The 71,851-nt window shown below is 44.3% G+C and overlaps 3 protein-coding genes and 1 long non-coding RNA gene across 4 annotated transcripts; 3 read left to right on the top strand and 1 right to left on the bottom strand.

Annotated features, from left to right (window-relative positions):
- Positions 1 to 14,595: 14,595 nt before the first annotated feature.
- On the top strand, positions 14,596 to 19,798 carry LOC101005879 (keratin, type II cytoskeletal 6A). The gene is given in 15 exon segments (XM_031650178.1): positions 14,596 to 14,642; positions 14,644 to 15,044; positions 15,047 to 15,136; positions 16,052 to 16,078; positions 16,081 to 16,249; positions 16,587 to 16,651; positions 16,817 to 16,930; positions 17,048 to 17,088; positions 17,091 to 17,134; positions 17,136 to 17,208; positions 17,708 to 17,788; positions 17,791 to 17,823; positions 18,443 to 18,562; positions 18,564 to 18,605; positions 18,996 to 19,798. Coding segments are annotated over 15 exon segments (1,605 nt in total). The 3' UTR covers positions 19,254 to 19,798.
- A 16,143-nt stretch (positions 19,799 to 35,941) lies between these two features.
- LOC101000878 (keratin, type II cytoskeletal 6C) lies at positions 35,942 to 41,476 on the top strand. Its single transcript, XM_031650177.1, is given in 14 exon segments — positions 35,942 to 36,270; positions 36,273 to 36,392; positions 36,395 to 36,518; positions 36,520 to 36,607; positions 37,536 to 37,676; positions 37,678 to 37,716; positions 37,718 to 37,761; positions 38,066 to 38,127; positions 38,271 to 38,362; positions 38,487 to 38,661; positions 39,146 to 39,270; positions 40,113 to 40,333; positions 40,552 to 40,586; positions 40,701 to 41,476. Coding segments are annotated over 14 exon segments (1,704 nt in total). The 5' UTR covers positions 35,942 to 36,068; the 3' UTR covers positions 40,937 to 41,476.
- Positions 41,477 to 42,899: 1,423 nt separating this feature from the next.
- Positions 42,900 to 49,167, bottom strand: LOC103875761. The gene is made up of 3 exons (XR_004176069.1): positions 48,286 to 49,167; positions 45,167 to 45,347; positions 42,900 to 43,763 (listed from the first exon to the last, which is right to left on the bottom strand). It is a non-coding gene; the product is annotated as an uncharacterized LOC103875761 (long non-coding RNA).
- A 3,684-nt stretch (positions 49,168 to 52,851) lies between these two features.
- Positions 52,852 to 64,507, top strand: LOC101000539 (keratin, type II cytoskeletal 75). The gene is made up of 9 exons (XM_021922385.2): positions 52,852 to 54,755; positions 55,306 to 55,520; positions 56,496 to 56,556; positions 56,920 to 57,015; positions 57,855 to 58,019; positions 59,819 to 59,944; positions 60,086 to 60,306; positions 61,725 to 61,759; positions 63,819 to 64,507. The coding sequence occupies exons 1-9, from the start codon at positions 54,096 to 54,098 to the stop codon at positions 64,055 to 64,057; spliced, it is 1,818 nt and encodes a 605-aa protein (XP_021778077.2). The 5' UTR covers positions 52,852 to 54,095; the 3' UTR covers positions 64,058 to 64,507.
- Positions 64,508 to 71,851: the final 7,344 nt, after the last annotated feature.

Here is a 71,851-nt window from a genome sequence, read left to right as displayed (position 1 = left end):
TTTATTATTTATTTCCTTCTACTAATTTTTGGTTTGGTTCATTCTTGTTTCTCTGGTTCCTCGAGGTACAACATTAGGTTGTTTATTGGAAACCTTTCTAGTTTTTTGATGTAAGCACTTATTGCTATAAACTTGTCTCTATATTAACTCTTCTCAACCTATTCCAAAAAAAATTGAAGCAGAGGAAATTCTTCCTAACTCATTCTACAAGGCCAGTATAATCCTGATATCAAAACCAGATAAGGACACAACATGGAAAAGAAAATTAAAGGCCAATATCCCTGATGAACACAGAGGCAAAAGTTCTCAACAAAATACTAGCATACCAAATCCAACAACACATCAAAAAGAGAATACACCATAATCAAGTGGCGTTTATCCCAGAAATGCAAAGATGGTTCAGCATATGATTAAATGTCATACATCACATTAATAGAATGGACAGAAGCCGTATGATCGCCTCAACAGATGCAGAGAAACTTTTGATAAAATTCAACATCCCTTCACAATAAAAACTCCTAATAAATTAGGTATAGAAGGAAAGTATCTCAATATAATAAAGTCCATATAGGACAAACCCATAGCTAACATTTTACTAAACAAGGAAAAGCTGAACGTTTTTCCTCTAAGAACTGGAACAAGACAAGGATGTCCTCTTACCACTTTCATGCAACATAGTATTGGAAGTCCTAACTAGAGCAATTAGGCAACAAAAAGAAATAAAGGGCAACCAAACTGGAAAGGAGGAAGTCAAATTTTCCCTGTTTACAGATGACATAATATTTTATATAGAGAAACGTAAAGACTACAAAAATGCTTAGAATTGATAAACAAATTCACTAAAGTTGCAGGATACAAAATTAATAAGCAAATACCAGTAGCATTTCTAAACCCAAAAACAAAACTAGCTAAAAAAATCAAGAAGGCAATCCTATTTACAATAACTATAAAAATGAAATAAAATTTCCAGGAATAAATTTAACCAAGAAGGTGAGAAACTTCTGCAAGGAAAACTACAAAACTCTGATGAAGTAAATTGAAGAACATACATACAAATGGAAAGATATCCCATGCTCATGGATTGGAAAAATTAATATTGTTAAAATGACAACACTACCCAAAGCAATCTACAGATTAATGCAATCCCTGTCAAAATATCAATGAAGTTCTTTACAGAAATAGAAAAGAAATTCTAAAATTTGTGTGGAACCACAAAAGACCACCACCCCATGCCCAATAACCAAAGCAATCCTGATCAAAAAGAGGAAAGCTGAAGTTATTATACTACAAGATGTCAAAATACATCACAAAGCTGTAGTAAGAAAAATAGCATGATACTGGCATAAAAACAGACACAGAGACCAATGGAACAGAATAGAGAACCCAGGAAATAATCTACATATCTATAGCCAACGGATTTTTGACTAAGTTTTCAACAACACTTGTTAGGGATAAAAACAACCTTTTCAATAAATGGTGCTGGGAAAACTGAATATCCATATGCAAAAGAATGAAACTAGAGTCCTACCTCTCATTTTATATAAAAATCAACTCAAAATGAATGAAAGAGCTAAATGTAAGACCCAAAATGATAAAACTACAGAAGAAAACATAAGGGAATCACTTCAGAACATTGGTCTTGGAAATATTTTATAAATAAGACCTCAAAGGCACAGGCAATGAAAGCAAAAATAAACAAATGGGATTGTATAAAACTGAAAAGCTTCTGTACTGCAGAAGAAACAATCAACAGAGTGAAAAGACAACCTACAGAATGAGACTAAAATATTTGTTGAGTCTTCATCCAACAGTATCCAGAATATATAAGGAACTCAAACATCTCAACAGCAAAACAGCAAACAATTCAATTTAAAAATTGGCAAGTGATCTGAACAGACATTTATCTAAAGAAGACATACGAATGGCGAACAAACATATGATAAAATGTTCGACATCACTAATCATCAGGGAAACGCAAATCAAAACTACAATGAGCTATCATCTCACCCCAGTTAGGATGGTTATTATCAAAAAGACAAAAAAAAAAAAAAAAAAAAAAACAGAAAAAAAAAGAAAAAAAAAAAAAAACCTACCCCATGTTGGGGGGAATATAAAAAAAAAAAAAAAAAAAAAAAAAAAAAAAAAAGCTGACAAGGATGCAGAGAAAAGAAAACTCTTATACATTGCTGGTGAGAATGTAAACTACCACAGCAACTATGGAGAACAGTATGGAGGCTCCCAAAACAACTACGAATAGAACTACTATATGATCCAGCAATCTCACTACTGAGAATTTATCCAAAGGAAAGGAAATCATGATATCAAAGAGATATCTGAACCTCATGTTTATTGCAGCACTATTCACAATAGTCAAGATACAGAATCAACCTAGGTGTCCAACAACAGATGAATGGATAAAGAAAATGTGGTATATACACACTATGGAATACTATCCAGCCATAATAAAGAGTGAAATCTTGTCATTCATGGCAACATGAATGGAACTGGAAGATATTATCTTAAGTGAAATAAGCCAGGGACAGAAAGTTAAACACCACACATTCTTGCTCATATGTGGAAGCTTAAAAAACTTGATCTTAGAGAAGTGAAAAGTAGGACAGAGGATACTAGAGGATAGGAAGGGTAGGAGGAAGGGTGGGATAGAGACAGATTTGTTAAAAGAGGTAAAATTACAGCTACTTTGGAGGAATAAGTTCTAGTGTTCTATATCACTGTAGGATGACTATAGTTGACAATGTATCTAGTTTCAAACAGCTGGAAGGAGGATATTGAAAGTTCTCAACACAAAGAAATGCTAAATGTTTGAAACAATAGATATGCTAATTACCTGATCTGATCACTATATATTATATGCATAGAAACATCACTATGTACCTCATGAAGATGTACAATTATTATTCATCTATTAAAATTAAAATTTTAAAGGACTTTCATGTTATAAACAACTTGTAAACTTAGATTAAATGGGCTAAACCTTGAAGACACAAAATACCAAATATCTCACAAGGATAAACTGACAATCAGAATATCCATATACCTATTAGATAAATTGAAACAATAATATATAACCTTGCAATAAAGAAAGGATTGGGATATTTTCATTGGTTCACTCTAGGAGCATTTAAAAAATGAGATGACAACAATACTCTACAATCTCTTTCAGAAAATAGAAGCAAGACAGCACTTTCTAATTCATTATATGGAGGCCGGTATAACACTTACATTAAAACTAGATAAAGACATTTCAAGAAAGAAAACCTACAGATCAATACCTATTATAAACATAGACACAAAAATGTTCAAGAAAATATTACCAAAATGAATCCAACCAAGTATATAAAGACCAAAGGTCGCCAGACGGACGTGCTTTGCACATCCGGCCCCACCGAGCCAGCGAGAGCGCATAGAGAGAGGGGCCAACTCCATCACTAGGGGTTTGGCGAGGGGAGGAGTGGTGACGTAAGTGATGTCATAGGGTTAGGCAGGTCCGGTATTAGGGGTCATGTGAGTGCTTTTGTGACATTTTGCGACACCACGTGGTCAGGCAGGGTATATAAGCCCGAGTGAGCATGCACAGGCTCCATTTTCCCCGCGAAATTCAAAGGAGCAGCAGCCATGCCGGGCTTCTACGAGATTGTGATGAAGGTCCCTAGTGACCTGGATGAGCATTTACCGGGTATTTCTGACAGCTTTGTGAACTGGGTGGCTGAGAAGGAATGGGAGTTGCCCCCGGATTCTGACATGGATCAGAATCTGATTGAGCAGGCACCCCTGACCGTGGCCAAAAAGCTACAGCACGACTTTCTGACGGAATGGTGCCGTGTGAGTAAGGCCCCGGAGGCCCTCTTTTTTGTTCAATTTGAAAAAGGGGAGAGCTATTTTCACCTCCACGTGCTTGTGGAGACTACCGGGGTGAAGAGCATGGTGCTAGGCCGTTTTGTGAGTCAGATTTGCGATAAGCTGGTTCAGCGCATTTACCGCGGGATCGAGCCGACCATGCCGAACTGGTTCGCGGTCACAAAAACGCGTAATGGCGCCGGTGGCGGGAACAAGGTGGTGGACGAGTGCTATATTCCCAACTACCTGCTCCCCAAAACCCAACCGGAACTTCAGTGGGCGTGGACTAACATGGAGGAGTATATAAGCATGTGTTTGAACTTCAGGGAGCGCAAACGGCTCGTGGCTCAGCACCTGACGCACGTCAGTCAGACTCAGGAGCAGAACAAAGAAAATTTGTACCCAAATTCTGACGCACCTGTGATCCGGTCAAAAACCTCTGCGCGATACATGGAGCTGGTCGGGTGGCTCGTGGACAAGGGGATCACGTCAGAAAAGCAATGGATCCAGGAGGACCAGGCTTCCTACATCTCCTTCAACACCGTGTCAAATTCCCAGTCTCAGATTAAGGCCGCTTTGGACAATGCCTCTAAAATTATGAGCCTGACAAAAACGGCTCCAGACTACCTGATTGGACAGCAGCCCGTGGAGGACATTGAGCAGAACCGCATTTACTGGATTTTACAAATGAACGGCTATGACCCCGAGTACGCGGCCTCCGTCTTTCTGGGCTGGGCTCAGAAGAAATTTGGGAAGCGGAATACCATCTGGCTGTTTGGGCCTGCTACCACGGGCAAGACCAACATTGCGGAAGCCATTGCCCACGCGGTGCCCTTTTACGGCTGCGTGAACTGGACTAATGAGAACTTTCCGTTCAACGATTGCGTCGACAAAATGGTGATCTGGTGGGAGGAGGGCAAGATGACCGCCAAGGTCGTAGAGTCAGCCAAGGCCATCCTGGGCAGCAGCAAGGTACGTGTCGACCAAAAGTGCAAGTCATCGGCCCAGATCGACCCCACGCCCGTCATCGTGACGTCCAACACCAACATGTGCATGGTGATTGACGGGAACAGCGCCACCTTTGAGCATCAGCAGCCGTTACAGGACCGGATGTTCAAGTTTGAACTCACCCGCCGTCTGGAACAAGTGGGATTTATTTCAGATATGTAAGCCTAGTTTAACATTGAAAATCAATCAATGCAATTCACTACATCAAAGGAATAAAGAAGGAGAATCAAGTGATTATAACAATTGATGCCAAAAAGGTATGAAACACAACCTAACACTCATTCAAGTTAAAAAAATTAACTCTCAGAAAGTAAAGAATAGGGACAACTTCCTAAACTTGGGAAAGAATGTCTAGAGAAATTCCACAGCTAATAACATCACACTTAATGGTGAGAGACTGGACCCTTTTCCCCTAGACTAAGAACAAGGCAAGCATGTCCTCTCCCGCTGTTACTCATAATGTACTGAAGTCTAACTAGAGCAAGAAGATGTGAAAAAGAAATAAAAGTTAGACAGAAATGAAGAAATAAAACTGTCTTTATTCTCATATGACGTTATAATCTATGTAGAAAATTCTAAAGAATCTGCCAAAAACTTCCAGGAAATAATAAGCAAAGATGGCAAAACTGCATAAAAAAAGGTTACTATAAAAAGTAAGTACATTCTTTGCTTTTTTGGTTTTGTTTCAATTTTGTTTTTGTTTTGAGACAGAGTTTTGTTCTATTATCCAAGCTAGAGTGCAGTGGTATGATCACAGCTCACTGTAGCTTTGACTTCCCTGGTTCAAGTGAGCCTCCCACCTTAGCCACACAAGTAGCTGGGACTACAGGTGCATGCCAACATGCATGGCTGATTTTTTGTATTTATTGTATAGATGGGATTTCACCATATTGCCCAGGCTGGTTTTGAACTATGGGGCTCAAGCAATATACCTGTCTCGGTCTCCCAAAGTGTTGGGATTACAGGTGTGAGCCACTACACCTGGCCAAAAAGTAAGTACATTCTTATATACCAGCAATAAAGAACTGAAATTTGAAATTAAAAATCAATATTATTCACAATAGCACAATTAGATTAAGTACTTAGGCATAAATCTGACAAAATATATAGAAAAGTAGCTGTAGGTAGAAACTACTAAATAATGATTAAAGAAATCTAAGAGGTAAATAAATGAAGGAGTATTACATATTCAATATTATTAATTGAATTGACTCAATATTATTAAGCTGTCAATGCTTTCTAACTTGATGTATAGATTCAACATAATCTCAGTAAAAATCCTAGCAGGCTAGTTTCAACAAACTGAATAAAGATTGTATGTGAAGAAAATAGATCTTTGCAATGTGAATAAGTGAAACAACTGTAGTGATGAAATAATGATATACATTTGCCAAAACCCACAAATTTTTTGTTTTAAAATTAATATTATTTTAATTGAAAAAGTAAGAATATACATTTATGAAGTTCAATATGATGTTTACATATGTGTATACACACACACACACACACACACACACAATGTGGAGTGATTAAAACAGGCAAATTAACATCTCATGTCATTTTTTGTAGGGTGAAATATTTGAAATTTACCCCTCTAGTTATTTTGAGATGTGCAGTATGTTATTACTATGGTCACCCTGCTGTGAAACAGATCTCAAGACTTATTCCTCCTGTCTAATTGACCCTTTGACAAAGATTGTACCATTTGTACCCTTTGACCCAGTCTCCAGTAACCATCATTCTATTCTCTAGACCTTTGACCCAGTCTCTAGTAATTATCGTTCTGTTCTCTATTTCCATGAAATTTGACTTTTTAAGATTTCACATGTAAGTGTGGTCATGTGGTATTCCTATACCTGCCTTTTTTCATTTACCATGATGTCCTCCATCATGTCTTTTGTATTAGTCCATTCTTATCCTGCTTTGAAGAAATATCCAAGACTGAGAAATTCAGAAAGAAAAGGGATTTAATTGACTCACAGTTCTGCATGGCTGGGGAGGCCTCAGGAAACTTACAATCATGGTGTAACGCACCTTTTCACAGAGTAGCAGGAGAGAGAATGAGTGCAAGCAGAGGAAATGCCAGATGCTTATAAAACCATCAGATCTCATGAGAACTCACTCACTGTTATGAGAACAGTATGGGGGAAACTGCCCCCACGATCCAATCACTTCCCACTGAGTCCCTCCCACAATAAGTGGGGATTATGGGAACTACAATTCAAGATGAGATTTGGGTAGGGACACAACCAAACCATATAATTCCACCCCTGGTTCCTCCCAAATCTCAGGTCCTCATATTTCAAAACACGATCATGTCTTCCCAAAAGTCCCCCAAATTCTAAACTCATTCCAGCATTAATGCAAAAGTACAAGTCCAAAGTCTCATCCGAGACAAGACAAGTCCCTTCCACCTGTGAGCTGGTAAAAATCAAACACAAGTTAGTTCCTTCCAAGATACAATGGGAGTATAGGCATTGGGTAAATACACCTTATTCTAAGTGGGAAAAAATGGCCAAAACAAAGGGGCTACAGGCCCCATGCAAGCCCAGAATCCAATAGGGCAGTCATTAAACTTTTAAGTTCCAAAATGTTCTCCTTTGACTCCATGTCTCACATCCACGTCACACTGATGCAAGAAGTGGGCTACCATGGCCTTGGGAAGCTCTGCCCCTGTGGCTTTGCAGGGTACAGCCCCTCCTCCTGGCTGCTTTCACAGGCTAGCATTGAGTGCCTGTGGCTTTTCCAAGCACACAGTACAAGCTGTCAGTAGATCTATCATTCTCAGGTCTGGAGGACAGTGGCCTGCTTCTGACAGCCCCACTAGGCAGTGCCCCAGTGGGGACTCTGTATTGGGGCTCCAACCCCATATTTCCCTTCCACACTGCCCAGGCAGAGATTCTCCATGAGGGCTTCACCCCTACAGCTCATTTCTGCCTGGACATCCAGGCGTTTCCATACACCCTCTGAAATCTAGGCAGAGGTTCCCAAACCTTAATTTTTGACTTCTGTGAACTCACAGGCTCAACACCACATGGAAGCCACCAAGGCTTGGTGCTTGCATCCTCTGAGGCAATGGCCTGAGTTGTACCTTGACCTTTTTTAACCACAGCTGGAGCTGAAGCAGTTGGGATGCAGGGCACCATGTTCCAAGGCTGCATAGAGCAGGGGGGCCCTGGGCCCAGTCCAGGAAACCATTTTTCCCTCCTAGGCCTCTGGGCCTGTGATGGAAGGGGCTGCTGTGAAGGTCTCTGTCATGCTCTGGAGACATTTCCCTGATTGTCTTGATGATTAACTTTCACCTTCTTGTCACTTATGCAAATTTCTGTAGAGGGCTTGAATTTCTCCCCATAAAATGGGTTTTTCTTTTCTGCTGCATCATCAGGCTGCAAAATTTCCAAACTTTTATTCTCTGTCACCTCTTGAATGCTTTGCTGCTCAAAAAATTCTTCCACCAGATACCCTAAATCATCTCTCTCAAGTTTAAAGCTCCACAAATCTCTAGGGCAGGGTCAAAATGCCTCCAGTCTCTTTGTGAAACATAGCAAGAGGGACCTTTACTCTAGTTCCCAACAAGGTCCTCATCTTTATCTGAGACCACCTCAGCCTGGACTTAATCATTCATATAACTGTCAGTAGTTTGATTAAAGCCATTCAACAAGTCCCTAGAAAGTTCCAAAATTTCCCACATTTTTGTGTCTTCTCAGCCCCCCAAACTGTTCCAACCTCTGCCTGTTACCCAGTTCCAAAATCACTTCCACATTTTCAGGTATCTTTATAGCAGCAACCCACTTTCTGTGGTAACAATTTACTGTATTAGTCCTTTATTTTGCTGCTATGAAGAAATATCTGAGACTGGGTAATTCATAAAAAAAGAGGTGTAATTGACTCACAGTTCTGCATGGCTAGGGGGTTCTCAGGAAACTTGCAATCAGAGGCACCTCTTCACAGGGCAGAAGGAGAGTGAATGAGTGCAAGCAGGGGAAATGTTAGATGCTTATAAAACCATCAGATCTCATGAGACTCACTCACTATCTTGAGAAGAGCATCGGGGAAGCATCAACTCCCATGATCCAATCACTTCCCACTGAGTCCCTTCCATGACAAATGGGGATTATGAAAACTACAATTCAAGACGTGGGTTGGTTGGGGACTCAGCCACACCATATTATCTTTATTTCTTAGAGCAGTTTTAGGTTCACAACCAAATAGTCCAGAAGATACAAAGATTTAGCATATATCCCCTGCCCATACAAATTCAGAGCTTCACCCATTCACAACACCAAACAAAGAAGTATATTTTTTGCAACCAATGAATCTACATTGGCATGCCATTATTATCCAAAGTTCATAGTTTACATTAGGGTTCATTCTTAGTGTTGTACATTTTATGGATTTTGAACAACGTATTATGACATTTATTTACCATTATTATATCATACAGATTAGTTTTGATCTTAGTGTTGTACATTTTATGGATTTTGAACAATGTATTATGACATTTAGCTACCATTATTGTATCATACAGGTTAGTTTCACTACCCTGAAAATCCTCTATTCTAAGCATATTCATTCTTCCTTCCCCACTAACAGCCAATAATCTTTTTACTGTCCTCATAGTTGTGCCTAAAGTATACCATCTAACAGGAATCATACAATACGTAGCCTTTTCAGATTGGCTTTTTTCACTTGGTAACATGCATCTAAATTTCCTACATGTCTTTTCATGGCTTGACAGCTCATTTCTTTTTAGCGTTGAATATTCCATTGTCTTGATAGGCCACAGTTTGTTTACTATCCGCCTACTAAAAGGCATATTAATTGCTTCCTAGGGTGAACCCCAAATATCTGAGACGGGTCTCAGTCAACTTAGGAAGTTTTTTTTTTTTTTGCCAAAGTTAAGGATGCGCACCATGTAACAGCCTCAGGAGGTCCTGACAACATGTGCCCAAGATGGTTGGGGAACAGCTTGGTTTTATACATTTTAGGGAGACATGAGACATCAATCAATATAAGATGGTACATTGGTTCAGTCTGAAATATGGGACAACTTGAAGCTGGGAGGGAGGCTTCCAGGTTATAGGTAGCTAAGAGACAAACAGTTGCATTCTTTTGAGTTTCTCATTGGTCTTTCCAAAGGAAGCAATCAGATATGCATCTATCTCAGTGAATACAGATGGTTGACTCTGAATAGAATGGGAGGCAGGTTCCCTAAGCAGTTCCCAGCTTGACTTTTCCCTTTAGCTTAGTGATTTGGGGATCCCAAGATTTATTTTCCTTTCACACTAGTTTGGACAATTGGTAATAAAGCTACTATAAATATCTGTGTGTTAGTCCTTTCTCTCACTGCTATAAAGAAATACCTGAAACTGGATAATTTATAAAGAAAAAAGGTTTAATTGGCTCACAATTATGCAGGCTCTATAGGTCTCTGCTTCTGGGAAGGCCTCAGGAAACTTACAATCATGGTAGAAGGTGAAGGAGAAGCTGGCATGTCTTACGTGACTGCAGCAGAAGGAAGAGAGAGAGAAGGGGAAACTGCTACACACTTTTAGACAACCAGACCTCATGAGAACTCACCCTCTATCATGCAAACAGAAAGGGGGAAGTTTGCCACCAACATCTAATCACCTCCCACCAGGTTCCTCCTCCAACATTGGGGATTACCATTCAACATAAGATTTGGGTGGGGACACAAATCCAAACCACATCAATCTGTGTGCAGGTTTCTAAATGGACATATACTTTCAATTCATTTGGGTAAATACTAATGAGTTCAGTAGATGAATTGTATGGTAAAAGTAGGTTTAGTTTTGGGAGAAACTGCCAAACTGTCTCCCAAAGTGGCCATGACATTTTGCATTTCCACAAGCAATGAATGAGAGTTCCTGTTGTTCCACATCTTCACCAGTATGTGGTATTCTCAGTGCTCTGGATTTTAAACATTTGAATAGGCGTGTAGTGTTATCTCATTGTTTTTTTAAATTTTAACTTACCTGATGACATATAATGTTGAACATCTTTCATATGCTTATTTGTCATTTGTATATCTGCTTTGGTTATGCATCTGTTAAACACTCTGGTCCATTTTACAACCAGGTTTTTTCTTATTGTTAATTTTAAGAGTTCTTTGTATAGTTTCGGTAACAGTACTTTATCAGATATGTCTTTTGCCAACATATTCTTACTCTGTGGCTTGACTTCTCATTCTCTTGGCAGTGTTTTGTGCAAAGTCTCAAGCATTGAAATTTTAATGTTCAGCTTATACACACACACACACACACACACACATAAAGAGATATCCTTTTGGTTATACACACACACACACACACACATATATAGATAGATGATTGATTGATTAATAGATAAGAAAGAAAGAATTATTATTATTAACAATCGGCTGTTGTTGTCTTGGAGGTTAACAAGTCCCAAGATGGCAAGTTGGAGAGCTGATGTTCCAGTTCCAGACTCAATCTCAAGGATTCCAAAGATTTGATGGTGTAGCTTCAATCCAAAACACCACAGGCTTGAGACCCAGAACAAGCAGATATTTTAGATAAAGTCTGAGGGCAGTATAAAAACAAAAATCCAATGTTCCAGTTTGAAGATAGTCATGCAGGAAGATTATCCACTTACTCAGTCTTTGTATTATATTTATGCCTTTAACTGACTAAACAGGCCCACCCACGTTAGGAAGGGTAACCTGCTTTACTCAGTCTAACAATTCAGATTCAGATTTTAATCTCATACAGAAGCATCTAAAGGGACACATCCAGAATAGTGTTTGAGCAAATATCTGGGCACCCTGTGGCCCAGTCATGTTGACAGCATTTTGTTGCCCATTGACATCATTTTGTTGGTAAGGCAAAGAAAGCAGAGAGCCTGTGATTTGTGAGCTGCAGTGATCTTTGTTGGCTTGGTTGAATTGATGTTTAAAAGAATTATTCACACAGCCTTGTGTCATAATGAGAATTCCAACCCACCTGAATATGCCCTTGGTCCCTTCTCCCATAATATGTCCTGTAAATTGTAGCCCTTAGCCCCAGAGGATGCTCATCTCATTAAAAATGAGCACCAGTTGGAAAGGAACCATTCCAGGATCCACAAAAGATCTATGCATTTAAAACTGAAAGGAGTGAGACAAAAAAAGGCACTTAAAGAATGTTCAACAGAAAAAAGGCACGATAAAATGCTAGCAAAAAAATTTCAATGAAATGATCACCTCCATAAAATAAGAGAACTAAGGGACAATATGTTGAAACAATAAAGAGCAATAGAAACGAAGACCAACTGAAAGCAGTACAAAGAGGAAAGAAAGATATTGCTGAAGGCACAGTAATTGACATATAGGAAAAGATGGAGAAAAGCAAAGAGAAAAAAAGGGATCACAGAGTGGTAAAAGAATAAAGAGAAAAAAATAGATTTGGAAGGCAAAGTAGAGACAACACAAACTTAATTGGAAGATAATACATGTATATTGTTTAATATGTATATAATTTTAAAATATTTTATATATGTATGCAAATTTAATATAAAAAACTCACAGACAAACCTCTCTCTCTCTTTAGCTATAATTCACCTATATGTACTTTTCAAGGGGGCTTACTCTTTACATATAAAACTCCCCCTCCTCTCTCACCCTCTGTCTTCTCTCTCATACACATATACACACACACATACAAATACACACATCTCACATATTCCCCAGAAAAAGCTCAGAAACATATCCAAGTAAAGTTACTAGAAGGATACACAAGGACTTGGTAACAGTGCTTACTTCCACATAAAATGTTTGTGTGACTGGGGAATGGCTTTAGTATGCATTTTCTCCTTAAACATTTATTACATATTCAATTTATAAACATATAAATAAGTGTGTAAATAACAATTTTCAGTATTTTTGTTTTTCATTTTATTTATTTTTTTGAGACAGAGTATCGCTCTGTCACCCAGGCTAGAGTGCAGTGGTGCAATCTCAGCTCACTGCAACCTCTGCCTCCCAGGTTCAAGGGATCCTCCCACCTCAGCCTCTGGAGTAGTAACTGGGATTACAGACTTACACCACCACACCGGCTAATTTTTGTATTTTTAGTGGAGATGGGGTTTCACCATGTTGGCCAGGCTGGTCTCAAACTCCTGACTTCAGGTGATTCGCCCGCCTCAGCCTCTGAAAGTGCTGGGATTACAGGTGTGAGCCACTGCATCCGGCCAATTTTCAATATTTAAATAGGCATTCTATTACATCCACATCTGGAAAGTCTAAATATATGAGAGTCTTATTAAGCTTCAAGTTTTAATGATCAGTTTGCAGGAAATATAGAGGACACAGTAGCATCTTAAATGAAACACTGTGAGTAAGCAATGAAGAAACCCCAAAGACTGAAATACTACTCAGGACAATTAATCTGGTCTCATCAACAAATGAATTGTAAACCATAAGGCAATAAATAAACAAGGACATTGGAGAATTGAATAGACATATTGATGTTAATAAATACATAAATTGGCTGGGTGTGGTGGCTCGTGCCTGTAATCCCAGCACTTTTGGAGGCTGAGGCGGGTGGATCACCTGAGGTCAGGAGTTCGAGACCAGCCTGGCCAACATGGCAAAACCCCATCTCTACTAAAAATACAAAAAATTAGCTGTGCTTGGTGGCGAGCGCCTGTAATCTCAGCTACCCAGGAGGCTGAGGTGAGAGAATCTCTTGAACCTGGGAGGTGAAGGTTGCAGTGAGCCCAGATCGTACCACTGCACTCCAGCCTGGGCGACAGAGCAAGACTCTGTCTTAAAAAAAAAAAAAAAAAAAAAATTACCCTTCCCCACTGTCCCCTCTACATCCCCTCTCTGTGCTCTTTTCTTCCTAGTCAAGCATTACTTTCTTTCTAGCTCAGTGATGCCACTAGAGGCGATGTCTTCTATCTCCTTTTGTGTTATTTGTCATCTTCATTAGAGTCAACTCCTTGAGGGCGAAGACTTAATAAATACATAAACTTTTAAAATACAAAATAACATTTCAGTTATATTTTTAAAAGACCTATCATTTAGAGATTAATATTGCATAAACATTGAATTAAATCCCAAATATTTTGGGGATTTAAAAAAATTTAACATTGATAAGGGAATTGGGTGGAAATATACAAGATATAAGACTGGACATAAGGTAATCATCATGGAAACAGGTAATAGGTATATATAGGCCCATTGTGTTGTTCTGCTACTCTGCATGTTTGAAATTGCACTTAGAAGGAAAAATAATTACAAGGAAAATGGTAATATTTCTGTTAAGGAATTTGCAATACAGTGCTTGTGATCTCCAATATATCTGCTGGAAGAAAGTCAGACTGGGAAGAGGAAAGCTCTCGGAGCATGTTGATAAACAGCCTAGCATGCAGAACCTTTGCTAGAGACAGTGACTAACTCCAACTTCATGAACTGAGAATGCTCTTATTGTGCTGAGATCTCGAGTCAAAGCTGGAGGCGGGAACATTTTCCCTGACTAAAGGAGGTGAAAAATGCAATCTCGGCATTTCATAACTTTTCTAATCCAGGTGTGATCTCATTATTTGTAAAGCCCAGCCCTTCCCAACCTGAAAGCTCACCTTCCAGGACTGGGCCCAGCCCATGCTCTCCATATATAAGCTGCTGCCCGAGCTCCGATTTTGGGTCCTGCTTCTCTCTTCCTCCCACCTGCCTCCCCACGCCTCCTACAGCCCTCATCTCCTGGAACCATGGCCAGCACATCCACCACCATCAGGAGCCACAGCAGCAGCCAAGAGAAAAGTCAGTCGCTTGTGGCTCCCTGGGGTCAGCCGCTCTGGCTTCAGCAGCGTCTCCGTGTCCCGCTCCAGGGGCAGTGGTGGCCTGGGTGGCGCATGTGGAGGAGCTGGCTTTGGCAGCCGCAGCCTGTATGGCCTGGGGGGCTCCAAGAGGATCTCCATTGGAGGGGGCAGCTGTGCCATCGGTGGCGGCTATGGCAGCAGAGCCGGAGGCAGCTATGGCTTTGGTGGCGCCGGGAGTGGATTTGGTTTCGGTGGTGGAGCCGGCATTGGCTTTGGTCTGGGTGGTGGAGCCGGCCTTGCTGGTGGCTTTGGGGGCCCTGGCTTCCCTGTGTGTCCCCCTTGAGGCATCCAAGAGGTCACCGTCAACCAGAGTCTCCTGACTCCCCTCAACCTGCAAATCGACCGGCCATCCAGCTGGCATGGCCGAGGAGCGAGCAGATCAAGACCCTCAACAACAAGTTCGCCTCCTTCATCGACAAGGTGAGCCAGGGTCATGCCCTCCACGGGGCACTTCAGGGTCCCCAGACCAGAGGAGGAACACATTCCTGCCAGGGAGACCTAGGAGGGAGGGAGAAGGGGACTTAGCCCAGCTCTGGTGGAGAGTGCACGGGCTCGCTGCGGCATTAGCCGCATTGCAGCCGCAGCAGGGACCAACATCACTCCCACATGGGATCTACGGATTGGTTCTCACTCCTGCCTAGGAAAGCCACAACTTTTCACAACCCTGAAGCACAGATGAGGCCATCAGAGAGGAAGAGTTAATCCCTTCCTCCAGCGTCTTAAGAGGATTATGTAAAGCAAATGCCAAGAGTATATGAGCTGGTAAATTATACTATGCGTTCTGAGTAAGAGGAAAAAAATTTAGAAAGAAAAGAAAAAGATAATCTGGCTGGATTAAGAAAAAATGGGCATAGAAACAACTATAAAACAGAGAGAAATGCTAATTAATTTTAAAAACAGAGAATGATCATAACATCAGAATATTTGAGGGGAGAAACCACACTAAATGGGAAAGTAGACTGGAATCTAATCATAAGGCAACATCTAATATCCCTCCTAATTGAGGTCCTATCAGTAATAAAAACTGTACAACACATCAGGTAAATAGTATTTTTAAACTAGATTTGTGACTGTGCTTGGAAAAAGAAAACGAAGAAATGTTGAAACTCACTGATACCATCAATAGCTTACAGCTGGAGAGAACACACTCACCGGTCTCAGGAATTTCTGCGGAGATTGGTGGGTGTAAGGAGAAGGAGTTGGGAGCTGAACAGCTCTGAGCCTTCTACGCACCGTAGCAGCTCCAGCACCATGGGGACCCTCCCACCCAAAACCAGATACCGTGACACTTTTCTTCCCTTCCTGTCTGGAAATGACCCTCTTGCTCCAGGTGCTGCCCCGGGAGCAGCAAAGGTTTTGGAAACTAAGTGGACCCCATGAGCAGGGCAAGACCGGTGAGGCAGAACCTGGAGCCGCTTGGTTCTGAGCAGTACATCAACAACTCCTGTGTGAGGCAGCTGGACAAACACCAAGCAGGAACGGGCCTGACTCGGAGCTTCCTCTCAGGAGGCATGCAGGACCTGGTGGAGGACTTCAAGAACAAGTGAGTTAACAGGAGAAATGAATTCAATTTACTGCAGCACACACTTCCGCTATCATTGGGCGACCAGGGCCAGATGGGGGTGGATTCTAACAACCCATGTCTGAAACGGAAAGCACAAATTAGTCCCTAGAGCAAACTCCAAAGAACCACAAATGGTCATGAGAGGACAAGATTAGCTAGCTTAGGACAACCTAGAGAAGCCAAAAAATCATCCCCAGCTTCCGTATATGGTGCCCACCAGAATATATTCCATTTGGGAAAATGTTGGATCCTAGGTTGCTTTTCTGTTTCATCCTACCCACTGGCTCTAATATATCCCATGCCTTCCTTCCTGCAGATATGAGGATGAAATCAACAAGCCATTGTTAAGCAGAGAAATGAATTCCAGGACTCTGGAAGAAGGTGAGCAGGATGAAGTCAGGGTTCAAAATTCACTTAGCTGGACAGGAAGTGGCTCTTGTGGATAAGCCACTCACCTGGGAGAGGAGAATCGGTAGGGGAACTAGAAGGTGGGTAGATTGGGAAGCTGCGCTCAGGTAACTCCAGGTTGTTGGCTCTTTCCCCAAGACGTGGATGCTGCCTACATGAACAAGGTTGAACTGCAAGCCAAGGCAGACACTCCCACAGACGAGATCAACTCTCTGAGAGCCTGCATGAAGCAGTAAGCATCTCCACTGTCCTGTTTACTCTGATGGGGTCTAAAAAGGAGAAGATGTATAGGCTGGGCATTTCTGTAAATGTCAGAAGTGAAGGATCTTATGGACTTTCTTGTTTGGCAGGAGCTGTCCTGTGATGCAGACTCCACATCTCAGACATCCGTGGTGTCCATGGACAACAACTCAAGAACCTGGACCTGACAGCATCATCGCTTGAGGTCAAGGCCCACGCAGGAGATTGCTCAGAGGAGCCGGGCTGAGGCCGAGTCCTGGTACCAGAGCAAGGTGAGCAGGGTGTGGGTAGCCGCTGAGGAATCCCTGTGTCCAGCCCTGAATGCCAGAGAACTGCAGACTTCACTGTGGCTGTCCCCCAGGGCTGTGGCTACAGACGTGCATCCGCACTATTAGAGTAGATACTCTTCATGAACTTACTTCAAGTCAAGGAGGAACCCAACCAGGAGGAAAAACTACTACAAGACAATGACATAAATATCTCGCATTTAGCTTCATCCTGATTGCTGACTTCTTTATGAAAATGGGTACAGAACATTTGTAATTCCTGAGGAAATTAGGGCAGATAGCGGTGCCATAAATGAGGATGGTCTGTGACTCTAGTGTTTAGTATCCACCCAATATTATACACATCAAAGGCCTCAAGTTCCTTGGGGAGAAGCCACAGGGTCCACTTCATGACATATATGATACACAAGGAAAAGCCATCATAGCCAGGTAAGAAACCCGAGACACTGTCTCTCTCTCCTGACTCCTGGACTGGTAGCACGAGGAGCCAGCAGGTCATAAGAAAGCGGGCAGACATGGGGACGCACATGCAAATACCTAAGCAGGAGATTGTTGAGATCAAATCAAGCATGTGATCCAGAGGTGCTGCGACCTGAGATCACTAATGGCCAAGAGCAGGTATGAGTGGGGAGGGGCAATGAAGTAGAGAAGCATCATTTTTTGCTAGACCCATTAGGCAGTCATTAGCTATTATTTGAGATAATTTTTGAAAAGTAAACCAACACTAGGGTGAGGAACATATATAGTTCTTGCCCTCATTAAGAACTCAATAGAGAAGTGAATCAATCGCTATTAATTTGTCTCCCTATACGAGCCAGTCCTCAAACAGTCAAGCAAAAAGTCAACACCCTCACCCAAGGATACATCGCCACCTTGCATACCTTTAATGTGGCATCCAGATGTATTCCTCAAAATTTTTCTTGTTGTAGTTTTGAAAACAGCACTCAATACAAATCTGGGCCTTCATCTTCCATATACCTTGTTTTTGGGTCCATTGTATTGTCTCCCATCAGACACAGAGCACATTCTCATGCAGGTGCTTAATACAAGGGGCATAGGACTTTGTCACTTGACTCCCAGACTAGACAAATATTGCCAAATGGAAAAACACTGGACAGAAAGAGTCAGAGCTCATTCTCTGTCAATTTTGGGTTACAGGACCCTTGTTCACTAAACAAGAGCCAGCCTCCTCTGGAGGAGGAGGCAATAAGTTCCTTCTCCTCCTTTCCCCTCCTAGTGTGCCAGCCTGCAGGCCGCCATTGCAGATGCTGAGCAGCGTGGGGAGATGGCACTCAAGGATGCCAAGAACAAGCTGGAAGGGCTGGAGGATGCCCTGCAGAAGGCTGGGCAGGACCTGGGTCTGGCTGCTGGAAGTGAGAGAGTACCAGGAGTTGATGAACGCAGCTGGCCCCTGACGGGAGATCACACCCACCCAAGCCGCCGGGAGGGCCAGGAGCAGGCGGTAACTGACGGCTTTCCAACAGTTGAGTCCATATCTTCAAGGTGCCTGCACTGAGCACAACTCTATAGGGTACACTGCCCATGGGCCACACCGCTTCTTCTCTGAGAACAAACCAAAAAGAGCCGTTCCCAATGGACCTTCCACACACCGAGGCCGCCCACACCGGTCCAGGTATATTTCTGAGGTCTCACCCTCCCTGTGTTCCTTTCCACAGGCTGAATGGCGGGCGCTTGGACAAGCCAACATCTGTAAGTACTTGCTTGTTTTCTCTGCCCTGTACTCTTCTGGATTGCCTAGGCTGACAGGATGAGCTCACCGTGGCTTCCAGTCGTTGTCCCTCCCCACCACAGCTGTGGTACAATCCACCGTCTCCAGTGGCTATGGCGGTGCCAGCGGTGTCGGCAGTGGCTTAGGCCTGGGTGGAGGAAGCAGCTACTCCTATGGCAGTGGTCTTGGCGTTGGAGGTGGCTTCAGTTCCAGCAGCGGCAGAGCCATTGGAGGTGGCCTCAGCTCTGTTGGAGGCGGCAGTTCCACCATCAAGTACACCACCACCTCCTCCTCCAGCAGGAAGAGCTACAAGCACTGAATTTCTGCCACTAGCTCTCTGTAGCCCCACAGCGTCTCCAGGCCCTCTGGCTGCAGGTTCCTCTCCTCAGGCTGCCTGTCCTCTCCTGGCTTCCAGTCTCCCCTGCTCTCCCAGGTAGAGCTGGGGATGGATGCTTAGTGCCCTCACTTCGTCTGTCTATACCAGCCCCATCTGAGCACCCATTGCTCACCATCAGATCAACCTCTGATTTTACATCATGATGTAATCACCACTGGAGCTTCACTCTGTTACTAAATTATTAATTTCTTGCCTCCAAAATTGTTATCTCTGAGGCTGAGCATGATAAGAAAATGATCTCTGCTCCTTTTCATTACTGAAAACTGCCTGGGGCTTATGTCAGAACAGCTTCCACTTATTTTCCCTTGGCCCCCAAACTCCCTACCTTAAAAGTGTTGTGAACTCCCCCTGCAGTATCCATGGAAGTGCAAGTGACTAGTCGTATGATGTATACAGTCTGTCTCCCTGTGATGAATTCTCTGCTCTTTGCTCTTTGTAATTTCTAAATAAAGCAGGTTTTAAAGAATGCATGGTACCAATATTTCTTCAGCTTTTTCAGTTGACAAATGCCTTTTTATTTTTAACTGATAATCCATATCCCCATGTGCTTAAACCTTCTCCTTTAGAGAGGTTCAATTAACAGCACTATGGTATCCTGATATTCAGGTCTCTTCTCAGATCAAATTCCTCCTAAATGTTTGGCAAGTGGTGTGGGAGGCATTTGGTCCACCATGATTGTCCACTCTCGTTTTACTGTATGTAGGAACTGGCAGCCCAGTGCCTCTGACTTGGTCTCTAAGACTACTCCTCCTTATACACTGGCGCTTGGCCTAAATGCCCAGGCGGAGAACCATTTTTGGCCAAATAGAATAAAAGTCATTTGAGAAGAAAATAAGATACTTTATTTATACTTAGAATTGCCCCATGACTAAGAAAATTGTTTGACAAGGTGTATCAACAGCAATCAATATGTGCCTACTTAGAACTGAAATTACACCTCTGGAAATGTATCCTGAGGAGAACGTGCAAATGCAGAAAGCTATACGCACATGGATATGCACCACAGTAATCTTCACAACAGGGAAATGGGACATTAAAGCTGATACAATTAAAATCCAAAGAGCTGGGGGCGGTGGCTCACACCCGTAATCCCCACACTTTGGGAAGCTGAGGTGGGTGGATCACCTGAGGTCAGGAGTTTGAGACCAGCCTAGCCAAGATGGTGAAATCCCATCTCTACTAAAAATATAAAAATTAGTTGAGCATGGTGGTGGGTGCCAATCCCAGCTACTCGGAGGCAGGAAAATCACTTGAACCCGGGAGCAGGAGGGAGGTTGCAGTGAGCTGAGATCACGCTGCTGTACTCCAGCCTGGGCAACAGAGCAAGACTCTGTCTCAAAAAATAAATTGAAAAATAAAAAATAAAAAACCAAACAGCCAGGCACAAAACTCACATGCTTATTCCTTGAAATGGGAAAGCAAAACAAGAATGGAAATTCCCTCCCTTTCGTACTCTAAGCCTCTCACAGAGATTCCATGAAACCGAGTCTGTTTATCAGAAGAGACAGTTATATTCCTCCCTCAGGAGTGAACTGGCCTGTCTGTGAACTGGACTGGCATCTCTGAATGGCTAAGGAAAGTCTCAGGATATGAGCGGATGGTCAGCTAGCGTTGCCTTTGGGCAACCTCAGTTCCTGTTTTCCTCAGGAGTGACAATTATCCCCCTAACATTTTGGCTCCCACATCACTAGAGACATTTTATTTGGTTGGCAAATTCACAGGTGTTTCAGGATCCTGCTGTGTCAGATTCCCACTGTGTTCACCCTTAGGCTTTTCCTCAGCAACATGGGCAGCTTCCGACATTGATGTCTCCTCATTGCCCTCCAGATCTCCCCAACAGCATGCATGTCATAACTGACCCAAGCCCACTGACCACACATACAGTTATATACTCATGAGGTATAATGAAAAGGAAAATAACTGACAAGGTAAATTATCTAGGATGTAGAAGTATACCAAAAGGAGGTTTAAAACAATGTGCATATATGTGTATCCATATAAAAAATAAAAATCTTATAGTATATGGACATTCAAAGCATAATAAAGGAAAACTACAAATGAACAAACTTGAAACTATGATGAAATGCACCAAATCCTTGAAAGACACAGGTTACCAAAATTCACACAGGGAGAAATAGATTGGAATACTCACATACCTATTAAATAAGTTGAATCAATAATTTATAGCCTCTCTAAAAGAAAGTACCGGGCCCAGATATTTTTATTGGTTAATTCTATTAACATTTAAAAATGAAATGATACCTATTGTCTACAATGTCTTCTGGGAAACAGATGCAGAGAGAACACTTTATAACTCATTCTACAGAGGTCAGTATTACTCTAACACCAAAACTAGATAAAGACATTTTGAGAAAAGAAAACTATAGACCAATACCTTTTATAAACATAGATGCAAAATTGCTCAACAAAATATTACCAAATTTAATCCTACCAAGTATTTAAAAGTTATACACCATAACTAACCAGGATTTATCATATATATGTGAGGCTAGTGTAACATTCAAAAGCCATCAATAAAATCTACCATATCAGAGGACTAAAAAAGAAAAATAATATATCAATTGATGCAGAAAAAGTTGATTATATAACCCAACACCAATTCATGTTTCAAAGAAAACAAGCCTGTCAGCAAACAAGAAATGGAGGGCACCTTCCTCAACTTGGTGAAGAACATAAGAAAAATAAAAAATCCCATAGTTAACATCATACTTAATAGCGAGAGACTAGGCCGTTTTCACATAGTTCGAGAGCAAGGCAGACATGTCCCCTCTCTCCACTGTTACTCGCATTGTACTGGAAGTTTAACTGCAGCAGTAAGATGAGAAAAAGCAATAAAAGTAATATATATTAGAAATTTTTTAAAAAAACTCTCTTTATTCTCATATGACATTTAGTCAATGTAGAAAATTTCAAAGAATCTACCAAAACTTTCCTGGCAGCAATAAGCAAAGACAGCAAAGTTGCAGGCCACGAGGTTACTACACAAAAGTAAGTACTTTCTTATATACCAGCAATGAGGAACTGAAATTTGAAATTAAAAATCAATACCTTTCACAATAACACCAAAAGATTAAATGCTTAGGCATAAATCTAACAAAATATAAAGAGACTCCGTAAGTGGAAAACTACTAAATAATGATGAAATAAATCAAAGATATAAATAAATGAAGAGACAATCCAGATTGGTAGATTGGAAGACTCAGAATTATTAAGCTGTCAATTCTCTCTAAACTGATACATAGATTCATACACAATCCCAATTAAAATCCCAGCAAGCTATTGTGCAAATATCAATAAACTGGATAAAGTTTATATGAAAAGGCAAAGGATCTTTGCAAGGTGATAAGTGAAACAATTGTAGTGGTGAGGTCACATTATGCATTTGTCAAAATCCATAGAATTTTGGGGGCATTTTAAAAATTAATATCATTTTAAATTGACAAAAACAAAATTGCATAAATTTATGAGGTACAATATGATGTTTTTATATATATACAAAATATGAAATGATTAAATCAAGCTACTTAATATATCTATCACCTTGCTTTATCATTTTCTGTGGTGAGACATTTGAAATTTACTTTCTTAGCTATTTTGAAATATGCAATATATTATTATTGATGATTGTCACCCTGCTGCACAATAGATCTCAAAACTTATTCCTCTCATCTAACTGAAATTGTGCTCTTTGACCAGCTATTCCCATTCTATCCCATCCCCACCCCCTCCCCCAGTCTCTCATAACCATCATTCTACTCTAAACTTCCATAAGTTCGTCTCTTCTACATAACACCAATAAGTGAGACCATGTAGTATTTGTCATCCTATGTCTGGCTTACTTCACTTAGCATAATGTCTGCCGGGTTTATCTATATTGTCTTTATTTTTTAGAGCAGTTTTAGGTTCACAGTAAAATTGTCCAGAGGTACAAAAGCTTACCATATACCCACTGCCCACACAAATTCATAGCCTCACTCACTATCAACAGCCCCCACCAGAGTGGTACATTTGTTACAATCAAATCTACGTTGACGTCATTATTAACCAAAGTCCAAGCTTACAGTAGGGTTAACTCTTGCTGTTGTACATTCTATGGTTATGGAAAATGGATAACATGTATCTACCACTATAGTGTCATACAAATTCATTTCACTGCCCTAAAAAATCTTCTGTGCTCCACCTATTTATCTTTCCCAACTAAGTCTTGGCAGCCAATGATCTTTTTACTGTCTTCATAGCTGTTTTCCTTTTCCAGCACGTCATATAGTTGGAATCATACAGTATGCAGCCTTTTCAGGTTGGCTTCTTTCACCTAGTAATATGCATTTAAGTTTCCTCCATGTGTTTTCATGGCTTGATAGCTCATTTCATTTTAGTATTGAATAATATTTCATTGTCCTGATGGGCCACAGTTGACTTACCATTCACCTACTGAAAGATATGTTGGTTGCTTCCTAGTTTGGGAAATTAGGAATAAAGCTACTATAAATATCTGTGTGCAGGCTTTTTGATGGGCATAAGTTTTTAACTCATTTGGGTAAACACCAAGGCATGCAGTTGCTGAATTGTGTGGTAAGAGTATGCTTAGTTTTGTAAGAAATGGCCAGACACTCTTCCAAAGTAGCCATACCATTTTGCATTGCAATGAATGAGAGTTCCTGTTGCTCCACATCCTTGCCAGCATTTGGTATGGTCAGTGTTCTGGATTTAGCTATTCTAATAGGCACGTAGTGGTATCTCATTGTGCTAAGTTGCATTGCTCTGATGACCTATGCTCATTTACCATTTGTATATCTGCATTGGTGATAGGTCTGTTAAAGACTTTGGCCCATTTTATAATCAATGGATTACTTATTATTAATTTTAAGAGTTCTTTGTACAGTTTGGATAACCGTCCTTTATCGAATATGTCTTTTACCAATATTTTCTTCCAGTCTGTGACTTGAATTCTCATTCTCTTGGTAGTGTGTTTTGCAGAGCAGAAGTTTTATTAATAATTTTAATGAAGTCCATTTCATCAATTATCTCTTTCATGGTTCCTGACTTTGGTATTGTATCTAAAATGTCATTGTCATACCTAAGGTTATCAAAGCTTTCTCCTATGTTATCTTTTAGGAGCTTTACACTTTTGCATCTTGCATTTAGGGTTACGATCCATTCTAAGTTAATTTTTGTGGCGAGTATATGCCCCATATCCAAATTTGTTTTTCTACATGTAGATATCTAGTTATTCCAGCACTAATTGTTGACAAGGCTGTCTTTGTATTGCCTTTGCTTCTTTGACAAAGATCAGTTCATTGTATTTATGTAGATCAAATTCTGAGCTCTCTATTTTGTTCCTTCATCTATTTGTCTATTCTTTCACCAATACCACAGTGTCTTTGTTACTGTAGTTTCATAGTAAGTCTTAAAGTAGGATGCTTGTAGTCCTCTGACTTCCTTCTCCTTCAATATTGTGTTAGCTATTTCGGGTCTTCCGCCTCACCATAAAAACTTTAGAATCAGTTTGTTGATATCCACAAAGTAATTTGCTGGGATTTTATGGGGAAAACTCATAGAATTTTATACTGTGGGATTTTTATTAGGGAAAACTCATAGAATTTTATACTGCAGAGTAAACCTTAATGTTTGAAATTAAAGAAAATGATTTATGAGATTGAGAGATCCTAGAATGGAATGTACAATGTGGCAAAAGGATCTAACTATATTACAAATGTATGAAATCATCTCCCTGAAGTGGATGGGGAGAAAAAAGGCTGACATTAGGAACTCTGGAAGTGAGTGGAGTCTATGAGATTAAAGGCAAAGAAACTTGTAAGAACCGTATGTCAGTATTGTACTTGAATTGATAAGGTTGCTTCCCATGGTGGGATGACTAACAATTCTGAAACCACTAGGCCTGTGTTTTAGTCAGTGTTCTCCAGAGTAATGGAAACTATAAGATATATATATACAGGCACACATATATATGTATATCTCTATCTCTCTATCTATCTACCTATCTGCATCTATCGATCTACTTACCTATCTATCTATTTGGAGAGAGAGAGAGAGAGATTATAATGAATTGGTTGATGTGATTCAGGTGGCTGACAAGTCTCAAGATCTGCAGTGGACAAGCAGGAGACCCAAGAAAGCAAGTGTTCTAGTTTGAGTCTAAAGGCAGAAAAAATCTAGCTCAAATGCTATTAGGCAAAAAGAATTCTCTCTTACTAACCTGTTTGTTCTATTCTTCCCTTTAACTAATTTAATGAGGCCCACTCACATAAGTAGGGCAATTTGCTTTACTCAGCATATATATTCAAATATTAATCTCATCCAGAAACATACTCACAGACACACCCTGAATGATGTTTTACCAGATATCTGGGAATTCCCACAAAAATATTCCACAATAATTTAAAAACATTTTTCTATTTCACAACATATGTTTTTTTAAAAAAACAAGTTCAATAGTTTTGGGGGAACAGGTGGTGTTTGGTTGCATGGAAACATTCTTTAGTGGTGATTTCTGAAATTCTGGTGCGCTCATCACCCAAGCAGTGTACACTGTACCCAGTGTGTAGTCTTTTATCCCTCACCCCACTTCTACCCTTCTCCCCAAGTTCCCAAAGTTCATTATATCATTTGTATGCCTTTGCATCCTCATAGCTTAGCTCCTGCTTATAAGTGAGAACATGCAACATCTGGTTTTCCATTCCTGAGTCACTTCACTTAAGATGGTGGTCTCCAACTTTAGCCAGACTGCTATGAATGCCATCATTTCATTTCTCTTTATGACTGGTGGAGGTGGCAGGGGAGTGAAGTAGACTCTGTGAGGGTCTTTGGTTGTCGATACGTTTAGTGTGCTGGTTTTCTCGAATGCTGGTTATGCTAGCAGTGAAGTTGTCACGTGGACAGACCAGAATGTTGCAGGCAGTGTAATGAGCTATTGTTTTCTCCTTCTTTGGAGCAGGGTTGTTCTGTCTTAAGTTGCTGTACTGTCCTGAGTTCGTTGGCCTCCAGCCAGGAGGTGGCACTTTTGAGAAAGCACTAGTTGCAATAGTAGAAGGGGAATATAAGCTTTGCCCTAAGTTGACCAGGATAAGTATTCAGGTTTCTCAGGTTATGGCTGGGGTCATAAAGCTCTCAAGAGTTTATGTCTTTTGTGATTAGAGTTCTTCATCTGTCTTGTGGAATTTGCAGAGGCCTGCTGCTTTTTTCAAAAAATCTGTGATTTCTTTCTGTTTTCCTGGTATGCTTCTGCAGTGGTTCCTGGAGCAAAAGTTTACAGTGTGAGTTTCCACATGATGTTCTGTTCATCAAAGTGGGATCTGCAAGTCAACCCTGTCTCCTATCCACCATCTTCCCTCTAATTTTAATTCTATTCCACAGCATATGTTCTGATGATTAATTTTATGTGGCAACTTCAATGGATGTTATGTGTTCCATTCATGTTATACTGTCCCATCACAATATATACTGAGGAACAGAACAATTAAGTAAATGGATAGCAGATAGTTGCAGCCAGGGTTTTTGCTGTTGTTATATGAGGTTGTAGATAAGCAAGGGAAGATGCTAGAATGATCCATGTGGTAATGAATTCAAGTTGAGACTTGAATAATAGATACAAATGGTTACAGATAATTATATATAGAAATATGTTTATTGTCAGCTAACAGGGCCCAGAAGTAATAACACCCCAGTAGCAATGAGCACATCTTGTACCTAGATCTTGGTTGCTAAAGCTGTTACCCACTGCTACCCACTGTTAACATGATGGTTAATTTTATGTGTCAGCTTAACTGGGCTACAGGTGCCCAGATATTTGGTCAACACTATTTTAAGTATTTCTGTGAGGATGTTTTGGATGAGATTAAGATTTGAATCCATAGACTGAGTAAAGCAGATTGCCCTCCCTATTGTAGGTAGGCCTTATTCAATCAGCTGAAGGCCTGAATAGAACAAAAGTCTGACTGACACTCCCTCTAGTAGGAGAGAATTCTCCTACCTCATGGCCTTCAAACTGGGACAATAGCTCCCTCTGGTTCTACAGCAGCTTCCAGCCTTCAAAGTCAAACTGATACATCAGCTCTGCAGATTTTGGATTTGCCATTCTCCGTAGTTATATTAGTGAATTCCTTAAAATAAATCTCTTTATACATTTATCTCCTATTGGTTCAGTTTATCTGAAGAACCCTGACTAGGAGCAAGTGGTCCTTGGAGAAATGGCTGATTTTAGGACTACGGCAGGAGACATAGAAGATGATCCTGGAGCATCTTGCCATGTCAGAAAGTAAGGAAGCTTTTTAAATAACGAAGAAGCAAACAAAAATGAAAAAACACAAGGTGTCAATTAAAAGTGCTGCCAATGGCCACATTGGAAAAAGTTGAGCGATGAAGTAAATAAATAAATATATGTATTGGATTACAGTGCAAAGTACAAAATAAACCTATAATGCTATAAATAAATGACTGAGTAAATCAGTAAGAGAGGATAGACAACTGTCACATTGAAGAATTCCAAACAATTTATGTAAGTACTCCCCCAGAATGAGGTAGAGTGTAACTGTTCCCCGCTTGTGTGGGCTGTGATTAATGACTTCCTTCCAAAGAGCAGAGTATGAAAAGGAGGTGCAGTAGTCTCCCCTTATCCATGGGGATAGTTCTAAGACCCCTAGTGGATGCCCAAACCTCAGATAGTATCAAACCGTTCATATACTGGGTTATCTCCTAAGCACACATACCTATAATAAAGCTTAATTTATAAATGAGGCACTGTGAGAAACCAACAATAACTAATAATTAAGTTATTGTTAGTATTTTAAGTAAAATAAGGATTCCTGAACACAAGCACTGTGATACCCTGACAGTTGATCTGAAAATCAAGCCAGCTACAAACAGTCTCACGGACCACAGCACAATCAAATTAGGAATCAGGACTAAGAAATTCACTTAAAACCAGACAAGTTACATGGGATTTGAATAACCTGCTCCTGAATGACTTGGGTAAATAATAAAATTACGGCAAAAATCAAGAAGTTCTTTGAAACTAATCAGAACAAAGATACTGAATTTCTGGGATGCAGCAAAGGAGGTATTAAGAAGGAAATTTATAGCACTAAATGCCCACATCAGAAAGTTAGAAAGATCTCAAGTTAACAACCTAACATCACAACTGAAAGAACTAGAGAACCAAGAGCATACAAATCCCAAAACTAGCAGAAGACAAGAAATAACCAAAATCAGAGCTGAACTGAAGGAGATTGAGATATGAAAAACCATTCAAAAGATCAAAGTCAGGTGTGGAGGCTCACACTTTAATCCCAGCACTTTGGGAGGCCAAGGTTGGGGGTTCGAGACCAGCCTAGCCAACATGATGCGATCCCCATCTCTACTAAAAAATGAAAATAAATAAATAAATTAGCCGGGTGTAGTGGCCCATGCCCGTAATCCCAACTACTGGAGAGGTTGAGGCATGAGAATTGCTTGAACCTGGGAAGCAGAGCTGGCAGTGAGCCAAGATCATGCCACTGCACTCCAGTTGGGTGATAGAGTAAGACTCTGTCTAAAAATAATAATAATAATAATCCAGGAACTGTTTTTTTTTAATTAATGAAATAGATATACCACTAGCTAAACTAATAAAAAAGAAAAGAGAAGACTCACAGCTGAATTCTACCAGATGTACAAGAAGAGCTGGTACCATTCCTGCTGAAACTATTCCAAAAAATTGAGAAGTGACTCCTCCCTAACTCATTCTAGGAGGCCAGCATCATCTTGATACCAAAACTTGGCAGAGACACCACAAAAAAAGAAAAGTTCCGGACAATATCAGTGATGAACATTGAAACAAAGATCCTCAACAAAATACTGGCAAATCTAGCAGCACATCGAAAAACTTATCCACCATGATCAAGTAGGATTTATCCCTGGGATTCAAGTTTGTTTCAACATATACAAATCAATACATGTGATTCATCACAATAACAGAACTAAAGACAAAAGCCACATGATTATCTCAATTGCTGCAGAAAAGGCTTTCAATGAAATTAAACACCGCTTCATGCTAAAAATTCTCAATAAATTAGGCATTGAAGGAACATACCTCAAAATAAAAAGAGCCTTCTGTGGCAAACCCACAGCTAACATCATACTGAATGAGCAGAAGCTGAAAACATTCTCTTTGAAAAGCTGTACAAGACAAGGATTCCCTCTCTCACCACTCCTAGTCAACATAGTATTAGAAGTCTTATCAAGGGCAATTAGGCAAGAAAAGAAACAAAGGCATCCAAATAGGAAGAGAGAAAGTCAAACCATCCCTGTTTGCAGATGGACATGATTCTATATCTAGAAAACTCCGTAGTCTTGGCCCAAAAGCTCCTTTAGTTGATACACAACTTCAGAAAAGTTTCAGGATACAAAATCAACATACAAAAATCATTAACATTCCTGTACACCAACAACAGCCAAGTCGAGAGCCAAATCAGGAAAGCAATCCCATTCATAATTGCCACAAAAAGAATAAAATACCTGGGAATACAGCTAACCAGGGAGGTGAAAGATCTCTATGATGAAAATGACAAAACACTGCTTAAAGAAATGAGAGATGACACAAACAAATGGAAAGAACATCCCATGCTCATGGATAGGAGGAATCAATATCATTAAAATGGCCATACTGCCCAAAGCAATCTGAGCAGATTCAATCACACTGAATTATATTCAATGTGATTCCTATCAAACTACCAACAACATTCTTTACAGAACTAGAAAAAAATTATTTTAAAATTCATATGGAACTAAAAAAGAGCCTGAATAGCCAAGGCAATCCTAAGCAAAAAGAGCAAAGCTGGAGGCATCACACCACCCAATTTCAAACTATACTACAGTAACCAAAACATGGTACTGGTACAAAAACAGACACATGGAACAGAATAGAGAATCCAGAAATAAGTCTACACACATACAACCATCTAATCTTCGACAAACCTGACAAAAACAAGCAATTCTATAAGTGGTGCTGGGAAAACTGGCTAGCCATACGCAGAAGGCTGAAACTGGACCCTTTCTTTACACTATATACAAAAATCAACTCAAGATGAATTAAAGACAAATGTAAAACCCAAAACTATAAAAACCCTGGAAGACAACCTAGGCAACACCATTATGGACATAGGAACAGGCAAAGATTTCATGACAAAGACACCAAAAGCAAATGCAACAAAAGGAAAAATTGACAAATGGGGTCTAATTAAACTAAAGAGCTTCGGCACAGCAAAGAAAACTATCAACAGAGTGAACGAATAACCCACAGAATGAGAAAAAATTTTGCAAACTATGCATCTGACAAAGGTCTAATATCCAGCATCTATAAGGAACTTAAACAAATTTATAAGAATAAAACAACCCCATTAAAGAGTGGCAAAGGACATGAACAGACACTTTTCAAAAGAAGACATACATGTGACTAACAGTCATATGAAAAACAGCTTAACATTACTGATAATTAGAGAAATGCAACTCAAAACCATAATGAGATACCATCACACTCCAGTCAGAATTTAAAAGTCAAAAAATAACAGTTGCAGAGAAAAAGGAATGGTTTTGCACTGTTGGTGGGAGTGTAAATTAGTTCAACCATTGTGGAAGACAGTGTGGATTCCTCAAAGACCTAAACACAGAAATACTATTTGACCCAGCATTCCCATTACTGGGTATATACCCAAAGGAATATAAATTGTTATCTTGATACTGTTATAAGTATGTTGCAGGATAAAGCAAACAAACAATATGTTAATGTCAGAGCCAAACTTTTCAGTGTGAGACAATTTAAATGTAGGTATACATTATTCTATTAGATTGGAGCAAAAGTAATCACTGTTTTTGCCATTACTTTTGCACCAACCTAATATAATCTTCTATTTGAATTGAAATATCAGTATAAGCTTCTGATTTGCTGTCTTTTTAAACATATTTTACCTTTTCCTAGCTCTGTCCATTGAAAAGACTTCACAACAAATGCAACTCAGTAATAAAAAGGTCTCCTAGCATCCAAATTCTAGTTGATATATATCATTTCCCAATAAAAGCAACTAGATCTACAAGGAGAAATAAGTGATTTCATGTCCATTGCATGATCAGTACAAAGTAAGCCTGAGACATCTGGTCCTAGAAAACCAGGAACCTATCAAAACCAAATGAGGCCCTGTCAAAGGACACAGAAGCCAATCTGAAGAGCTTCCATTGCTTCAGATAGGACCATTTAAGTGCCAAAAGAATTAATGACTGCAGTGAACTAAAACATATCAAATATATTTTTTGTAAAATTGTGAATTTATAATTATATCAAAACAAAAATACCTTCTTGACTACCTTTGAAGATTGCTAGAGAACCAATCTATTATCTGAAAACTGATAAATAAAGAGAGTCAAACGCTTATTCTAAGTTTCTTGAAGGAATTAAATGTTAGGTTACCTGAAAGGTAAATGACGAAAAGTTCTTCTTTGTAGAGGAATCCCAATTAATAAACGCAGAAGGCATGATAAAATCAGAAAGATGACATTTTGCAACCTCTAATGAAGTAGTGAATCTGGAAATTGATGAAATCAATGAGTATTAATATATCAGATGAAAAATATATTGTGTGAAGTGCTTTATAATGGAGGGATTGGGTTGAAACCACTGAAAGCCCCTGATCTGTCTTAACATCACAAAAAGTAGGCAATTAGTATTACATATCTTACGATATGGTGCAAGAGGGTATACATAGCATCAACTGTTGCATAGTCTTGCCTGCCACAATGGGAACAAATCTAATCGAGTCTTCACTACAACTACCAACACATAGGAAAAACTGGGGGGGAGAAGGCATTATGTGATACCAACAGGAAGCAATGAGTTAAATCCAGAATATGAACATTCTATGGAAACAAACAAACAAAAATTCCACAAATCAATGGCAAATAAAAGAAAAAGACAGGGTTCATTACAGCATTACAGAATAAATAACCTTAAAAGACATGGCAGCCAAATGCAATATATGAACCTAGTTAGGATGTTGCTTGGCGCAAGCCAGCCACAAAGAGAAATTTTTGAGATAATCAGAGAAATAAGAATATGAAGGAGGTATTGGATAGATTTAATACTGTTACACAACTAGATTATAAATTCACTATTACTCAAATATATATAAAAATATTGACAAGTGAAATGACTTGATGTCTAGATTTCCTTTAAGATACTTTAAGAAAAGAAGTAGGGGAGTTAGATATAAAAAGACTAGGGGAGTTAAATGGAACAATAATGAGAAAAATGTTGATAACTGTTTAATCTGTGTGATTCATTCATGGAGGTTTATATACTCTTCTCTTTATCTGTTGGAAATTTTCAATAATACAAAGTTTGTTTTAGCAATGAAGTGGCTTATTACACTGAGAAAAACACAAATATAGTTTGAGGTTAAATTTCTAGCAATAGTAAAAATGACGTTTCATAGAAAGCGTTCAAGTTACTCAAAAATAGCTCCAGGGAAGACAGAGGCCCTAGAGAACAATGAGACATCTATATTAACAAACTGCAAGAGAGGAAAATAATAATATTTCTAACTTAGGTTATTAGATTAACATTTTACATAATATGATATTTTAAATATAAATAAGTGGCTTCTGAACTTAATCTAGTGGAAGAAAGGGAAGCACTTCCTCTTCTCAGAAATTACCTAAAAACAACAAAGAGAACAAAAAACATAAAGGCAGACACCAGAAGTAAAAGATCTTAAAATCCCTAAGCCAAATGATAATAATAATAATAATAGAAAGTCCTCATATAAATAGAGAAATACAAACAAGGTTGTTAGGAAAACTCAGAGAGCAGATGCCATGGCTGCCGATCTCAGAAAAAGCCAGTGAAGAACACTCACAAATAAACAGATCAAAATCAAACACCACAGTAACCACAAAGGAAGACCAAACACAGCCTAACTGAGGTTTTACTACATGCCAGGCATAGTTGACTCATTTCCCTCAACTAAATCAATGTAAAGGGCATGTCCTCATGTGAAAATCCAAGAATCCCTTATTTGCAACTATCACAACTGGGTGTGTGAGCATGAGCCAGGACCCTGCTTGTCATGAAGTTTCAAGAAACTACAAAGGCAAAGTTGGATAAGAAGAGAGACAAGGTCTACTAGCAGCATTTTGTTATGAGGCAAAAAAAACAGAGAGGCTGTGAATTGTGGGCCACTCTGCAGTGATATTTATTGGTTGGGCTGAATGAAAGAATAAAAGAACTATTCACACAGCCCTGTGTCACAATCAGAGCTCCTGTTAGCCTGGATATGGCCATGGCTCCTCCTCCCAGAATACTTTCTACAAATGGCAGGTCCAGAGGGGGCTCATCTCATTAAAAATCAGCACTAGCCAGAAAGGAACCATTCCAGGACTCGCAAAAGATCTGTGCATTCAAAATTGAAAAAAGTAGGCAAAAAAAAAAAAAAAAAAAGACTCATAAAGAACACTCAACAGAAAAAGGCACAACAAAATACTGAAAAATAAACACTATGAAGTGGGAAAAAGAAGAGAAAATATAGTGAGACAGTAAAAGATAAAATATTCATTTGTGGAGCGCAGAAAAGAGGTAAAGAAAACATCAAAGCTATGCTTAGAAATGAAGGCCAAATTGGCCAGGTACAGTGGCTCACACCTATAATCCCAGCACTTTGGGAAACCAATGCGGTGGATCACGAGGTCAGGAGTTCAAGATCAGCCCGGCCAACATGCTGAAACCCCGTCTCTACTAAAAATACAAAAATTAGCCGGGTCTGGCGGTACGTGCCTGTAATCCCAGCTACTCGGGAGGCTGAGGCAGGAGAATTGCTTGAACCTGGGAGGCGGAGGTTGCAGTGAGCTGAGATCATGCCATTGCACTCCAGCCTGGGTGACAGAGCAAGACTCTGTATAAAAAAAGAAAAGAAAAGAAAAGAAAAGAAAAAAAAGAAATGAAGGCCAAACTGAAAGCAGCATAAGGAGGAAAGACATTGGTGAAGAGACAGTAATGGGCATTTGGGGGAAATGTCCCAGAATAACTGGGAAAAGCAAACCACTATGAAAAAGAGATTAGAGCCTGTTAAAAAGAGAATCAGAAAACATAGATGTGGGAGACAAAGCAGACACAACGCAATCACAATTGGAAAAGACAATATTTTTATGTTTTGTATATATGAACACATGAAATATTTTATATACATAAAACACACTCAAACACATACACACAAAACAGTCATGTATTTATTTATATACCTTTCTACAATGCAGGCTCCCTCTCTACATACGCCAGCTCCCTCCACCTCTTCCTCACTCATACAAACTCACATTGACACAAACACATATGCACAGACATGTCACCCATGGCACGCAAAAATATCCAAGTAAAGATATAAGGATACACAAGGAACTGCTAATATTACTTCCTCCACAGATAGGAATTGGGTAACTGGGGAATGGCCTTGAGCTATATTATTTTGTTGTTTAGCATGTTTTACAAAAAAAATTTTAAAACATGTATCATGTATTCAATTTGTAAACAGGTAAATAATTGTGCAAGTAGTACTATTCAAAATTTAAATGGGCAATCTACTATATCTACATCTAGAATGTTCAAACATAGAGAGAATCTTAATAAGCTTCTAATTTTAATATGTAATATGAAGGTTAGAGTCACATATTAAAGGAAACAATAGGGGTATGCAATTAGAAAAACCCCAAGAATGAAAAAGTACAACGAACAGTTGACCCGTTTTATTTAACAAATAAAATAAAGAAATGAAGGGAGATTTCTAAATTTCAATGATTTAAAGGATATATCACTCAAATACAATGTTTATAGAGCTTATTTCGACCCTGATTGGGACACCAAAATATAAGAAATAGATATCAAAAACAGGGCTGTTTGAAGACTAAATAGACATTTGTTCATTTTAATTAGTATGTAAATTTTAACATACAAAAAAAGCTTTTTGGTTTTTTTTAAAGGACCTATTATTTAGATATTAATATTGAATTATTTGTTGAAGACATAATATGACTTCTGGAATTTGCTTTCAAACAATTTAGAATGGAAGAGGAAATTGGGTTGAAGTATGAAAGAAATTAGGCGGGCCATGAGTTAATCATCATGGAAGCAGGTGACAGGTATATACAGGCCCATTGCAGTGTTCTGCTTCTCTACCTGTTTAAAATTGCACCTAAAAGGTGAAACAATTATGGGGAAATGGTAATTTTTCTGTTAAGCCATTTGCAATACAGTGCGTGTGATCTCCAATATATCTGCTGGAAGAAAGTCAGACTGGGAAGAGCAGAACACTCGGGGCATGTTGATAAACAGCCTAGCATGCAGAACCTTTGCTAGAGACAGTGACTAACTCCAGCTTCATGAACTGAGAATGTTCTTATTGTGCTGAGATCTCGAGTCAAAGCTGGAGGCAGGAACATTTTCCCTGACTAAAGGAAGCGAAAATTGCAATCTCGGTGTTTCATAACTTTTATAATAATGCAGGTGTGATCTCACTACTTGTAAAGCCCAGCCCTTCCCAACCTGCAAGCTCACCTTCCAGGACTGGGCCCAGCCCATGCTCTCCATATATAAGCTGCTGCTGGAGGCCTATTCCTTGTCCTGCTTCTCTTCCCTCTCGCCTCCAGATTCTAACGCTCTCCACAGCCCTCTCATCTCCTGGAACCATGGCCAGCACATTCACCACCATCAGGAGCCACAGCAGCAGCCGCAGGGGCTTCAGTGCCGGCTCAGCCAGGCTCCCTGGGGTCAGCCGCTCTGGCTTCAGCAGCGTCTCCGTGTCCCGCTCCAGGGGCAGTGGTAGCCTGGAGTGGCATGTGGAGAATGGCTGGCTTTGCTTTCACCCAGCCTGTATGTATGGCCTGGGGGGCTCAAGAGGATCTCCATTGGAGGGGGCAGCTGTGCCATCGGTGGCGGCTATGGCAGCAGAGCCGGAGGCAGCTATGGCTTTGGTGGCGCCGGGAGTGGATTTGGTTTCGGTGGTGGCCGGCAGTGGCTGGTCTGGGTGGTGGAGCCGGCCTTGCTGGTGGCTTTGGGGGCCCTGGCTTCCCTGTGTGCCCCCCTGGAGGCATCCAAGAGGTCACCGTCAACCAGAGTCTCCTGACTCCCCTCAGCCTGCATCGACCCCGCCATCCAGCGGGTGCGGGCCGAGGAGCGTGAGCAGATCAAGACCCTCAACAACAAGTTCGCCTCCTTCATCGACAAGGTGAGCCAGGGTCATGCCCTCCACGGGGCACTTCAGGGTCCCCAGACCAGAGGAGGAACACATTCCTGCCAGGGAGACCTAGGAGGGAGGGAGAAGGGGACTTAGCCCAGCTCTGCAGAAGTGCGTGGCCCAGGGTGCACAGCCATACAGCAGCAGGGACCAACATCACTCCCACATGGGATCTACGGATTGGTTCTCACTCCTGCCTAGGGAGAGCCACAACTTTTCACAACCCTGAAGCACAGATGAGGCCATCAGAGAGTGGAGTAGGTTAACTCTTCCCTCTAAAGTGTTTAAGAGATTACAAAGCAAATGCCAGGAGTATGGGCTGGTAAATTACACTCTCAGGTCTGAGTAAGAGGAAATCATTTAGAAAGAAAAGGAAAAGATAATCTGGCTGGATTAAGAATAAAAAGGATATAGAAATGGCTATAAAACCTGGAGAAATGCTAATTAATTTTAAAAACAGAGAATGATCATAACATCAGAATATTTGAGAGGAGACACCACACTAAATGGGAAAGTAGACTGGAATCTAATCATAAGGCAACATCTAATATCCCTCCTAACTGAGGTCCTATCAGTAACAAAAACTGTACAACACATCAGGTAAATAGTATTTTTAAACTAGATTTGTGACTGTGCTTTGAAAGAGAAAACGAAGAAATGTTGAAACTCACTGATACAATTAATAGCTTACAGTGTGAGAACACACACCTCAATGGTCCGTGGGACAATTTCTCTAGTGAGATTGGTGGGGTGCAAAGGAGAAGGGGTTGGGGGAGCCGAGCCCAGCCTGAGCCTCTCTACATGCACTATGTAGTAGCCCAGCACCATGGGGACCTCCTGGACCTGCCAGGAAACCAGATATCAGACACTTTTTCTTCCTTCCTTTGCCTGGAAAATGACCGTCTTGCTTCCCCTCCAGGTGCGGTTCCTGGAGCAGCAGAACAAGGTTCTGGACACCAAGTGGACCCACTGCACCGGGAGCAGGGCACCAAAGACCGTCGAGGCAGAACCTGGAGCGGATTCGAGGCAGTACATCAACAACCTCAGGAGGCAGCTGGACGAGTATCATCGAGAGCAGAGGGCGTAGCCACCTGGACTCAAGAGCTGAGAAACATGCAGGACCTAGTGGAGGACCTCAAGAACAAGTGAGGACTCAGTTTCCTGCAGCACACACTTCAGACATTAAGGTGACCGGGGCCAGATGGAGTGGGATTCCTGGCCAACCCATGTCCATGGAAACGGAAAGCACAAATTAGTCCCTAGGAGCAAACCTGCAAGAACCACAAATGGTTATGGGAGGATAGGAGATTAAAGAAGTGACAAATTTAGGAGAAGCAAAAACCGTCCCTTAGGTGCTCTGGGCAGGAAAGCTCGATTGAGATATATTCATTTGGGAAAATGTTGGATCAGGCTGCTGTTTCATCCTGGCTCCTGTATAATCATGCGCAGCCAGCCTGCAGATAAAATCAACAAGCACAACAGCAGAAGAATAATTTGTGACTCTGAAGAAGGTGAGCAGATGGAAGCGTGGGGAGTTCGTCGCAGAAGGACGAGGAAGGTGGCTCTGTCATCACGCAGGAGAGGAAGAATCGGTAGAGGAACTGAAGGTGGGTGGGTGGGAAAGCTTCAGGTAACGGGATTATTGGCTTTTCAGGACGATGGATCTGCCATGGATGGGGATTGAGACTACAGGCAAAGGCGAACACTCTCACAGATGAGATCCTTCTTGAGGCCTTGTATGAAGCAGTAAGCGTCTCCACCATCCTTCTGTTTACTCTGATGGGGTCTGCAAAGGGGAGAAGATGTATAGGGCTGGGTATCTCTGTAAATGTCAGAAGTGAAGTTGATCTTATGACCTTCTGTTCTGCAGGAGCTGTCCCAGATGCAGACCCACATCTCAGACACATCCGTGGTGCTGTCCATGGACAACAACCGTAACCTGGACCTGGACAGCATCATCGCTGAGGTCAAGGCCCAATACGAGGAGATTGCTCAGGAGGCGGGCTGAGGCGAGTCCTGAAAACCACCAGAGCAAGGTGAGCAGGGTGTGGGTAGCTGAGGAATCCCTGTGTCCAGCCCTGAAGGCCAGAGAACTGCAGACTTCATTGGGGACATTCCCTTACAGGAAGCCAGGGTCCTCTCACAGGACGTGCACCTGCACTATTAGAGTAGACATTTGCGGAACTTACGCCCAAGTCAAGGAGGAAAAAGAACCCAACGCAGGAGAAAACTACCATAGACAATGACATAGTCATCTCTGCATTTAGCTTCATCCTGATTGCTGACTTTTAGAAAATGGTACAGAACATTTCTACTCCCTAACGAAACTAGGCAGGCAGTGGTGCCATAATGAGGATGGTCTGTGACTCCAGAGTTTATTATCCATCCACCACATAATATCAACTTTTCCTCAAGTTTCTTGGGAAGCCATGGAGTCCACTTCATGACATGCATGATACACAAGTGAAAGTCATCGCTGTGAGTGAACCAGTAGACACTGTCTCTCTCTCTCCACCTCTGGACTGCGAGAAGTCACCCGGGGAGCTGCAAGGTCTGTGAACAGACATGGGACGACACAACACCAAACAGGAAGTGCTGAGATCAACCGCATGATCCAGAGGCTGAGATCCGAGATCGACCACGTCAAGAAGCAGGTATAGTGAGGGGCAATGGAGGAGAAAAGCATCATTTTTTTTATTAGGCCATGAGGCAGCAGTCAACCATCATTTAGTAAAATTCTTTGGGAATCGAGTGATAAGCAGAGAAGGAAAGACATGCAGTTCCTAGGCTCAGTGAGAGTTCTCTCTGGCTCAGACACATGGATCACACCCAAGGACATGAAACAATCACCTCGGCAGAAGCACTCTCACCTGCTCAAAGATGTAAAAGTATAGTCTAGAGGCATTGGAAAGGCTTATGTAAGAAGACTGATTGACTTTGGAATTGCAAAGGACCAAGTTGGGTGAGGTGTCAAGTCAGAAAGCATGAGTAACATTGCTGAAAATCTGCTCAAGGTTCACGGTGAAAAAGAAAGTGAAACCAGGGCCATGAGAAAGGAAAACATGGCCCAAGCAGGTGAGAGAATGTGAGGCAGGAGGAAGGCAAGGTCTCAACAGCCTCATGTGAAAACTCATCACCTCAGTTGACAATGTTTGCAAATTGTTGTGGCATCCATACAAGATAATCAAAAATGGTTTTGGTTTTGCTTTGGAGACAACACTTTATGTCCTTGGTCTTGTGGCCACTCTGGCATCTTCCATGGGTCATCACCCACATCTTTAGGCAGTGGAGTTAACACAAAGGGGCACAGGATTTTTATCATGTGACTCCAGACGTAAAAAATTTGAAGATAGTAAAGGTTAGACAGGAAGTGTCAGAGCTCATTTACCATCAAATCTGGGTTCCTGGTACCTTCATCGCTGGAAAAGAACCAGCCAGGTTTAGTCTCCTCTGGAAGACCAAATGACAAGTTCTTTCCATTCCTTTCCCCTCTTAGTGTGCCAACCTGCAGGCTGCCATTGCTGATGCTGAGCAGCGTGGAGAGATGGCACTCAAGGATGCCAAGAACAAGCTGGAAGGGCTGGAGGACGCCCTGCAGAAGGCCAAGCAGGACCTGGCCCGACTGCTGAAGGAGTACCAGGAGCTGATGAATGTCAAGCTGGCCTTGGACGTGGAGATCGCCACCTACCGCAAGCTGCTGGAGGGCGAGGAGTGCAGGTGGGTAACTGACGCGACTTCCTCCAACAGCTGAGTCCATCTTCAACGTTCCTGGCACTGAGCACAACTTTAAGGTGCACTGCCCAAGACCATAATTGCTCTTCTTGGGGGAGAAAACTAAAAGTTTTCCCGTAGACTCGTCCACCCACCAAGGCTTCCCATGCTCCTCTGGGGAAGGGCTCTCTGAGGTCTCACCCTTCCTGTGTTCCTCTCCACAGGCTGAATGGCGAAGGCGTTGGACAAGTCAACATCTGTAAGTACCTTTGCTTGCCTTCCTCCCCTGCTCTTGCACTCTTCTGACTGGGCTCAGGCTGACAGGATGAGCTCACCATGGCTTCTTGTGTCCTTGTCCCCCTTCCCACCACAGCTGTGGTACAATCCACCGTCTCCAGTGGCTGTAAGCGGTGCAAGCCGGTGTCGGCAGTGGCAGGCCTGAGTGGAGGAAGCAGCTACTCCTATGGCAGTGGTCTTGGCGTTGGAGGTGGCTTCAGTTCCAGCAGCGGCAGAGCCATTGGAGGTGGCCTCAGCTCTGTTGGAGGCGGCAGTTCCACCATCAAGTACACCACCACCTCCTCCTCCAGCAGGAAGAGCTACAAGCACTGAAGTGCTGCCACCAGCTCTTGGTCCAACAGTCCTCAGGCCCCTCTCTGGCTGCAGAGCCCTCTCCTCAGGTTGCTTGTCCTCCCCTGGCCTCCAGTCTCCCCTGCCCTCCCAGGCAGAGCTGAGATGCCCTCACTTTTCTTCTCATCAGTACCTGTTCCTCTGAGCTCCTGTTGCTCACCATCAGGTCAACAGTTATCATCACTCAGACATGCAAGTGTTCTTTTTATGCTCCCATATTATTACAGGTATCTGAGTCTGCCATAATTCTGAGAAGAAAATGACCCATACACCCATGAGAACTGAAACTCAGTCTAAGTCCAGCTGCAGACAAGGAGTCCTCTCTTTAATTGCTAACTGTCCTGCCCATTATAGCTACACTCAGGAGTTCCCATCTGACAAATCAGTTGTCCTGATCTTCTCTTGCAGTGTCCCTGAATGGCGTGTGATGTACCCTCTGATGCAGTCTGCATTCCTGCACCGCTTTCTCTGCTCTCTTTGCCTTCTTTCATTCTGTTGAATAAAGCAGATTGAGAATGTGAACATGTTGTGTTAGATTGTATTGCTGACCACATCCTGGTTTAGAAATATTCTCACCACACAAATGGTTTCTCATCTTTGGGGAACTGCTCCTCTCCCCACTGACAAGTCATCATGGAGGACAAGTTGGGAGCTCCTCCTCCACAACCTCCTCCATCAGTCAGCATTGTGTGATTCTGTCGCACACTCTGGTGGACAATCACCAACTACTCAACCCTCACCACTCAGGGCTTTTTCCACAAATGGAGTCTTTTAGAAAGCATCAGAACAAAAAGGGAAGCTAAGTCCTGGAATCTGGATCAGCATAATCTGATAACTAAGATTTATTTATATTTTTTATTTTTCAGCCCCATCATTTGGTGGCTTGGCCCCACACTGATCTCTGAGGCTCCCTCACTCCCTGGATCCCCACCACCAGGGAAACACTGCACTGACCCTGTAGATCAGAAACACTTGGTAAGAAGCAACTGCTTGCTCTGACTCTATGATTATTAAGACTATTAAGCATTTGCCACCAATGCTTGCTCTGATATAACTTCTAAAATTCATCATTCAAACTAATAGATACAGTAAAGGGGCATCCTCAAATCTCAGCGTGTGGATCTGAAGCAGTGCAGTGCCGTGTGTGTTGCAATGGTTTTGACACAACTCAAAGATACACGTGCCGAATTTAAGAACTTATCTAGGGGCCAGAGCTGGTGGCTCATGGCTGTTAATCCCAGCACTTTGGGAGGTGGAGGCAGGTAGATCACTTGAGGCCAGGAGTTCGAGACCAGCTGGTCAACAAGAAGAAACTCTGCCTCTACTAAAAATACAAAACTTAGCTGGGCATGGTGGTATGAACCTGTAATTCCAGCCACTCAGGAGTCTGAGGCACAAGAATCACTTGAGCCTGGGAGGCGGAGATTGCAGTGAGTCGAGATAATGCCACTGCACTCCAGCCTGGACAAAAAGCATGAACTCTATTGAAAAAAGAAAAAGAAAAAGAAAAAGAAAAAGAAAACTTATCTTGGGAAAGGCTGGTTAGAATGTTTTTGATTGTACACCTAAAAACAGTGACTTTGACTATCTGTACATTATACCTCAACAACTCTTAGAAAAAGTGAAGTTGTCAAAAAAAGTCAATAAAATAAATTCATAAAATTTCTTTATAAAATTAGAGAATTTGTGTTGAGTTGCTGCTGGCAGAGATGACATGGTCCATGAGATGACATGGTGCATGCTGACAGATGACACTCAGATCAACATGGAGCCTGAGCACAGTGGCTCAGGCCTGTAATCCCAACACTTTTGGGGGCTAAGGCAGGAATCACTTGAGTCCAGGAGTGTGAGACAAGCCTGGGCAACATACCCAGACCCTGTCTGTACAAAAAACTAAAAAACTAGTTGGGCATGGTGGTGCACACCTGTAGTTTTAACTACTTAGGAAACCGAAGCAGGAGAATCACTTGAGCCAAGGCGTCTGAGGGTACAGTGAGTTATGATTGCATCACTGCACTCCAGCCTGGGTGATGAAGGTTAAGGGAGTTCCTCATTTGATAACAGGATGAAAAAACAAAAACAAAACAAAACAAAACAAAAAAACCATGCACATTTTAACCGTAAACTTTCAAGATAATTTTGTCAAGCAAAAATGGACGCTTGGATGTTCATTCAAATTGACCAGGTATCAACACCAGGGTTGTAATTTTCACTTTTAGACAGAAACAGAATCTCTATCTTTTAGGCTATGTTTATACAAGCTTATTCTACACCCTGGCTAATCAGGTCTTATCTGTGAGCAGAAGAATAAAAAGTGAGGGGAACTTCCAGAAGAACAACAGCAACCATTTCAGCTATGGTCATATTTTGCCCATTTGATGCCACAGCAGAGACTCTTTCCCATGGGTCACTACTGCAGTTGAGGTCTGGCCTTCTTCCCATGGTTGTCTGTGGGTGGGCAAGGGTCTTGCCGCTGTGCAGGTCATTAGCAGAAGCTTTGGAGCTGGAGGAGACCTTGGGGAATTAGTGACCCCCTCTCTTTCTATCATTGCAGTCTAGGGTTTGAAGTCAAAGGCATGGTGGAAGCAGAGCGTAGGAACTGCCACGTTGTACAAGTCCCAAAAGCTGTTAGGACAACTTCCCAGTGTGCCAGGCAAAGTCATTCTCCCTCCTTGGGTGAAAAGCTCCAGGACAGCAGGCTACTGGCAGGGTCCCTCACTATCCTCAAGTGTAGTCCAGATGCTTACCAACTCTGAGAGGCCCACTAGATGCCAGCTAGCTTGAGACTTGGAGCAGGCATTCGAGTCATCTGTGAATAGGGTTGTCCAGACAAATAGAAGAAGCCCAGTTAATTTTGTTGTGTTTTGTTTGTAGACAGAGTCTCATTCTAACACCCAGGCTAGAGTACAGTAGTGCAGTCATGGCTCCCTGCTGACTGGACTTCCCAGGCTCAAGTGACCCTCCTGCCTCTTGAGTACCTGTGACCACAGGCATGCGTCACCATGCCTAGCTAATTTCTTCTTTTTTGTAATTTTTGTAGAGATAGGGTCTCACTATTTGCCCAGGCCAGTCTCAAACTCCTGGGCTCAAGTGATCCTTCCACCTCAACCTCCCAAAGTGCTGGAATTATAGGCATGAACCATTGCAACCCAAATCCCAGTTAAAGTTGAACTACAGATAAACAACAAAAATTCATAGTCTAAGTATGTCCCAAATAGTGTATGAAACACACTTAAACTAAAAAGAAATTCGTAGCTGATCTGAAATTCAATCTGAACTGCACATCCTATAGTTTTATTTGCTAAATCTAGCAACCCTGACTATGAAGTCAGCCTCCTTTATGTTGAACCACAGACAAGGACACAGGTGATTGAGCTGCTGCTTTGGATTTCTCCTATAAGGGGTAGACAAAAGGCAAGGACCAAGCTTAAGACCCTTCCTCCAAACCACCCCCTCATTATTACCTCAGGCCTTAGCTCTACTCACCCGCCCCAACCCATATCAGCTCAAAACAGACTTGGGTGCCCCTGGGGTGTCTTCATTTGTGAGGTCCTAGTTCATAGTTCCTAGTATCTGTGCCTGTCATGCGTGTCTACAGTTTCTCAGGATTCATCCTGTGGGAGGCAGATAACAGCCCCAGCTGGTAAACCATCTTGCCAGAAGCTTGAGCTGTGGATTGTTTTTAAAGGACGTTGTATTTATTATGTCTATAGTTTATCAAAGGATGTTAACATAGAGAAAAAGGACAAAAGCAAATAGGACAAAATATTAATAGTCATTAATTCTGAGGAGTGTGAATTTGGGTAATTGCTATTTTCATTTTCATACTTTTCTGCTACCTAAAGATCAACATCCTACTTTTTCCCCCATTGAAATACCACTTTTATTACATGCTGAATTCATACACTTCCTCTTCTATTTCATTGATCGCTTTGTCTGATCACACCACTGTGATTACTAAACCTTTGTATTACATGCTGGTTTCTCTGTTACTTTAGGGTCAGTCTCTGGTTCCTTATTTTGTCTGTTTGGTGAGGTCTTTTCCGTGAACATCCTCGATGCTCAAGGATGTGCAATGATGTCTGAACCCTGAGGCTCCTGCAGAGAGACTTTGGACTGTGACTGGGTGCAGAATTCTTGTTGTTGTGAGGGGAGATATGAGCAAGTTACCTTCTATTCTGCCATCTTGGTGATGTTCATTCTGTTACTTACATGTTGGTTTCTGATACAGCAAGTCCTACTCATTGTTTGTCTTCAGTGTTTTCTGGTTATTCTTGTGCATTTTGTTGTTGTGGTGGTGGTGGTGTTGTTGTTGTTGTTAGGTATCCTTAGGTATCTCAGAGGTTTTGTGTTATGAGTTAGAACTCCTTTCTCTCCACCATGTTTTCAATTACTGAAAGGTAATGCATGAAAATAATTGATTTATGTACCTTGATCTTGTAACCAACAGCCTTGCTAAACTTTATCTTCATTTTAAAGATGAGGAAACCAAGCCTCAGAAAAGTTAAGTAACTTGGTGAGTAAAAGGCAGAAAGGCAGAGCCAGGAGCCAAGGAACAACCTGCCTCATCTTAGGAACTTGGCTCTTCTGCAATGCTAGGGAGGTGTGGTCTTACTCAGGGAATCTGGCTCCATCGCCTCCCGCTCTGGTCCCAGGAGGGAGGGAGAGTGCTGCCAGCATGAACAAGATGAGACTGATCGCATTCCCCACCACCCCAGTCTTTCCTTTCTTTGCTTGCCCTCTAGTGAAGGACCTACTGCTCTGGGTGCTAAGAGCAGATGCAGAAGCTGGCTCCTCACCTAAACTAGCAACTGCTGGATGGTGACATCAGCCAGAGCAATGATCGCCTTTTAACCTGGAAATTCCAACCCACATTGGGAAAAAGAGGAATGCCTGCTTTTCCCCCAAGCTGGCTCAGCCGACTGTTCTCTCCTCCCCCAGCTCTGGACTCCTTCCAAGCTTTGTTTTTGTCTTTCCTCCTCCTGGGAACCTGTGCTAGTCTCTGAAGCTTTATTTCCCCTACTCTGACTTCTTGTTCATTCCATGGTAATGAGAAAGTGATGAGTGAAAACTGTCTTTAGCCTGTGTTACCTTTGCCTTGGAAAATGTCTTCAAAAGTTCATTATTTGTTCGTAGGTGCCTTATGTCACTCAAAAACCCAGCAAAGTCACTCAGCAATATAGTTTAAGATTACCTGTGGCACAGCAGCGTCCTGAATACTTCAGAACAAATTAAAGGAGGGTAGGTACATTATTAGATGCACGTTGAATTCAACTGACTTATGTGCTTACCTTTGAAAATCCCTCTTACCTGGCAGAGCCAGAACTATACGCACGAACACGCACACACACTCCACATAAATCAAGAGGCAAGGGCAATGGATGCAAAGAATGAAGGAACATGAGCAATGGCAGGTCCAACTTCAGAGGGGCTCTGTGGGCATGTCTCTTCCGGGGGAAATTTTGAAAGATGCAGGGAAACCCTATTTCCATCCTAAATCCATAAAATACCACGATGCCTAAAGAGCATTATCGGGGTAGAGAGTATAGGTGTTTATCTTAGAGATTTTTTTTAAATCTCCGTTTATTGCAGAATCACATGCCCTAAATCATTCCAGGAAGAATTTATAGAAATCTCTACAACTTCCCTTAGAAGCATATTTTTCTGTTCACCATTAGAATCTAGAAGCCCTTAATGGAATCCTTCTTGCCGATTAAGTTTACTCCCTGATGGTAAGAGCAGCAACAACAAAGAAACACATTGGTCTCCTGTCATACTTCCTTTCCCCTTTGCTCCCACCTCTGTTTCCCAATTCATTGGTCATTTTCATTAGTCTCTGGGCTCACCCCAAGTTGACTAACTCTTGCTTAATAAACGAGTGCTGGGGTGGGGGGGTGAATGAAAAGCACTTTCAGGCATTTCCTTTAAAAGGAATTCCTCTCCCTCACCGCCAGATGGGAGCACAGCCAGAATACCCACAGGTAGGATCATGCAGAGGTCATCCCGGCGTCTGCCTGGGGTGCTTCTGGGCCATTTTGCCCTCTTCTGGGAAGGGAGGAAAGTGGTATCCTGGCTGCTCAGATGTAACCTGCATCACAGACACAGCCCTGACTATCTTACTCATGACATCCCAGTAATATATCTGGTTTTACACCCTGGAAGCCCTCCTGCAAGTGACATGTCAATCAATTGCACTTTGAACATACACAAAGAGAGCTGACTGATCAGAAGAGCCCTCTGCTGAGTCCTCCTTCAAAGAGACTAATTCTTTGGCAAGAATGAGTCATGGGCCCTAATTTTTCATTCCTCTGCATCGGGGCTTTCAAATATCTACCCCTCTTAAAGCAGAGCAGGAAGAGGTTTCTGTTCTCCATTCATGGTGAGTCAGTCAGTCCTAGCATAATGGCTCTCAGTTTCCTGACCTCATTGTCACTGTCACCATACTCATCATCAGTGTGCACCGATTTACTGCCTATAGGTCAGCTGGGCGTCATGCACCTCAGAATGAGGCAGGAATTCCTAGGCCAAGACTGGGTGCCCAAGGGACCGCCCTCTCAGGATCATGGAAAACACAGCTCCATGGCTACAGAAGCTCTCATTCATGGAAACACACAAGCAAACAATGCATCACCTGGATGCCCCATGTCGGACACAGCTTTACAGAGACAAGGTGGAAATGCATTCAGCAATCCCATCTGAAGTGTGTGGGGGTGGATCCACTCTGATTTATCCGTGGGAAATGTTTAGACCCAGCCAGCTGCCTCGGCCTCCCCTCCTCTGCTTGCCGCTGCTTCCCACCATGCTCCTGTGTGTGCCTGAGATGGGGCATCTGGAGCCAGCAGGAGAGCAAGGGTCCTCTGAAGCACTCGAGGTCCATCCAGAGACTGCATCACTCACAGTCTGAATTTCATTGGTTTATTTTTTTTATTTTTGAGACAGGGTTTCACTCTATCACCTGGGACAGACTGCAGTAGCACAATCACAACTCACTGCAGCCTCCACCTCCCAGGCTCAAGCCGTCCTCCCGCTTCAGCCTCCTGCGTAACTGGGACCACAGGGGCACACCACCACACCCAGCTAATTTTTGTATTTTTTGTAGAGATGGGTTTTGCCATGTTGCCCAGGCTGGTCTCAAACTCCCAGGCTCAAGCTACCTGCCCACCTCGGCCTCCCAAAGTGCTGGAATTACAAGCATCAGCCACTGCGCCTGGCCTATATTTTTAAATTCTGTTATATACCATTTTATATGATGCCTGTTTCACACGTGTCAGTTCTATCTTCCGCACAGGCCAGCAAGCCCCTAGTGGGTGGAACTCATGGAGAACACTTACCATCTGCTCCAGCACACAGATCAGTGCGGCATGGAGCAAACACTGTTTTAGGGGACAGGAGACAACTGTCCTATTGCAGTTTTACTCCAAGCTTCCTGTCAGTCTCTGGGCCTCACACTCCTCATCCATGAAATATGGGACCTGTATGAAGTGTGCTTCCTGAGCTCTTCCAGAGTTGCAGTGAACAGCAAAGGTCTGGCCACCAGGCCATATGGCCACAGCCTGGCCACCGACGGGGAGATGGCCTCCCAGGTATTATGAGCTCCCCGTGCACACCCTGCACCTACCCCTAAAGTGACACCCTCTCTTAATGACCCACTTCCTTGTCACAATGCAGGGACTCTGCCTCCCTCACGGCTGTATCCCAGTGCCTCGCGTGTCATAGGTCCCCAACAACTATTTCTTGAAAGAATAAATGCTGAGCAAAGGCAGCTGGTTTGAAGGCTCAGGTCAGATATGTCTCTCAGATGTAACTGGGAGAGGGAAGGGGGCTGGCAAGCAAGAAAGAGGGAAGAGTTTTCAGGATGTCCAAGTTTTCAGTGTCCAAGAGACACTGAGGCAGTGCCAAGCCCAGCACAAGGGTGAGGCTGCCACTTTCAGCTCAGACTTCCCATCAGGTGTCAGGTGACAAACACCCCCAACCCTCCACAGCAACCTCCAGACCCAGTGACAAGACACTGAGGAGGTTTCAGCAGCATCCCACAGCGTGCCAGGATCACCAGCCCCTCAGCCCACACCCACAGGCTGGAGCTCCATGCCAGTGTTCACCAGGCTGGTTTCTAGGTCCTGTACTCCTCAGTTCAGACAGGGCCTCTGGGTCCCCACCCTGAGAAAGAGCTGGAGCGGCATTCTGTTTCTCCCCACTTTCCCTCCCTGCAGTTTCCCTGTGTGGCAGCTTCTCCCCAGTACAGAGAGACTTGGTGGAGGAAGCATCCTAACCCTGGGAACAAACGAGGCCATTGAAGTGGCTGAAGGAGCCAAGCACAGTGGCTCACACTTGTAGTCCCAGCACTTTGGGAAGCCAAGGTAGGAGGATAACTTGAGCCTGGGAGGTTGAGGCTGCAGTGAGCCGTGATTGTACCACAGCACTCCAGACCCTGTCAAAAAAAAAAAAAAGGTTGGAGATGAACAGCCAAGATACACCTGGAATTCTCCAGTTCTCCTTCTGTCGGGGTTCCCTGGGAGGGCCTCTGAGAGGCTGGCATCTCACCAACATCCTCCCTCCAGGAGGGCCCCACCTGTGCCTCTCAGGCAACAGGGAGGGTTCTTGCTGTGCTCTCTGACATGGAGAAGCCTCGGGGCTAATGCGGGGCAGTAGAAGGGATCAGGAGTTCTGGCCCAGCTACCAAACAGCTGTGCGGCCTTCAACAGTTCTCCCCTCTCTGACCCCAGTTTCCTCATCTCTGGGGCTCCTCCAGCCTTTAAAGACTAATTCTGCTTCTTCTCTTCTGTATCCTGACGCACCCGGGCAGCACCACACTCGTGTGCAGATTGCTGTTTTGTGAATGCACTGATGACATGTGTGTCTGTGTGTCTACCTTGTATGTGCACATCTGTTGGGTGTGTCTGAAGGGCTGGACTGTGGAGGGACAGGACAGTCTCATCACACTTTCTTAAGCCTGAGGTTGAATAAAAAGAGCACACCACTTTTCTGCTGAAATGGACTGAGAGGGGAGGCTGTCTGCTTACCTGCACAGGCTCTGCATCTGCCCATCAAATCTGGGCCCAAGTGAAGTGACCGTTGAGTTGGCAGTGGACAGGAGCGGATCAGGTGAGTGTGGCCATTTGCAAGGAGATATCACCAGTCCTGGACCTTGGCAGTTTGTTCAGATCAGCTGGCACCTTTAGTGCCCTTTGGGGAGCAATTATTGCTGCTGACTACAGGCACAAAGGGGGCTGTGAGGTGGAGGATTGGAGGCAGGCTGGGCAGTGCCTGTTAGACACACCAAACATTGAGGAAGTGTGGCCACCCCAGCACAAATAGTGAAGATGGCAAAACATTTCTGGCCAGCATGTCTCAGGTGCCATCACAACAGAATTACCTTCTCCACACTCGGCCCCTGGAGTGTCCACAACAGAATTAGCTTCTCCAAACTCGGCCCCTGGAGTGTCCACAGCAGAATTAGCTTCTCCACACTCGGCCCCTGGGAGTGTCAGCTGGGAGACCCGGATTTTGTCTGCCCCTCCAAATCACCTCTGCTCCCCTCCTCTTTCCATATAAGCTCCAGGAGGGAAGGGAGTTGTGGCTGCTTTCTTCACTGCTGTATCTCCTATGCTAGAACAGCAAGTGCCTGGCATATTATAGATGCTAATAAGTAGTTACTCACTAAACCCAGGACTCCAGACAGTAGAAGTCTGGGAAGTCTAGCAGTCGAGGAATTGGGGGTAGGTGGCTGTGGCCTAGGTCCTCAGATGCTGTGCCCAGGGCCCTGGCTCTATGATTCAGGCCAGCCTGCTCTAGGGAGGTAACCCCTGCTGCCCCATGGTCTTTAGCCCTGCGAGCCCTGCCCTGGCCCTAGCCTGGCTGGAAGCCAAAGTTCCCTGGTGCGTTCGCCACTCCTCATCTGTGGAAGAGGCATCTCCCACCCACTTCCTCTCCTCCTCCACAGCCCCTATTGCCAACTGGCCCCGCCTCCTGGGATTCACCACCTGTACGGACCTTAGTGTTCCTCCCAGGATGACAGAGATCACCTGAGCAGGATGGGCAGAGAACAGGGAAATTGAAGAGTTTGCCTCTGCCAGCTTCAGGCACCAGAGCACACACCATGGCCCTTGAATCCAGCACTCCTCCAAACTCAAGAAAACTTGTCTCAGATAGACCCAATAACACAGAGTTGGAGAGGGCTGCAGAAAGACTGGAGAACAGAAAGGAATGTGTAGTTCTTCTTTAAATTAGACAGCCTGAATCACACGAACTTCTGCCACAATTCTATCTGGGGTGGTTAGGAGGCTAGTCGGAGCTGGGAGGAAGACGCCCAACCCTCAGAAGTGGACTAACGCTCATAACACCAGAAAACCAAGATATCAAAGGGCATGCCAGACGCAGGCACTCCAGGGAAACAGCGTTAAGGGGTAGTGCTAGGCCCAGTTCATCTTCGATGACTTCTGAGGGAGAAGTTGTAAGCAGAATTACAAACAGGTTAAAAACAAAACAAAAATGGCAGAAAGCGAAGAAGGTGTTAACAATCTATGAGTTTTGAGACTTTTAAAAGGGTGGTGACACAAGTTGTCCAGGAGACCAGGTGTCCCAGCCACTCTTCTAGATATTGACCACCAGGATAAAGGTCACGGTGCAGGTCAAAGGTCACAAAAGAGGGAGTGGAGGAGGAAGGGAGGTGAACGATCTCTCTATTTCAATGTAACTTGGCAAAGCCTGTGAGTAAGACTGTCTAGCTTCAGAAACAACAGTCTTGGGAAAACTAGAGGGGGAAGGGGAAAAAGAATAAACGAGCAGCCCCAGGCAAGAGGTGATGGCTGAGAAAAACCAGAACGGAAACAGAATGAGATGAAGTGACTAGGAAGAGGGCCCCAGCAGGGAACATGGGAAAGAAAGGAATGGCTGGGAGGGAAGGCAGCCTGGAGCCAGCTTCCCACATGGGAAGCATGGTGAGAGAAGGCTGGGGACCTCCCTTCCCGTGGACATGCTGGCCCAGCCACTCCCCACACCCGGACCCTCCAAGGCCTTTGTTTTGTGGAAAGCTCTGCAAGCATTTGCTCAGCACAGCTCAGGAAACAAGTGTCCTTTCTTCTGGGGGCCAGATTATCATGCAATGAAGAGTACAGAAAACAAACACAATTATTCTTTCCACTTGAGAACCATGCACCACCCTGGCTGGGGTTGGCAACGGAACCAGGTGAGGGAACTCCTCTGCTCTTCCTGGCCTGTATCAACACAAGCTATGATTCATATCTTTCCTGTGCAAACTGAGACTCCCCAATAATCTCTAGATGGGGGAGAGGCCTCCCCCTGGCCTCAGTCCCAAGGAGGAAACAGCTTAGAGAACAAAGAACTGCCGCTCCGAGTGCCAAGCTGCCATTCCAGGCAGGTGAGAACGTCTGCCAAATGGTCGGTTACCAGCGTGCCCCTAAAAGGACACCTGTGTGGAAAGACCATGGAATCTGGCTCTACTTCTTGTGGGTCTGTCTGGCTAGTTAACCATTCTGGGCTCAATGCCCTCATCCATGAAATGGAGACTGAATGCTGATTAATTCCTCTCTTACTCTCCCATCTTTCAAAACCACAGCAAGAAGAAAGCAGGCAGCAAGATAAAAGAAGATTCAGGCCAGGTACGGTGGCTCACGCCTGTAATCTCAGTACTTTGGGAGACCAAGGAGGATGGATGACTTGAGTTCAGGAGTTCAAGACCAGCCTGAGCAAAATAGTAAAAAAAAAAAAAAAAAAAAAAAAATAGATGGGCGTGGTGGAGCATGCCTGTAGTCCCAGCTACTCAGGAAGCTGAGGTGGGAAGATCACCTGAGCCCAGGAGGTGGAGGTTGCATTGAGCTGCGAAGGAGCATGTGCACTCCAGCCTGAGGCAGAGAGAGACCCCCTCTCAAAAAAAAAAAAAAAAAAAAAAAGGAAGAAGATCCAGCAATGTTTGGTCTGACTCTTGCCATGGTAGAGATGGGACAATGAGTTGCAGAACAGAAGGATGAGGTGCCTTGAAGTGTTCTTTGCGGTTTGTAGACTAATGGAGAATGTAGGGGACAATCTACAAGGTTAACAGGAGAAACAGGGAAATAACAAATCCTCTGCTAGGTGCAGCTGTTGGAGCTCTTTTGATGAAGGACTGGAGAGCTAGGAATTCTTGGTCCTCAGGAGGAGGAGGGACCTGCCTGGAAGACTTCTGGGATAGGCAGCCTCAAATGCAGCTTGGAGGTGATGCTTCATGGTACACCATCTTGTACAGTTTTATCTTCCCAACAGGACCATGAACTTGTTGAAGGTAAATAATGTTCATTGTGTTTCTTTTGAATTCCCATAGAACTAGTCACAGGATGGACACATGTTTGGCACTTCCTTAATATTACTTCATTGTATCGGAAGCAGGGAAGCCTCAAGAGACATTTACTCAGCACTTACATGTATCATGCAAAAGTTTTCACATGTGAATATTCATCACAAACCCCATTTTACAGACATGCAAGTTGAGGCACAGAAAAGTTTCATGGCTTGCTCAAGGTCCCACAACTATGAGCAGGTCTGAGATTCAAACCCAAGTCTTCCGCCCCTCACAATCTCTGTCCCCAGGAGACAGAGCGCTGGCTGGCCTTGAGTGTCACATTATATTGCAGTGGGCAGGGCACAGGCACACACACGCTCCAGAAAACCACGTGTGTGACCTACACAATAGATATGGAAAATTAAGAGCAGAATAAAGGGGCCATCAAAGAGGGGTGGATTACTAAGGAAGATGATTACAGAGCAGGACCTTCAAGGTCTGGAAAGATAGCTTGATGGGGCTTGGGGAACCAGGCAGTAGCTGCTGAGAAAATGCTTAGAGAATAGGAAGCACCCCAAGGAAACAGTGAAGCACAGTGGCTTGTATTAACACAAGATGTTTGGACAGGAAGGAGTTGGTCCCAGGCCTAAGAAAGCGGTTTAGAAATGAGGCAGTGTTTGCTGAGTCCTTTACAAGATGCATCATTAGCACATGACGGAAAGCAATTAACTTGCTTCTTACTCATCTGCTGATCAAGTTGCAACTGGAAAGGAGTTTGCACGTTGTGGGGAGGGGGTGCCAGGGAACCAGCGAGTGGCCCTTACACCATTTCCCGAGGGATGTCGAGTGTGAGCTCAGGGTTGGCGGATGCCCAGGGGATGCCATCAGAAGGCCCTCTCCATTAGCAGTGCCCCGCCCCCGCAGGATGCTCATAAAAGTCATGGGCTCAGGGCTCCCCAGCCACCTGTCTTCTCCACTGCCTGCACCAGCCCACCTCAGGTGCCTTCTCACCAGACTTCCTCACCCACCATGTCTCGGCAGTCCTCCATCACCTTCCAGTCTGGCAGCCGCAGGGGCTTCAGCACCACCTCGGCCACCACCCCAGCAACTGGCCGCTCCCGCTTCCGCTCTGTCTCTGTGGCCCGCTCTGCAGCGGGGAATGGGGGCCTGGGAAGGATCAGCAGTGCTGGGGCCAGCTTTGGAAGCCGCAGCCTCTACAACCTGGGGGGTGCCAAACGGGTCTCCATCAGTGGGTGTGGCAGCAGTTTCCGAAGTGGCTTTGGTGGCAGGGCCAGCAGTGGGTTTGGAGTCAACAGTGGATTTGGCTATGGGGGTGGAGTTGGAGGAGGCTTCAGTGGCCCCAGCTTCCCTGTGTGTCCCCCTGGAGGCATCCAAGAGGTCACCGTCAACCAGAGTCTCCTGACTCCTCTCAACCTGCAAATCGACCCCACCATCCAGCGCGTGCGGGCCGAGGAGCGCGAGCAGATCAAGACCCTCAACAACAAGTTCGCCTCCTTCATTGACAAGGTGAGCAGGGGCTTCATCCACCCCCTTGGGTTTGGGATTGAATAAACTCTTGGAAGGGCCATCCCATGGTGGGAGAGCAATAATGAAATGAATCCACTGTGGGAATGAGCACTGTTCAGCAAGGCCTCCCAGGGGCTGAGGCCCTTCCAAGTCAGGCCAGCTTGCCCCACAGGACCTGGCAAAAATTTCCTCTCTTTCACAACCACGAGGGCTGGTTCAGTCAACACCAAGGGAAGAGTTTAGTTGATTCTCTACAGGAGAGTTGCTGCTCAGCAAACTACCCTAACCCACAGTAGGTGGTGTTGAGAAATTTAACCCAAAAGCAGCCAACAGAAGCCTCTAGGCCCCACCACCCAAATCCTATGCAAGCCCTAGGGAACTTTCTGGTAGCTCCATGGACTGCCTCCTTCTGCGTTGGAGTTGTCAGTTACATTATTGTCAATGGGTGCCACGTGAAAAAAATATATCTTTTTCTTCTCTCCCTTATGAATAGGAGTGTCTGACTCTGCCTCTCCAACTTCTCAAGGTTTCATTCTCTTCTTCCCTCCAGGTGAGGTTCTTGGAGCAGCAAAACAAGGTCCTGGAGACCAAGTGGGCCCTCCTGCAGGAGCAGGGCTCCAGGACCGTGAGGCAGAATCTAGAGCCCCTCTTTGATTCCTATATCAGTGAGCTCCGACGGCAGCTGGAAAGCATCACCACCGAGAGGGGCAGGCTTGAAGCTGAGCTGAGGAACATGCAGGATGTTGTGGAAGATTTCAAAGTCAGGTAAGTGGAACACTGGTTTCTGGCCACACACAGCCATCCTAAGGCTCCTTTGTATGAGGATCAGAGAGGTGCAAAGGAGCAAATGCCGGTATCAGCTGGGAGCTTTGGAACTGTAGCTGTTATCCCTCAAGGTGGAGACAGCACTGTGTGGGGTAACACAAGGACCTTCATCTCGTGCATCTCTATTGATGAAGATCCTATTCCTTTTGTCCACATGACTACAAAGGGGTATCAGCATCATCCGACAAAACATTGCTACTCACTCTAGAAATCATAATGTAATTTCACAGTCAGTATATTGTTTAATTCCATTGGACATGGGCTCAATTACTGGGATGGTTTGCATTTCCAGGATGGCATTCACTGTGGAGTGAAGAGAGGTAGCAAGGAAGAGTTTAAAGGAGGCAATCTGACCTTCCTTGTGGGGGGCAACTTTTGACTGCACATCATCCAGGCTGCAGTAGGTGAGGTATCCAGTGGAAAGGGATTTGGCCCAGGCTAACCCGTTAGCCAGCTTGCCCTTATTTCTGAGCTTGAGCTACCCCTAGTTACAAAAAGCATACTTCTCGGGGGCCACCCTGAGGTTCAGTGAAAATATATCAAAATGTACCTGAAAGAGCCTGCTGAACAGATAAAGTTTACTCCACGATTTCAGCAGACACTTGAGGTGGAAAACCATTTTAAAGATTGGCATTGCATATCTATCAAAAGATGGAATTGCCTAAGTACATTTTTCTATTCCTTTAAGTTCCATGCTCACCTTCTACTCTTAGAAAAGTTTATTAAAAACTAGCAGAAGAAATTATCCCCCTTTTATGGAGGGAGAAATAGAGGTTAGGTGAATCACCCAAAGTCACGCCCAGGTCAGCGGAAGAGCTGGAAATGATTCGAGGGCTCTTAACTCTTGCTACACCAGCCCAGGAAGAGTTCAATGCAAACTTACTCAACAGCACACCCCCTCCTCTGTCCTTATAGGTATGAAGATGAAATTAACAAGCGCACAGCTGCTGAGAATGAATTTGTAGCCCTGAAAAAGGTGAGTGGGGATGTCTCTCAAAGGAAAAGGTTTAAAACGGAATCTGGAGTGTCGGGTAACCTGACCTCTGACCCTTGGGCCACCCAAAAAATGTCACATCAACCATGAGAATATCTGCAGGGTTCAAACCTCCTAACATGTTCCCTCTACGTTGATGGCCCCATTAGCCCTACTTGGGTTTCTGTGAGCTCAGGGATTCAAGTCCCAGTTCTTAGTAATCACTCATCCCCAACCCCAAATCCCCCAGACACAGAGTTTTCTAAAATCCAAACTAGACGGGCTAGGGAGAAATCTGCTCAGCTTCTTTTGGGCTAAGTGCTTGGGGCTGCAGACTCAAAGAAGCATCCTGTGCTGTCGTTCCAGGACGTAGATGCTGCCTACATGAACAAGGTGGAGCTGGAGGCCAAGGTCAAATCTCTGCCTGAGGAGATCAACTTCCTCCACTCAGTCTTTGATGCAGTAAGAGTCTGCAAGTATTTCTGTCCCTCCTAGGTCTGGGGCCTGGAAAGAAAAGGATGATGCATTGTGTCATTCATTTACTCAGTGCCTCTGCCCAATATCTTGCCTGGATACTTCAAGCTGGGGCTTGGGGGTAGGGGGACCAGGGAGAACTGCTTGGAGCCTTATCATACTAAACTACCCCAGCTCTGATGCTTCTCCCCCGAACTCCCTCATCCCATGAAAGGACAACATCTAGCAAGGAGAGAGTACTGATTCCCAAATTCAAGGTCACTGGGTAACTTTCCCAAGGAATCAAGACATACCTGTTCCCTTCCCCTTCCCTGAAAAGTATTTAAAAAGAAAAAAAAGCAAGCTGCCCCTCAGCTCATTGGTCAGGGGACTTCCTGCCCTTTGAAGATGCCTCCTTCTGAGCGCTAACCCTCCGAAGGCAGAGACCTGGGTCTGTGGAAAGAGAGAGAGAGGTGGAAAGTGATGGAGTTGCACTGCGCAGGGGGAAGCAGGGTCCCAGATGTCCCCTGATGCTCTTGAAGAAGGCTTTTATGCTGGCAGACTGAACAGACATATGTCACATTCAAATCTGTGCAACTCTAATTCAGAAGATGCTTATCCATCCTTACGCCCAGGGAAAGCACACAGATGGGAGCCTTGAGAAGCAAGGCTGGGAAAGACTTTCACCACACTGATCTTTGGGGATGAATGGGAATACCTAGGGAACAGCTGGGAGAATCTTCCAGGAATACCAAGGAAAGGATTCCTGACCTAGATGGGTAGTCAACCATGAAGATTTAAGATCCTTCTTCTTATGCCTTGGTGATGCTGAGTTTACTACCCTGCAGGAGCTGTCCCAGTTGCAGACCCAGGTCAGTGACACGTCAGTGGTGCTGTCCATGGACAACAGCCGCAACCTGGACCTGGACAGTATCATCGCCGAGGTCAAAGCGCAATACGAGGACATTGCCAACCGCAGCCGGGCCGAGGCTGAGTCCTGGTACCAGACCAAGGTGAGCATGGACACCTCCATGATAGGCTCCAGGGTTAGTGTTCTCTGAGGCTCCACATTATCACTTAACTCAGCCTCAGGAAATGTGTGAGCACATTCATTTATTTCAACTTAGCAGGCATGTCTTTGATGCTATGAAAACTTATCTTGAAATGCATGTGGAAACCCAACCAGACACACTAATATGTGGTCAACCCAATGCTGGGAGCTCGGGACATCCACCGGCCCCATATTCCTCAAGATCTGGGTGGCAGCAGAGTGAGACACCAGGACAACTGAGACACAGTCATGAAGCAGTTTCTAAAAGGCTTATTTATTCTCTATATATTTTCTGAGCTCCTGCTGTATGCCAATCAAGGTTACAGGGTTGCAAATAAATAAACTGCAAACAGAGAACCCAAGCTCTGGGAGGCCATGAAGTGAATAGACAATCATGGAAAGGAAAAGATAGCATGAATAAAAAGCTTCCAGGAAGACGTGGGAGCTTTGTCCAGTTGGGAAGCCGTGAGGGACAAAAGATTGCCGAGGAGTGGGGAGAGATTTAAGGCTGAACAAGGAGCTGGCAGGCAGAAACAAGCAAGGGAGTTTACGTCAGGAAGAGGAAGGCTGGGATAAACACAAACAGCTACTTCCCAGAGCTCAGACAGCCACAAAGATGTTTGGCTTTGGAAGGGTACAGGTGACCCACGATACCAGCTCCCTGCCAAATCCAGACCCCTCTTGGGGCAGCTGCTCACCTAAAATCTGGTTCCTACTCTTTGCCTGCTCCATGCACTGCCTCAGTCCCATCTGGTCAGGAGTGTGGTGGAAAGGAAGGTGGGTAGCAGGGGCCAGGGGTCCACAGCGCAGAGGCAGCGCCTTGACGGTGAGAGGAAACGTGATGCACTTAACTCCAAGGTGAAGTGGTTGAAATCGATAGCAAACAATTCCTCATGTTGTTGGGTTGTTGCTCCATTTAATCGTGTATATCTAGAAACAGGAAGCTGAGCTCGTCAGCACTTTCAAGAACCTCACAGATCTTGACTCGGGCAGGGGATCTCCTTGTGTTGGGGGAGGGTGTAGATTTCACTTCAGTCTGCTGGAGGAGACAGGGTGTAATTATCGCTCTTAAATTCATGTGTCCTGTGTCCTGGATATGCACCATTAGATTGAGAACTACCTGAGATTGGAAATACTTTTACAAAGACTTCAAAATTGTGCCTTCCACAGCCTCTGTACCATCCCACACCGTTCCCCCATATCTCCTCCCTGTTTCCCCAGCACTGGTGTTTGGAGGGCTACCAAAATTCATGGGCACAGTTGGTCTGGATGCATGCTTTGTGACCAGAAACTCCCCAGGGATAGTGACCAAATCACCATCTCACTCCTAGAACTCACCATGTTCCTTCCCTGACCTAGGGTCTTCATGCAGGCTGTTTCCTTCGTCTGGAATGTTCTCCCCCACAGCTGGTCACTTAGGTCCCTCCTTCTCATCCTTCAGACCACAGCTCAGGCATCTCCATCTCTGGAGAGACTTCCCTGACCACCACTCCCCACTTCCAACTCTAGGTCAGATTCCTTCACTACACTATCCCAGGACACTGTTCATTTCCTAAGGGCACTTATCTCAGTGTGGAACTATGAGATATGCTGATTCAATTAATGTCTATGTCCCCCAATAAACTGTAAGCTACAGGGGGAAGGAGTGAATGACCAGGAATAAATGAGCCTGCTTGTGGCACCCAGGGTGAGTCTGTGTGCACAGCGAGTGCCCGGGCCAGGCATTTGACTCAGTGACTGAGTTTGCTCTGGTTCTCTCAGTATGAGGAGCTGCAGGTCACAGCAGGCAGACATGGAGATGACCTTCGAAACACCAAACAAGAAATCTCTGAAATGAACCGCATGATCCAGAGGCTGAGAGCTGAGATTGACAGTGTCAAGAAGCAGGTAAAGTTTTGGCAGGGCCAAGAGCTCCTCAAATGCTCATTTCTTCTGGGCCATTCTGCCATCTTTAAGAACTCCTCCCCAAGAAGCACCACACCTCCATGGGCTGTCAGCAGGATTCATGGCTTCCTCCTGTCCTTACAGTGCTCCAGTTTGCAAACAGCCATTGCTGATGCAGAACAGCGTGGAGAACTGGCTCTCAAGGATGCACGGGCCAAGTTGGTGGACCTTGAGGAGGCTCTGCAGAAGGCCAAGCAGGATATGGCTCGGCTCCTGCGTGAGTACCAGGAGCTGATGAACATCAAGCTGGCCCTGGACGTGGAGATCGCCACCTACCGCAAGCTGCTGGAGGGCGAGGAGTGCAGGTGAGATAGATGTACCAACTTCATCCTCAAAGCAAGTTGAGCTCCCTCCAGCTTCCTGGGCATTCCTAGGGGCTCAGGCTGTTGCAGCCCCTTCTTCTCCTGGAAGAAAATGCAGTTCAGAATTGGGCTATGGCAAAAAAAAAAAAAAAAAAGTAATTTTAATTTCCTTCCTGGCTAGTAAATCATTTGAGGTACAACTACAATTAGTACCCCCATAGAAACCTAAAACCTGATCAGGTCTAAGTAACTGAATTCTACCAAAGGAGACATCTTGTTACATGGCAGCTCTCAAAATGTGGTCTAAAAGGCCATAGGCTGAAAACAAACAGTCCTAGGATTTGGGCTTACAGATCTACCACTAAGTAGCTACATAACCTTGGGAAAGTCAGTCTCCCTTCTCTGGCCCTCAATTTCTTCAATGATAAAATGAAAAGGCCAGATTACATGATCTGCAACGCTTCATAGGAGTTTTGTGCTCTACCCGTAGAAGCTGTGTAGCCAAGAGCAGATTACTTAACCTCTCCACGTCTCAGTGTTCTCACCCAATAAAATGTGAATAACAATAGTTCTAAATTCTCACATTATTAAAAGGGTTAAAACAGGGGAATACACACAAAGCTCTTAGAACAGTGCATGGTACACAGCGTGTTCAATAAATGTTAGCTATCATTCAATTTCGTGGCCAAAGACATAGGTTTTGATGTCAGATGAATCTGCCTTCAAATCCAGCTTTGTGACTATGGGCAAGTTAGTTAACTTGTCTGAGCTTCCATTTCTCCCTCTATAAAAGTGAGTGAATAATACCTACCTCATGGGGTTGTTGAGAGAACTGAGTGGTGTGATATAGGTAACAGATACTCAACAACTGTTAGCTCTTGTTAAGATTCTCAGTATGTGTTTATGAATGAATGCCAGTTCTGTCCTGAAGATGCTAAAGCAAAGTTACTTGGTTACTAAGATAATAATAAACTGACATTACTATTGTTATTTCTATGACTCAGACTCCTCTCCACACTTATGTATAATAAGCTCTGCCCTGGCTCAGTGCTTGACAATGGATCCTTGTTGAGAGACAAACCTTATTATAGGACAGGCCCTTCCTATCCAGTTGATGCCAGTGTATGATTACTTTTAATTTCCTTAAGGCATCTAACTAGTTTAAACCAAAAAATGTATTTCTGAGATTATAGATTTTTGCTCCTATGAACCTCAAACTCCATCTTATTTTATTCATTAGATTATTAATATTATCTTTAATATTACTAGTTCTCAAATAATTTCAACCTGTATTACTTCTGCAATAAAAATAATAAAGTGTGTTTAAATGCTTTGAAAACAATTACAAAAGTGTCATTGCAAAGGCCCGTAAGCTGCTGGCCACATTGGTAACCTTTCTTCTCCCCGCTCTTCCCAATCAGGTTGAGTGGAGAGGGAGTTTCTCCAGTTAACATTTGTGAGTATGACATCCTTCTTGTGCCATTTGGAGTGTGTGTGGTGGAGGGGATGGGGATGTGGTGGGCCTGCAGGAGGGTGAAGATATGAGAGGTTAGAAGGGACCTCACAGACAGAGTTCATTTGGAGAAGGTTGGAGGTTTTGAGTCCCTTACAAAGCAAGCCATATTAGGAGAGTCTTTGATGTCACAGTTCTTTCCTCTTTGAGAGTGAGGGTGTCACAGAAGGGGTGATGGGAGATTTGTTGTTATTGTTCTTAGTGGGTTTAAAAGATCCTGGCCACGTCTCCTCCCTGCCAGAATTCCCTGCCTTTTTTGTTGGGGCTGCAAGCCCAGCACAGAAGTGAGCATTTGATGTAGACAGGATTTATGACAATTCCTGGTCTGGCTTGGACCTTTAAAGGGAGCCTTTATGCTGCAGACAAGAGCATTGCCAACTAGGCAGCTTGTCTCCCAAACCATTTTTGAAGAAGCTCCACTGCTTGACTCAGTTCTGCAGAGTATATCTGCAGAAAGATACCAAGGGTTTTCAAAGCAGTGAGGGCAGCATAAAATATGACAGTTGGGTACAGTCACTCTAAAACAGGAGAGTTATTAACAAGCTGGCATGGCCCTGTGCTGGTGAGAGAAGTGGTCATTCGCAGAGCTCAGTGCTGGCATCACGAGGGCAACAGAAATGACTCTTACAACTCACCCTCTACAAATGAGTTTGGGTTTGGTTTTCTTGATGGGCATTCATAAGGGCAATTGATTATATTAGCCAATCATTTTAGAAGGCAAAGCCGTCTGAACCACCCAGGTGTCCTTCTTCCCTGATGTCCTTGACTGGTGGTGCCGGAGACCCTCTAAGCTAATTTTGGGGACAGACCTTCAAGCATAACCTCGAAGCTCCTTTTCTCTTGAAAACACCTCATTGTCTGTATTAGTTTTCCAGGTCTGCTGCAGCAAAGTACCACCAGTCAGGTAGCTTAAAGCAACAGAAATGTCTTGTCTCACAGTTCCGGAGGCTGAAATTAGGGGTTAGCAGGGCCCTGCTCCCTCTGAAACTTGGAGCCCAGGCCAGCCTCCTGCTCTGTATGTCAGGCAGAGTGGCGCTATCCCCTCTCCAAACCAGATGGAGTCCTGGAACATGGTGCCCCAGCCCCCCTCCAGCCTCCTCCTAGCTCTGGCAGTGGCCATCCATCCTCGGTGTTCCTTGGCTTGTGGCTGCATCCCTCCACTCTCTGTCTCTGTGATTGTATGACCGTGTGCCTGTGTGTCTGTGGCTTCAGATGAATGTCTTCCTTCTTTCTGTATGGACACCAGTCATGTTAGATCAGGGCCCACCCTACAGACTTTATCTTAACTTGGTTGTACCTGCAACAATCCCATTTCCAAATAAGACTGCATTCACAGATGCTGGTGTTAACACTTCACCATAGGTTTTTGAAAGACACAGTTCATCCTGTAACGGAGTCTATTTTTTTTATTTGATTTTCCTTCTGCAGAACCCTAAGTAGGGTATTAGAATGTATAAGGGGATGAGTTATAAATTAGGAGAAGAATAGGTTGGGAGGAGAACTGGGGCACAGTTGACTGGCCAACAGGTTAATCTGTCACTTGATCCATCAAGAATATTCCAGCCTCCACTCTGTGATTCTGAGTGTGGGGCTGGGGGACCCTGAGGGAAGAGGAGTGTGCCCCTCCCCCGATGAGCATCTAGAAGGAAGAGAAACTCTGGAGTCAGGCCCGGAGAGGGAGACAGGCCCAGATGGCACAGCAGGAGGATCAAAGGGAAAGCAGGTGGACTGGAGCTGCTTCCAGGAGGAGAGGGCTCCAGTAGGTTCTAGAAGGGGAGGAGGAAGCCATTCCTGCCTGAGAGGCTGCCTGGAGCTGCAGCTCAGGAACACAGGCCAAGGCATATGGCAGTGATCTCACTAAGCAGGGGATATTGGAAGGAGGCAAACTGCTGGCTGATGAGACCACCCCTCCCCACCAAAGGACTCCAGGGCACAGGCCCTGACACTCCCACTGTCTTCTCTCCTGCACTTGATCTGACCACACCTCCTTTCTTCCCGGCAGCTGTGGTCACCTCCACTCTTTCCAGTGGCTATGGAAGTGGCAGCGGCATTGGAGGTGGAAGCCTGGGCCTCGGTGGGGGCAGCGGCTACTCCTTCACCACCAGTGGCGGGCATAGCCTGGGTGCAGGCCTGGGAGGTTCTGGTTTCAGTGCCACCAGCAACCGGGGCCTAGGGGGCAGCGGTTCTAGTGTCAAGTTTGTCTCTACCACATCCTCCAGCCGGAAGAGCTACAAGCACTAAGAGAGCCGCATGGCTCCCTCTCCCCTGCCTTGAGGCCTGTTTGCAGTCACACCTGGACACCTGGGTCCTCCTCCTTCCTCTCTCCTTGTAAGGTGTACCTGTGCTGCTGGGAGCCTGGAGTACTGGCTACACCCCATTCCCAGGCCTAAGCTAGCCTCTCCCTCCTGACAGTGCCCAGACTGCCGGCAGCACCTGTCTGCTACACATGTAAAACCAAAACCTGCTCTCTCCCGAGGCTCTCATTCAGCCTATCTTGTGAGGCCCAGGCAGCTGGAAAGTCCTCCTCCAGGTCCACCTCCCTCTCTCCTTCCAGATGCAGAGGTTGGGGAGTCTGTCTCAATGCCAGGTTGTCACCCACCTGTCTCATCGTGTTTATAAGCAGCCTGTTGGGAGTGAGCGATCCTTCTGTTCCCTCCCTGGAATGTGTCTATTAAATGCATGTGTCACCTGTTTGTTGTCTGGTCCTCTGTTTGGAATGGTGACGGACCCAAAGTAATTCTCCTCCTCCCCCAGGCCTGCTCCCAGAACAGGCCTCACACAAGCAGTGCTCAGAGGCATCAGCCCTGGCCCCTTCCCTCTGAGCTAAGAAGGCTGGCTGGCAGGAAGGGAGGGCGGGCTGCAGAGGAGCAGGGAGTGCAGGGCTGGCCAGACTTCCTTTTCCCTCTCTTTGGCATGCATTGTTTGGGGAGCTGGAGCTACTGGGAGAAGCCCAGACCGGCCTCCCTGCTCTGTTGGTGCCGTCCCTGTTCCAAACCAGTGTTCCAGAATACCGACGCCGGGTGGGCGGCCCAGCAGAGGGGCTGATTGTTCCCTGACAGCTTCAAACTTGCAGACCCAGCAGAGAAATAACAGGCCACGAAGAAGAGTTAAAAGGCAGCCCTGGGAGCAACGCTCTCACCAAGGAGAGGAGCCATTTAGCCTATAATTGCAGGCAGCAGTGAGGCATCCAGGAAGCTCCCACATTCCTGAGTTTACAGTTTCCTGGACCCCTCCCATCAGGCCTGAGCTGGGGCATAGCCCAGTGGGCTCACCCAGAGTGGGGCAGTCGATGTGGGCTTGGAGAGAGTGGGTTCAATGCTCGGGACTAAGCTCAGGACTGATGTGAGCTACTTGGGAGCCAGGGTTCTAAAACACCTTTGTCCAGGGTGAAGGAGCAGGAAGTGAAGTGGGGGGAGAGGGAGGCCGTGAATCAGGAGGGAAGATGAGTGTAAAACCAGGGGCTAAAATTTCGAATGGATGGGAGGGGGAGGATGGCAGGAAGGAGGGAAATGACACTGAGAACAATTGTGAAATCCCCAGTGTTGGGGTAAGGGCAAGTTCAGACTGAGAGAGGAGAGAAGTGGAGGGACAGGAATTCGGAGTGACATCTTGAGGCTTTCTCCACTGGCCAAAATGCCTCTCCTCTCTGAGCCTGATTTTCCCATCTGTGTGGGGTGCAATGATTCAGGGCATGGGACCGGGAGTCAGGGTTCTGACAATGGCCGCAGTGCTCACTAGCTATGTGACCTCAGCCAAGGTGCCTAACTACACTGTGCCTCAATCGCCTCCTTTGTCAAACAAGAATCATAACAATGACCCCTGTAGTGCTATTTCAGATTAAAGAAGATACATGGAAACCAGCTACCCATAGTGGCTGCTCAAAAAATATTCAAAATCGTCGTTATTTTTATCATCCACCCTCACAAAGTTATTATGAGAATCAAATGAAATCATGCTTGCGGCTGACCTGCCATGTGGTGCGGCACAGACTGAATCTCCAATAAATGAATTTTTAGAAATCATAAGTGAATAGAATGGGAGGGAGCATAATTTAGTGGCTTTGGGTTCAGAGCCCAAGACCTGGGAATAGAGAAGGGAGTTCAGACGAGAGGCTACAGGAGTGTCCGCAATGTGTGGCTGAGAGCCTGGGTGGGTAGGGGGCCCGAAAACCCCCAGGCTTGCCCCAGGTCTGCTCCAGATCCCAATCCCCATACCTTGTCCTGGGAACTTTGTTTAAGGGGGAAAATTGTGTGTATTTCCCAAGTCTGTCTCCCACGTTGAGGTGAGATGAGGGTTATTCAAGAAACCCAAATTGGCTGCACAAGACCACAAAGGACTCAAGAGAGCAGAGAGAGGAAGGGACGTGGGGGCTGGCCCAAGGCCACATGGCTCATGGTGGACATGGCTGGGGACATACCCGGGTCCTCGCAGTTCAACTCCAGTGTGACCCATTGCAGCATTCCCAGAGTATATGGGCAATTGAGTCCAGATTCTAGGTCTAGAGAGATCATGTCAGAAAGCAAATGGACATATTAAACTTTCTGCCAAGGACCTCCTGCCCATTTAATGGAATTCAAAACTTTACCCGGTAACATGATGGTGGAGTGTTCTTTTCTTGAATTACCACACATGCACCTGGTTGGTGCCAGACCCTCTGACTCTTCCTGCTTCTTCCCTCTCCAAACCAAACCATTTGTCTCCCAAGCCCATTGCCCCAACATCTGCTTGGCTCTCTACGTTCCAGGCTCCTTCCAGGCTGAGGAAGAGGAGAAAGAGGCTGCCGCCTGGACTCTGAGGTCCAGGTTGTGCAGAACCTCCCTGGACTGTTAGGGATCCCATATCCCAGAGCCTTCTGGGAGGCTCCTGCATGGAAGCTCTCTCAGTCTCTTACCTCTGGCTGGGGCAGGTGTGGTTTCTAGAACAGGAGAACAAAGTCCTGGTGACTAAATGGAGCTTCCTGCAAGACCAAAACATCGTCAGGGCCAATTTTGAGCCCATGTTTGTTGCCCACATCAACAACATGAGGCAGCAGCTGGACTGCCTGGGTGGAGGGGAGGGGAGGCTGGATGTGGAGTTAAAGAACATCCAGGACGTGGTAGGGGACTTCAAGAACAAGGGAGCAGACTCAGCCAGTGCCTGAGTCAGGGCCCTGCCCTGGGGCTCCAGGGGAGGTCAGATGGGGCAGGAGAAACAGCCTCTGCTCTCCGGAAATGTCCAGTCCCGTGGAGAAATGGAACACACTTAGGGCACAGAGGTGGAATCAGAAATAAACATAAAAGTATCAAGAGAGCTGGGACCCACCCTGTGGCCAAGAATGCCGAGGCTTTAGTGAAGGGCTGGGATCGTAGATGATGATACCCAACATAAGTACAAAAAGCATGATACACACAACATTCTTCAAACTCTGCAGATGAGGAAAGTAAGGCTCTGAGATAGCATACCAAAGAAGACACAAAGTGGCAACTCGGGAGTTAAGAATGAATCCCATAGAATCTTACTCTTATATGAATGCAAGTAAATCTCACTGCTAATTTGCACAGTGTTCACATATTCACTCCAATCCAGGCCACGAGGCTGGAGAACAAAAAAGAAAGAGACACATTTGCTGCCTTCTCCCAGAACCACATACATACAAACACACACACACACACACACACCCCCTCCCAAACACACACACACATATACACACATACACACACACACACAAACACACACACACACCCCCCCAAACACACACACACACACACACACACATATACACACAAACACACACATACACACATATACACACATACACACACACACACACACACACAAACACACACACACACCCACCCCGCTAAACATGAGATGCTCAAATACTAACGCCTATAGATACAAATTTATTGATTTTATTGCTTTTGCTTATTTTTATTTCTTATTTTTCTGGTTCCAGTTATTTTTAATTATCTTGGTCCAACCAAAATTAGTAACTGGATCCTGAGTTTTAGTTAACACTGTTTGTATACTATAGCACAAGTTCAGGTTTTAGGGTTGTGCTATCCAGCATAGTAGCCAGGAGCCAGAAGCCACACGTGAGTATTTAAATTTAAATTAATTAAAATTAAATAAAATTTAAAATTCAGTTCCTCAGTCACACATGCCACATTTCAGGTGTTCAATGGCCACACGTGGCTAATGGATCCTGTAATGAACACAGATACAGAGCAATTCTGTCATCATGGAAAGTTCTGCCGGACAGTACTATAGACTTCAGAGTCAGTGGTTTTAGGATCTTGGTTCAATCACTTAATGGCTGAATGACCTTAAGAAGACTATTTAACCTCTCTAAGCCTCAGGTTCTTTATCTATTAAAAGAAACATCAATAGTACCCATCTCACAAGAGCACTGAGATTATTAAATCAAAACTTGCATGTAAGGTGCTTGGTAGGGTTCACAGTGCCTGGCACATAGTAAGTTGTTAATAAGTGTTAGCTATGTTTATTGTATTTATGATTAATGTGTAGTGATACAGATGCAGACAAAAGAAGCAAGTGCATATGGGTAATTTATAACACGTATGCAAGCATGGACTAACAGTGTTTCAATCCAAGAAGGCTTCCTGGAGGAGAAGGCTAAAGCTTAGGGTTGAAAAGGAAGGAGACACAGCGCAGGGATATGGCAGGGCATCTGTTGAAGAGTGTGCTCCTGGTCAACGGCCAGGCAATGTTCCTGTGGCATCAAAGTGGCCCGTGCAGGGCCAGGTGATGCTTGCCCTTCAGCAGAGGGACTGTGAGCTGGGCCGCATGGAAGATGAGGACAGTTGTACGGAGTTAGGTAAAGAAGAGACATTCAGAGTTCTTTAAAAGGCAACTCAAGGAAACAATAAGGAAAACCGAATTGCTTTTCCCAGAGAACACTGGGAGAAAGTACAATATTGAAATTTCAATGGCAGGCAAGAGATTTTCTCAGATCCTATGGAGCAGCAGAGGAAATATGAAAGCCAGGAAGATCCTGCTTCATTTAAGTCATGTGATGGGACTCTGGTTTTAAAAGAATGACAACTTTCCATTACGTAGTAGAGAAAGATTCTCTGAGAGGTCATATGACTGATGGGTAGAGCAGCTGAGATCAAAACCACAGCTGTCTAGCACCACGAGGGTGGGGTGTGCTGATGCACCCAGGTAGGTTGGGTGGGGAATGGTTCACCTGGAATAGAAGCGAAACTTCATTCCCAGAGCTCAGTGAGCAGGAGGGCACCTCCGCATGCCCCTGGGGGACAGACAGGGAGGGGTTGCTGCCTACAGGCAAATTGAAGAATGAGAAAGCTTTGGGAGAGAGGGTTCCTATGGGCCTGAAGTCTCTACTTCTTAGGCCACAGTTTAGTGTGCCTGAACAGAGTGAGGGAAATGCGGGTGTTGTGGGGTGAGGGGCTGCCGGCCTCTGACCTTTCTCCCAGTTCCTCTCCTCCCTGCCCTGGGTTGGAGCAAGACCATTAAAAAAAAAAAAAAAAAAGAAATGTATATGCCCCTTTAGGGGACCCAAATACTCCAAGGAGCCGAGCCATCAGAAAAGAAACCTCAGAAAGAATGAGAGGGAATCTGTCTTGTTGTTTTGGTTTTGGGTTTTGTTTAGTGGTTTGTTTGATTTGGGATTTGGGGCCATGTGTGTCATAGGAGAGCCAGGCTACAGTGGAGCATTTGCTAAGGCTGCTCTGCAGACCCGCCATTGTCTGCCCACCTCCACTCCACTGTTCTGACCTAACTCCCAGCACCCACTCCAACCCCAAACCACTTATTGATCCTTCCCACAGGTATGAAGAAGAACTCAACAGGTGCACTGAGGCAGAGAATGAGTTTGTGGTGCTCAAGGTGAGTGGAGAGAGTTCCTCCTGCCCGGCTCCCAGTGGCCTCATACAAGGCCTTATTTAATTGCACAGCAAGCCTAAAAGTAGGTCTTGCTTTAACAGTGGGAAAACTACAATTCGGAGAGGTAAAGACACTTGCCCAGGGCTACCTAGATAATCAGGAGTGAGTCAGGACCCAGGACTCCAGAGTCTGAGCTGCAAATCCCAACACCAGCCCCCACCCCGTGTGGAGTCCAGTGTGGAGACGGGAAACAAAATGGGCCTTGTCCTGGGCTGGGTCTCCAGGCACCCAGTCAGGCTTAGGAGGACGGGGCACTCTGGAAGCAGCTCCACGGAGTTCTGGGCCTTCCTGCTTGGTGGCCGGGGCCAGGACAGGGTAGTCCTCACCATGTGAGGTGACGCAGGAGATCTTTCCATGTGGCACCAGAGCTAATGAGCAGGTGGGCACCCCTGAAGGCCCGGGTCTTCACACAGTTTGGAAGTTCTACTCCCTCCCTCCCTGCCAAGTCCTACTCCATGGCCTGGAGTAGACAGTTGTTCTGACCTTGGGAACTGAAGCTCTTCCACCTAATTCACAGACAGAGGGGGCTGGTTATCCCTGGAAGGGTAAGGCCCAGAGTGATAGCGCGTTCTGTGGAACATGGATGCTGCCTACATAAACAAGGTGGGGCTGGAGGCCAAAGTGGATGCCCTGATGGATGAGACCAACTTCCTGAGCACTTTCTGCAAGGTGATGAGAGTGCCCGGTGCCCCCTCCAACAGAAGGACTGGGGGCTGGAGGTTGGAGCCCCAGCTGGGCACAGAGTCTGTGGGCTCCTTCCCTGGTCTTCTCTCTGCTCCTTATCCCATCTGCATATTGCAAGGCAGATGCCGCTTCCCCTACCACAGGAGAAAATGAGGTTCCACAGAGCGGCTGGCAGGTCAGGAGAGATGAAAAATTCAGCCTTAATCATTTGGATCAAGCATGTTCTGTTGGGCAGGCAGAAAAATGGGCCACCTGTCATTAAAATATGGATTTCCGTAGAACTTTCTGAGCAACTTGGCTCATCTTGCCCTGCCCAAATTTACTTGCTGCTCTTCCTAGAGCAACTGCCGGGTGAGCAATTACACAAATCAAGTGGCAATTAGTGAGCCCTCAGGTGCTTCTGGAAGCAAGCAACACAATTGCCTGGTTCTCCATTTGTGTCCTCCACAGAGCTGCAGGCACAGTTCTGAGCAAACACAATGGAGCCCAGAGCCCGTAAGTTCTTAAAGCTTATGGTATAGTGCAGGATAAAGGCACAACAGAGATAAATCACTGTACCATTTCAGACGCTACAGAGGCAATGAAGACAAATGACAGTAGAAAGCAATCATAGGCAATGGGTGGGTGACGTTGGACAAGAAACTTGAAGGAATTGAGGATGTCAGCCAGGAAGTGTGGTGGGCGGGGGCAGTGCTCCAGCAAGAGGGAATGGGAAGTATAAATTCCCCCTGGTGTGATCCAGGAATGCCAGGAGGAGGACAGTGTGACTGGGGCAGAGGGGAGAGTGGTGAAGATAGGGCCAGCAGTGTCGAGGTGGGGTGTAGAGTGAGTGGAGTGCCTCCAAGTAGGCCTGGTAAGAACAGGGGATATGCCCACAGGGGTCACACACATGTAATGCCCAACAGAAGCTGGTCGCATGGTTCCAGGACCTGGGGCTTCAGCTCTGATTGTTTGGGTGGGCTCCAATTCCACCTTACAGCTGACGGGGGATAACCAGCCCCCTCTCTGCTTGTTCTCTTCAATGCTGACAACCAGGGTGGTATTGGCTCCCAATTCTGAACTAGCCCACGGCCAGCGAGCCTGAGGGCCGAGACCTTCAAACTATATCCACAGCCAGGAAAAACCATTTGGGAAAAGTTAGCTGCAGCACAATAACAAAATAATAATTTGTTGAAACGGGGAATGTATGAATCAGTCATTAATAAAGAGAGCAAATGAATATTTTTACTTAGACTTCTGCTTTGGCCTACTGATTCTCAAATTTTAAAGAGCATCAGAATCTTCTAGTAGTTTTGCTAAACACTAATTCTGATCTAGTAAGTCTGGGCTGGGCCTACAGTGCTGCATTTCAATCAAGTTTCCAGTGATGCTGATGCTGCTGGTTTGAGGTCACATTCTGAGAACTACTGAGTTAGATGATCCTGAAAAGGGATCATTAACAAA

Source organism: Papio anubis, chromosome 9 (genome assembly GCF_008728515.1).
Source record: "Papio anubis isolate 15944 chromosome 9, Panubis1.0, whole genome shotgun sequence".
Lineage (NCBI taxonomy): Eukaryota > Metazoa > Chordata > Mammalia > Primates > Cercopithecidae > Papio > Papio anubis.
This window is presented reverse-complemented; position numbering and strand designations above follow the sequence as displayed.

Bases quoted from the DNA above. Each gene is read 5' to 3' on its own strand.
- LOC101000539 (XM_021922385.2), top strand. From the start codon at position 54,096: ATGCCCAGGGGATGCCATCAGAAGGCCCTCTCCATTAGCAGTGCCCCG. The intron at 56,557-56,919 runs GTGAGTGGGGAT...CTGTCGTTCCAG, and splicing joins AATTTGTAGCCCTGAAAAAG to GACGTAGATGCTGCCTACAT. The intron at 59,945-60,085 runs GTAAAGTTTTGG...CTGTCCTTACAG, and splicing joins TTGACAGTGTCAAGAAGCAG to TGCTCCAGTTTGCAAACAGC.